The sequence below is a fragment of the Tenrec ecaudatus genome, chromosome 9, assembly GCF_050624435.1.
Source record: "Tenrec ecaudatus isolate mTenEca1 chromosome 9, mTenEca1.hap1, whole genome shotgun sequence".
Lineage (NCBI taxonomy): Eukaryota > Metazoa > Chordata > Mammalia > Afrosoricida > Tenrecidae > Tenrec > Tenrec ecaudatus.
In genome coordinates, this window is record NC_134538.1 from 113,302,356 (window position 1) to 113,374,444 (window position 72,089).

Here is a 72,089-nt window from a genome sequence, read left to right on the forward strand (position 1 = left end):
GAGTTAATGCAACCATGAGCCAAATGGAGTAATAAGGAACTTTCCTTTAACCACCAGAAATAAGGATTGCTGGTGATTTGCTGGATGTTTTTAATGTCTTGCATGTGTGGCACTCTACTTATACCTCACCTGCCTGCTACATGAAGAAACGGAGATAGAGACATAGTAACAGAAGTATCCATACGTAATTGCTATCTATTTAGGTATCCATCTAGGAACATATTTAAATACCCTTGAGTCTTAAGAGATGGGACTGAGGATGCCCAGGTATGTTAACGGTGTCAAGAAATATTACAAGTATAAGCACTGCACAGAATTATACTGCTCTTATACATGACATTGAACTTGCACGAGAAGAAGCATGGTAATCATAATGTCCTAGTCAGTTACTGGGTGTTTAGAAGCCGTTTCCTTCCTCTGGGGTGGCACATGACCGTGGTTTCTCGTGCTGTCACAGTGAGGCATGGAAACTCTTACTGGCTGTTGACTTCTTCCTATTTCTTTCCTCTTTTTCTTCCCGTCCCTTCTCAATTCTACGTCCTTCCTTCCATTTTCCTTCTCCCCTCCTTCTCCTTCCCTCCTATTGTTTTCTAATCCAAACACTAATATCATATATATATGAGTATTACATAGGAAAATCACACCTGATACTTTAATTTGTAAAATAATTACCTTTGTAAAAGGTTACATTTTAATTATTCTCTTTAAAAAATATGCCATTTGTGGTTTATTCCAGAATGGAATGGATGTCATTGTTATCTGATTGCCAAGATGGCCCATCAAAACAACTCTGTTCCAAATGGAACATATTGTGTATTCAAAAATTCAAATGAGAATTTCAATAAAGGTTAATTATTTTATGTTGTCCCTAGTGGAAGAAGGGACTATTTGCCTTAGCATGTGTATATCATTTTCTACAAATAATTTAGATATGTAGGACTGCTGGAATTGGAGGGCTAACTTATTTGTTCATCATTTAAATCTAAAATACTCTAAGTGTTTCAATAAAAACATTAAAATTAGGTCAGTTCCTCTAGAAATGAGTATAAAATTTGAATTCAATACTTTTTACTTTGTAAAAGAAAACATATTTGCTCTTGCTTTAGTATGGCATTTTTTTGCCATTATGAGTTTATGTAAGTTTATATTTTTAAATTCAATTTGATTAATAGTAAACACTTAAAAGGATTTTGCTAAATAAATCAACATTTAAGAGTTTCAAATATGAAAAAAAGAACAACTTTACAGGCAACTGGCCACAAATAATCTGGCAACTGTCCAGAAAGAAATTTGTGAAAAAGATTCAAAAAAGAAACATCAGAAAGATAAATATTTTTATAATAAAATCTAAAAGAATAGTTATCATAAGATGCCTTGGTTGCTTTTCCTAAGTCATAAATATGATTTCAAGAGTATCCATATGGGTTTTTCAGATTTGTAGTGCTACATTATTATAAAATTTTTTGCTTTCTGTTTTCCATGTAATTAACTTTGGGGGAAAATAATTTAGTGTCTATGATATGATACTGAACTATATATCACCTCACTTTTCTATCAAAAGTTGTAAATTTATTGAGCACGGTTTCTGTCTGTTAAAATTGTTATTAATCATTCTATTGGGAGCTCTTACAGATATTATGACAATTCATAATTCAGCTAGATCAAACATAATTTTACAATTGCTACCACCATCAGTTTGAAAACATTTTCTTTCTTCTTGAACTCTTTGATAGCAGCTCCACTTTATCCCTTTCCTTCCCAACTCTACCCTCTGTAACCCTTATTATTATATTACATATTACTATTATTATTTGCCCTCTTTTTTTTATAGATTGTCAGCTTTTATGAGAATGACCTTTACAAATAGGTATCTGATCACGCAATGATTCTTAAAAGTATATTGTTTATTCATGATCTAAATATAGTTTAAGATGCTGAATAAACAATGAAAAACCAGACAAATTAGGTCTCTACCTTTACAGACAAGGCCAAAAAACTTCCCATGTTCAGTTTTCACTCGCCTGAATTTCTAATTGCGGAATGTAAATTAGCATGACATTGAGAAACTCTTGCCGTGTAATAAGGACCCCACACTCCCATGGCCAATCCTTCCAGAAAATTCAGCAGGTTCTTTTGAGAAAGATCTCACAACTTTTTTGTTTTCTTTTGTTGTTGCTTTTAAATCATTTTATTGGGGGCTCATCCAACTCTTATCACAATCCATACGTACATTCATTGTGTCAAGCACATTTGTACATTTGTTGCCCTCGTCATTCTTGAAACACTCTTTCTACTTGAGCCCTTGAGATCACCTCCTCATTTTCCCCCCTCCCCTTCCTTCCGTCACGAACCCTTGATAATTTGTAAATTATTATTATTACTTGTTCATGTATTACACTCCTTATGTCTTCCTTCACCACGTTTCTGTTGTCCATCTCAGGGAGGGGGTTATATGTAGATCCTTGTGATTGGCTCCCATTCTCCCTTCCTTCTCCTTATCCCCCTGCTATCTCTACTCTCATTATGGGTCCTGAGGGCTTTATCAGTCCTGGATTCCCTGTGTTTCCAGCTCTGAGCTGTACCAGTGCATACATCCTCTGGTCTAGCCAGATTTTTTAATGTAGAATTGGGATCATGTTAGTTGGGGGGTAGAAGCATTAAAGAACTAGAGGAAAGTTATGTGTGTCATCGGTGCCTTACTGCATCCTGACTGACTCGGCTTCTCCCTGTGACCTTTCTGTAAGGGGATGTTCAGTTGCTTACAGATGGGTTTTGGGTCTCCACTCCACACTCACCCTAATTCACAACGGTATGATTTTGATTTTGTGTTCTTTGATGCCTGATACCTGATCCTATCTACACCACGTGATCACACAGGCTGGTGTGTTTCTTCCATGTGGGCTTTGTAGCTTCTAGCTAGATGGCTGCCTATTTTATCTTCAAACCTTTAAGACATCAGATGCTATATCTTTTGATAGCCGGGCACCATCAACTTTCTTCACCACATTTGCTTATGTACCTACTTTGTCTTCAGCGATCATGTCGGAAGGTGAGCATCATGGAATGCCAGGTTAATAGAGCAACGTGTTCTTGCATTGCTTCCCACAACTTTTCTCAGAGGTGGAGGTGGGACTGAAGATGCCCATAGCATTGTAAAATATACCCAGAACATTCTTCATAAGAAGGTCCTACTCTCCAGAGGAAAATGCTGAGCTACAGAAAATTTATTTTCCATTCCAGCCCACTCCAGCCTTTCTTTCTCACCTAAGTTGAGATGAACAATAAATGAAAGTCATAATTCCAAGAGAGTAGATGAAGAATGTGACAGGGAACAGGGAATAGAGTAGGAGAAAAAGGGACAACACTGTCATAACTCTAAAATACAGGTCAAATTAAAAGAAAAAACAGATGTTTAATTAGAAGTTTGCACAATGCTCCCTTTTCTATCACACCAACAGTAGTTTGATAGATTGAGTAGTTTGATAGATAGAGTAGTTTTATAGATAGAGAGCTGAAAGACAAGATTTTCTCTGAGAAGTACCCATGGAAACTTACGGACAGTGGGAAGACAAAACAAGGATTTGGGAGAATGTGAAGCTTCTGGCACTTACAGCTGCAGCAAAACTGAGTACAGAAGAAAACACCAGAGATAATTAGAATTATAACCATCAGCATCAGACTAAAGTGTGGCACATATATTAGAACTATAGACAAGTAATTTTAAAATAGCTCTTTAAAATGTATTCTAAAAAGCTCTTATTTAATCGTTAGGCAAAATACAAAATGATATGACTAACCTAAGCAGAGGGATGGAAACTCTAACAAAGACTTAAAAGGATATTTAAAAAATATATTATAAAACATGATGATATGCACGATGAATGCTTTCCTTGGACTCATTGGTAAAAATGAAACAGTTTAGTCCCTATTTTAGGCTGGGTTCTCTAGAGAAACAAAACCAGCGATGCTTTATACAAACCAACCAACAAGTAAACATGCTTCACACGGTAGTAGAAGTGGGGCGGTTCAGGTCCTTGGTCTATGTTAAGCTCAAGCCTTTTCCAAACTGAAGGAGCTATAAGGGCTGGTGAACCAGGAAACAGAGTGAGGAACCACAGGCTGGAGGTGGGAAAGGTAGATGAATCTAAGGCCAGAGGTCAGGCTTTTGATTGTAGAGTTGAATGAATCCAAGATCAGACCACTGAGATTTCCCAGCATCAGCAGGCAATATGGTATACCATTACCTCAAGTCCCCAGAACCCGAGGTGATGAGGCAGATGCTGGAGTCAGGCCATCAAGAAGGGACAAATTTTCCCACTGATTGGGCTTAAATTGGTAGGCAACACCACGAAGGAGAAAAATCCTTTCCAATTCAGAACTGAGGCCTAAGTAGGGAGGCTGCAGCCCTCCCTAAACCTTTTACCACTTGTCAGCTGCCCTCCGGAGATTCCATCCTGAAACCGATTACATTATGTTAGGTCCCACCATGGAGGATTCAACTGGTGAAACTCATAGCCAGTCAAGTAGACAGAAACCCTAACTGTCACAGTGTCATAAACTTGAATATATTCTCTCACTCAGTGCCATTGATAAAATTCTGACTCATAAAAATCCTGTAAACAAAGCGATACTTCCCTTTTTGATTACCAAAATGTGAAATCTTTATAGGACCAGACAGCCGCATCTTCCTCAGTAAAGCCCTGGTGGTTCAAAATGATGACCTGGAACAGAACAATAAACACTTACTTCCTTAACCGAAATGCAAAGACAAAAAGAACGTGCTTTTCAGAGGAGAGTAGAATAGCTAAGATCTGTGGGGCAACTTCAGCATATGTTACTCAATCCATTAGACTACCAGAAGGGGAATTTTAAAAAGAGCAGAAAAATTATATGAGGAATAATGATTAGCTCCAAATGTTTAAAGGAAAGATAATAGACATTTAAAATTAGAGCAAAATAAAAAGCAACAACAAACCTATAAACATGGGCACATAACTTATCCAAATTATCAAAAAACAATCTTGAAAGACCTGGGGGGTTGGTTGGTGTGTGTGTGTGTGTGTGTGTGTGTACAATGATAAGAATTACATTAAATTTTCATTAATAAATCAGACAAGGAAAAGGAGAATGGAGTGAGACATTTTGAAAAACAGAACAAAACAAAAACAGAATTTATCAACATACAATTCTATAACCCAGCAACATTATCCTTCAGTATTAAAAAAAATAAAGAATGTTTCAGATAGATAAAGATAGGAGATTAATAACTTGCAGACCTTTTCTGAAAATAATGTTGAATATTCTTCAGACAGAAAAAATTTATATAGTTCAGAACCTTAAATCCATTAAGGAAATAAAATGCTATTTGGAAACAAATGAAGTTAAAGTATTTTGTTTTTCTTATTTAGGGTGTATCTAAAAATAACTGTTCCAACACTAATAGTTAAAATGTATTGTGCGATAGTAGTACACTGCAAATGGCACCATTGTGGCATTGAATGTTCTTTTACAAAGTACTAGTATTACAGGAGAAGCAATATACTCTTACTTGAAGGTGAACCTAGATTAGTTAGAATGCATATTATAGACTCTAGGGAAACACTATACATTTTTAGAAGAAACAATGGATTCGCTAAGAGGGTATATAATGAAATCATAAATGGTTGCTTAAAAACTGAGAAGAAAACTGAAAAGAATAGAAAGCAGGTAGATATGGTACATATTAACATAACAGTATCAATAATCACATGGATAAAAGCTTCTTATCCATAAGAAGATTACTTTAAATCTAAACTAAGATGTATTTGAAGTAAAGCAATGGGGAAGTTTTCGCCATGAAAAATAGCTATGTTAAATTTAGAAAAGAATAAAGAATGAGGAAGGCAATCAAAGATGAAAACAAGCATTGCTTATGATTAAGTGACCAATTCCCCACAAAGACAGTCATAGTGAATATGCACCACATTTTTACCAGAGGTAGGAATTAGTAAACAAAAACATTTCATCCCAGAACCTAATTATGCAGAACTGCAAGAGATAAATCATATTACAAGAAATAGCTGACTTAAAAGGCTGAGCAATTTAAGATATAAGCTTCAAAAACATCAAAAAATTGAAACTGAATAGAAACTATGAGTCAAAGATAATTTGGCACATATGCATGAACACTGCTCTTTAAAAGCATTACTTAATTTCCTTGACTCAATCTACCAATCACCAAAGTGAAATGAGTCTGAAAACTAGTAACAAATGCGACTTGTTAATTTTCCCACTTCGTGATAGACATTTAAGTGAAAACAAAATGTGTATTTTTTTCTGGGTAATTTTAAAGATACATTTAATAAATTAACAAACCACCCAAGTTAAATTAAAAAAAATTTTTTTAAATGCCAATGGCTTTTAATGACATGGTTATTTAATTTCATTTGGATTCACATCTGGTCAACATGTTAGTGGAATTCACAAACATCACATACATTTGAGAATGTTAAAAATATACAAGTAAATATCCTCTTCTTTCTAAATGGAATATTATGCCTATTTATAATCATAGAATGAAAAGTAACACAGACATACAGGTACAAACACACGCACATGCACCTTCACATAAAATATATCATAGAAGTGGACTTCAAATAGTTCCTGGAAACTGGAATTTAAAGGAAATAAATTTTTTCCATGAATGCTCCTTTAAGCTCACTCTTACACACACACACACACACACACATAAAGCCTAAGCCCAAGATAATAAAAGGATTTGGGCATTTTCAAGCCTTGGGAATACTTGAAATATAAAAAATGATGTTTTTGAAAAAATATGAAAACATTTAAAGAGCACACATTTAAAAATTTAACATGAAAATACTTGGATAACAAAACTTTAAAAGTACTGTAAGGTGAACAACAAAAATAACTCCAAATACAAACACATGCTCTCTCTTAGCATCTATGTGTTCATGTGCATTGTTTAACCATTTAATGTAACAGAGTGTAGCATAATGATTGTTCATGAATACATCAGCCATATATCTTCTAAAATAAGAGCACTCTCCTGCATAATCACAATATAATTATGGCATTGACACTAACAATCATCCAATAAAGTCAAAGAGAATTGCAGTAGTCACAGTAGAGTCACAAGGTGGTTGCAGACCGCATCTCCTGACAATGTCAAGGGGAGGGGTTGCACCAAAGTAACCCTGGCCAGCTGTGGCGGCAGCAGCAATGCTATCAGTGGGCTCACTGGTGTGATCAGTGTGGGGTATTTCTAGGGTAGGTGTCACCCATGACCCAGTTAGGTAACTATTCGTCGCCACCCCCAGTCAGAGTGTGGGCTGGGATGGCCAGTGGAGGAAGAGGAGGGTTGATTTGTGGGAGAGGCAAAGAGCTGCAGGGAGCTGTTAGGGCTGGGGGAGAAACATGGAGTCAGGGGCAGAGAAAGACCATGGCCACTCTTTCCAGGTATGTAGGGGGACAGGTAGACAGGCCAACACCGTATATGGAGGTTATGCCATGATTCATAACACTGGATGCCATCAATCCTAGTTAGGTCACTGTACATTTTTATTTCCCTAATTGTTTATTTTTGCTGATCCTCTACTTTACCTAGCATGATGTCTTACCACAGGGACTGGTCTCTCTCCTGATACTATATTCAAAAAATGAAGACAAAATCCCATCACCTTTATTTCTAAGGTGCATTCTAATGGCTGTACTTCTTCCAAGACAGAGGCTGTTATTTTTTACCAGTACATAATATATTCAATATTTTCACCACCACCCTAATTCAAATGCATCAATTTTCCTTTGGTCTTCATTGTTCAGTTTTACATGCCTATGAGGCGTCAGGAGCACCTTAAAATGACCTATTTGCTTTTCAACACTTTAAAGATCCTTTTTGCACAGGTGAGAACACAGTAAATACACTTTTGCACATTGTTCTCCGCCCCCCAAAAAGATAATCGATGGATATTTAGAGAATTTTCCATTTTGCTATTACAGCTATTATAACTAAACGGTTTGTGTGTGTGGTTTTGCACTTTGTATGTCTTATCTTTCGGATGGCGTCCCAGAAGCAGTCACTTGGTCCCAGAAGCAGTCTCTTGGTCGAAGGGTGAACGCAGATGTGGGTTTCGCAGTTGCAGCCGCTGAAAGCGTCTGCTTTCGTGCGGCCTCGGCCACAAGATCGGTTGTCAAGCTTGTGGGTTTTGGCCAGCCTGAGAGTTGATAAACAGTAATCTTAATATGGTTTTATTTTTCATTTTCATTAAGAGTAAAATAACACATCTTTGTATTTGTATATGAATGTTCTCATATACAAATTGTATGCACATTCTATTCATGTTTTTCACCTGCTTTTTTAAAAGAGATTTTATGTCTTTTTCTTTTCCATAAGAGTTACAACTCTGATGGCATTTAGTGGAAGCAAACTTTGTGAAAGCTTATGTGGAGGTTTCATTGTCTTGGGTCCAAATGTGACAGAGGTTTGGGGTGTTTGCGCATGCCTGTTGCCTGTCCCACAGAAAAGCACCTAAGCCATCACATTTTCAGACGCTAAGCCAAACTAAAAGCACTGCCGTCTAGTCAACTCTGCCTCGGCAGCTCCATGCGTCACCTCCTACGCCACCAGGGCCCGTGCTCATGACACCTTTCTGACCGCCTCCTTCCTGCTGCCCTTGAGGACGTGAGCACTATTCCTCCCATTTGTCTACTGGGCAAGAAGAGGTCAAGCAGGGAGGTAGGCCGTTTGGAGGCCTGTTCTCTAACGAGATGTGGGTAGAAATAAAGCCGAGGGGAAAAAGACGACAGCTAACATGTTGTTGTTGTGATGAGGTGCCCTGGAGTCGGCTCTGACTCATAGTGACCCTAGGTTCACCGCACGGTCCTGGGCCATCCGCCCAGTTCTTAGGGTGACCCGTTACTGCATCCCCTATGTCAATCGATCGAGTTGAGGGCCTTCCTCGTTTTCCCTGCCCCTCTACCAAGCCAACTAGGCAGTCCTTCCCCAGGGACTGGTCTCTCCTGGCAATATGTGCAAAGCATGTAAAACCAAGTCTCACCAGCCTTGTCTCTAAGAAGCATTCGGGCCATATTTCTTCTAAGACAGATCGGCTTGGCATCTACTATGGAAGACAACATTGAAGCCTCAGGAAACCATCCTCTTCCATCCTGTCTCATGTGTTTTTGGAGAGTTTCTCTGTGGCAGCCTTACCCCTTCAGATATACATTAGTGTGTGATGCTAGAGACTAACTTTCTCACATGCTTCGAAGAGCCTTCCTTGACCGGTCTGAACTAAGCTCTAAGAGAGGAAGTGACAAATTGAAGAAATGATTTAGAAGTTACAATTTTAAATTATACTGATTGATTGTTTTGATTTCTAAAAGTCCAGAATATTTCTCAACCAGAGGTTATATCAGAATTTAGGACCCCACCTCCAGGCTAAAAAAAAAGAAAGAGAAGAAACTTGCCTTCAGATCGATGATGAACCTATCGGCCAGAACAGAACTGCCTCATAGGGTCTCCACGGCTACAGCCCTGCGATTTTTCTGCCTCAGAGTAACTGGCACACATGGCCATCACATTTGCAATGAGCAGACAAGTGCTAGCAATGGGCCGCTGGGTTTCTGATACCCCCGCCCCAGGGAATCCAGATGATACCCCTGTTTCAGGGAATCCAGCTGATACCCCTGCCTCAGGGAATCCAGATGATACCCCTGTCTCAGGGAATCCAGATGGTACCCCTGTCTCAGGGAATCCAGATGATACCCCTGCCTCAGGGAATCCAGATGGTACCCCTGTCTCAGGGAATCCAGATGATACCCCTGCCTCAGGGAATCCAGCTGGTACCCCTGTCTCAGGGAATCCCAATGGTACCCCTACCTCAGGGAATCCAGATGATACCCCTGTCTCAGGGAGTCCAGATGGTACCCCTGCCTCAGGGAATCCAGATGATACCTCTGCCCCAGGGAATCCAGGTATGTGTGACCATGCCTGGGGCTGCTGGCAGAGATACAGTTATGAAAACTCCAGCACATCTAGACAAGGGTGTCAAATGGTATTTCCAAGTGTCTATGGTTGGAAGACCTGTTGACTTTGTGCCAGCAAGATCAACCACAGCACTTTATTAATGATCAGAGTCTTTATGAAACAGCTGGACCAAGAGTAGGTTAGCACTGAAAACCTGCTGACCCAGAACAAAGAAATTCCAAGGTTTTCATAGTTCAAAGTAGTAGGCTGGCTCAAGGGGTGCGGTTTTCTAGTAGTTTCATTTTTTATCCGGTTGGCAGCATAACAGCACCGGTGGGGGCGGGAGGGGGGGGACAGAGCACAGCTGCAGGTAGTAATTCAAGGTCTTAGGAGACAGTGTACACTTCTTGCTAATTGGGTGGCTGAGTTTGGTGACTTTGGAAGAGTCCAGGTCTTGTCTGGATAGCCAGGTGAGGGAGGACGAGGAGGGGACTAGCTGCTAGCCGGAGACAAAGGCAGTCAAAATGGAGTTCTCCATGTTAAGCGAGGTGACGACAGTGACCACGCTGTCAAAGGGGGACAAAGACGACTATAAGATTTTTGTACAGCACTTTCTTAGAAACTTATTATTTTTATAACATATCCCTGTAGTTAGCAATAACAACAATGACACCCCCCAAAACAAACAAACAAACAAACAAACATTTGGCGTAAGCCCAGCTTACATCTCTGGCTATGAAGCTAAAACTCTGTGCTTGTGTACTTTAGAAGTTTCTAGAGCTCTCAAGTCAGACCTCTCATTCTTACCCCATTACCCTGATGCTGCCTGATGACTTTCGCACCACTTCCAAAAAGGTGTTATTTTCTTTGCTGTGTATTTTGACAGCAGCTGGTTTTGTCAAATTTTCTAGTGTTTTAACTATAATAGTGTGAAAACTTGTATATGGACATCTATAAAAATAACTTTATGGAGAATGGAAAAATAATTAAAATAAACCGAAAAATCATTAAAATGTTCCTCTCAGTTACTAATAATTCAACTGATATTATGGTAATTCAATATAGAATAGAATTGAAAAAACAATTTTGTTCTTAGTACTAGGAGTACGTAGGCTAGAACCTCTGCTGGATTTACCATTCCCTCCTGTGCTGCTAATATCTTTTAGAGGAAGTAATAACAAACTAGTTCCAAGGAGGTAGAGATTAAAGAATTCCCACAACTGTGGGTTTCTAAGGCTGTAAACCATTACAGGAACCGAAAGCCTCATCTTTCTCGCACAAAATAGCGTGTAGTTTCCAACTGCGGCCCTTACCCTTACAGCCCAAGGAGTCGCCCACTAGATCACAAGGGCTCCTGTGTATTTTGTAAAAACCCCTTTATTAAACCTTAAACAGAGCAGAGATAAAACTAGCTCATCTAGATAAGGAGACAGTCAACGTGCAGCCATCACGGTGTTCAACAGAGTTATAGTCCTGTAGCTCAATTATATGACAAAGCATGGATGGAAAAAACATTAAACAAAATCGAGATTGGTGGCAGATCACAGGCGGTTGGTATACAAACCCAATGTAGATTGGAGAAGATGCAGGGCTGGTTCGGAGGCCCTCAGATTACAGTGGTTGGGTTGCCCAGTTTCCATCAAGGGCAGCAGGCTGGTCCCTGAGGGAGACCCTGCCTCTCTCAGGGCCAGCCTGAGGAGACAGAGAAAATATTCTGTCTGAAGGCAAGGCATTTTTCATTTCAAGTCAAAGGCCAGAAAGACCTCATTGAGAATGTAAGACTCCTGTATATGGTAGACTTCCAGTAACCTAGTGTTCAGAATTTAAGTCTAATACAGCTATGAGTGTTGTTGTCAGTCATACATTTTCCCACAAATTTTATAGGTAAAGATTGGAAATCTCTCTCTAAATATATGACTAAATTTTCCTTTATGAACTCTGGCACATTCGCAGCACATGCTCTCTAATATTGTTTTGGAAGTATACTCATTAGAATTCAATATTTTTTAATGGGATTAAAGTAGACATGTTGATTTTGGCCAATAAATGACTTTAGCCACAGTGACACTGCTGAGTTAAGTGTTTGGCTGTTAACTGCAAGATCATCGGTTCAAACTCAGTTTCTACTCCACAAACAAAAGCTGAGGCTTCCTGTATCCATAACGATGTACAGTCTTGGAAACAATCTCTAGGGTTGCCCATGCATCATAATCTTCTAGTCAGTGTGGGGGGTGGGGGAGGGGGCAGAATCTTTCAGACACAGACTTCCACACCTTTGCACCTGGTGGTTCTGAACTCCAACCTTTCAGGTGGTGGTTAAGCACATGAATCACGACACCCCCAACGCTCATTGGACTTAAAATAGCAATATTAACAAGGAGACAATGGCTTAAAAATAATCATGGAATTATTCTTGGCACATTTGTTGTTGACATTCAGTGTTTTCCTTGACTTAATACAGAAACTCAAAGATCTAAGGTTTTTATTTTTATTTAATAACTGGATTGCATCCCCAATGGGAAAAGTTAAGAAAAGAAGAGGATAAAAAGTAAGCCCATCAAAAAGAAACCATTAAATTTCCATAAACTTTGATCTTAGCATAGGGAAATAATTATAGCAAGGGGCTATAAAATTCTATTTGTATATAAAATACTTGGATACATTTCAAGATATTACCCAAGAAATCAGTAGATCCATATATTCTGCCTCAACCCACACTATCCCAAGTAGTGAAAATCAAGAGACATTTTGTCTTCTGTTTCAATTCTATTATTTCCTCAGATGTCTTTCTATTGACATTGTAACTAATAAAAAATACTATCAATTTAGTGATGATTGTCAAACACCGATGTTGGTGAGGATCATAGAGGAGACAGGACAACACTGGTGGATCCTAGACTCTGCAATAAAGCTCTCCTAAAAGACATGAGATTGTAGGGATCCATTTCCCCTCCTTTCTTAATGTTGTCAATACTGCTGTTTGTGTTTTAAAACTCCCAGCTATGAGAGTCTAAAATTCAAGTCACTTGGTGTGGGTAAATAGAGTAGTCTGAAAGCAGAATCTTAATCTCTTATTAAAGTCTTGCCCCAAGTCTGGAATCCATGATGAATCTTAAAGCTGCCTTTTCTAACAATGCTTCCCCTAACCTTGATGTGGACTTAACCACATATCCTAAAGAGCACCATTATTATTGCTTTTGAGGTCAGATGCAGTATGTTGTAACTGTTGTATTCGAGCCCATGGCTGTGGTCACTCTGGCAATGCATCTCCTTGACAGTGTCATCTCTTTCCCTGACTTAGGAAGCACTGCATCCTTTTCCAGCCACTGCTCTCTCTCTGATGCTTGTCCACAGTATGTAAGAGTATGTGTGCCCACGGTCCTGAAACCAGAAGAACCACATGCTCTCTGGCTCGCACTACCTACTGCTCGGAAATGGACTCTCTGAGAAAGTCCTGGACGGAGGCAGAGAAAAATGTGGAACAACATTCAAAATAATGAAAGAGAGCGAGCTTACTGACAGAGAGAGATTGGTGAGTCGTCTGAGACTCTGTCCTTTCTAACTTTCAGGTTTAGAATTGAACTTACCCCTGTGGTGAAATCATCAACTCTTTAAGATCCAATGGGCAGCATGGACCCAATAACAAAGTTCGGAGGATTAGGAAGGAAGGAAGAATGGAAACAGGAAACACAGGGAGAAAGAAAAGATGGTATACTAAGGACATTGCAAAGAATGGGTCAAAAATGTGTATGAATTTTTAATGTAAAACTGATGAGCTATATACCAAATTCACAATAATATATATATATATATATATGTATCAGAAACCTTATAGAGCAGTTTTAATCTGCCCTTAGGGTTGCTATTAGTTGGAATTGATTTCTTAAGGCTCTTCACTTACGATATCTGTGTTTAAGCAGCAATAGATACCTAACACCGGAATTCATGGTCAATAAAATAGAGATGAAAAGCAAACATTTATACTTTGCATATAAATGTCTTTTATTAAATGAAAGGATAAAGGCTGCATTTATAAACTAGTGCGTTTCTAATTCCTCATATATTCAAGTTTTCAAAACTATATACTATCAACTGTACTCTCATTGCTATCTAGTTGAGGCCGACTCACGGCAACATGGGTCGAGGACAGTGTAGGCGCTCCCCGTTCGTTTCTGAGAATGAAACTGAGTGGAAAACCCAGTCTTTTTTGGGCCAAGCAGCCGATCATTTGAACCACCGACCTTAAGGATCACAGCCCAACTCATAGCCACTACATAACCCAATTATTAATTGATTTAATAAAGTATTATCATATCCCCAGAGTATCCCTTCAGAATGTGACTCTTTTTATTTAAGCTTCTTTGAATTATATTGATTACCAATCCATTTCTGTCAGTACTTCCTACCATTTCACCCCTAGAAAACCGATTTGTGAAACCATAGGAGGGCAGAAAGCACTGGAAACAGCACTGGAGAGGAGAGAACCAAAACCATGATAACCAAACCCCAAACCATCACCATTCATTGGATTCAGAGTCCGCATGTGGGACCTCTGGTGGCATGGGTTGCCAGTTGGGCTGCTAAGTGCAAGGTCAGCGATTCAAAATCAAGAGCAACTCTTGGGAGAAAGAGGAGGCTTTCTACTCCTGCAAAGTCTCTGAATGAGTTCTGCTTTATCCCAAGGGGCCACTAGAACTGGACTCAATGGCAGTGAACTTGGAATACTTTGGGGTGTGACTCTCTACAGGTTTCCAAGGTGTACTTCTTTATGGGGCAGATAGCTTCAACTTTCCCTGAAAGAACAGCCAGGGGGTTTGAACCACTTGCTTGTGGCTCTTTGGCCAACACTTCCTAGCAGTGCCACCAGATCAGCAGAAACAAGGGAGAAGAACAATAACACCCTGGGGTTAAAGACTCTGGAGGAGGCAGGGTGCATAAATGGTCTTCCCTTTGATAGTAACCCAAAGGGGAAGATCAAGGCCTGAGGATCAGATTCTGTAAAGATAATAGGCAGGCCTACTCCTTAGCCAAAGGAGTTTCCACAAAACAGTACATTAAAACCAGAGCAGATAAGCTTATAAATTGAGTCATGTCCTATCCTGCACTCATCCTCCTCCATGTTTTTGAGTTCAGAAATTATCATCAGTTTTACAAAACAATCCTCCTTCTTTCAACAGACAATTCAAATATCCTACACTTTCTCATGCTATAGTTTCTTTTGATAATCGGTTATTCACTTTTCAATGACTCACTAAGCAAGTGTGGTTATTACTTCATTCTAATAACATTATGTTCAAGTAATCGCACTTTTTATCTACAGACAACAAGCTACACATTTCAAAGCAATGGGCCATTTGCAACATTTATCTTCTTTTAGCTTTCCTCTTCCATTGCAGAAATTTAGCCTCTAATGCTGTTTGCACTTATTCATTTTAACTCCAACCCAAACGGACAAGAGTTAAGCTAACAACTCCAAACTTCTTTACACACCAACTCTCACATTAACTTATTCAGACTAAATACAAATTCAGAAAGAGGCCAGAAAACCCACTTCTCAGAAACGTCACTGCTCACAGGATTTCTGCTCAGATTGGCAACTGATTTTGTCATTAGAAAAACTGAAATGAACTCGGAAATCTATTCACTTCTTCAGACTCAGATAGAAACTATAGATAAAATCACAAAAACGCATACCAAGATATATATTACACCAATAACTTTTCAAATTTCCTTATGTGATGCATTTTAAGATATGTTATTGCTGAATTGTCTAAATGATTGTATTCAGATGTTTAACTCTGGTTAGGAAGACAAGTGTGTAGTAACTGAGACATATAGAATAGCTGTCTAATTCCAGCTTACAACTTTGGCAAAGAGATTTTGAATCTGGTTATACTTGATAGATAGATAGATAGATGGATAGATAGATAGATAGATAGATGATAGATAGAAAGATAGATGATAGATAATAGATAGATAGATAGATAGATAGATAGATAGATAGATAGAGAGATAGAGAGAGAGATAGAGAGATAGATAGATACACATTGTGTTAGACCAGATGTCTAGAGAAACAAATCCCATAAAATGAATTTACGCATGACAGAGCTTTATATTAAGAAATATTTATATATGAAGAAGGCATCTTAGTCCAGTCCAAATCAAATCCATGAGTCTGATGCTAGGTTATAAATCCCGTTTTAGACTCACAGCCACATGCCGGGTGTGCAGAATGGTGAAAGAGAAGGCAGGGATGAGATCACAGACCTGTGGGTGCTGGGCCTCGTGGATCGAAAGCTCAGTGGAAGCATAGCAGGTGCCAACAGCTCTCTGTGTTGAGGGCCCCGGATGGGGCCACCCCTGAAGGCAGACACAAACTTCCAACGAAGCTCCACTGAGGAAGAAGGCTAACTGGCAGAAAGAGAGAGATTGTCTCTGTTCAGTTTGTTCTTATACAAAAGGCTTGTGACATCAAGGACATGTGATCAGGTTGTGACTTGACAGGTTTAACTCCACCCTACCCAGGATGTCTCGTTGGAACAATCCCTCACTACCACACACACAACCAGCATTTGAAAGATATAAATGTAGTAAGTAAGCAGCATGTTGGGCTGAGATCTGCAAGGTCTCCGTAGGAGGAAGATGGGGGTTTCTATTCCATTACACAGCGAGTCTCAGAAACCCACAGAGGCAGTTCCACTCTTTCCTACAGGGTCGCTGTGAGTCGACATAGACTGGATAACAGTGAGTGAGTGAATGATTTGTAATAAACAAGTAGAGTGATATTTACATTCAATTGAATTCATTAACAATTCAGGGATTTTAGGTATAGGTCATTTTGGTTCCTCGCTGAATTTTGAGGTTTTCTTATAGTATCATTTGGGCAACTATCATTTGATAAACTAGTGGGAGATAAACATCCCAGGAAAGAGCATGAATGCTGCAGATTGCAACTTGTGGTGGAAGGGTTATTAAATTGACCCCAACTCTTCACCTTTTTCTGTATCTACATTTCACAAAAAGACCATGCATCAGTTCCTGTTAAGAAATAGAGTCTATTTTCCAACTGCTTGGCTCTGGTTGATCACCTGCTTTGCTCAACATATGCGGCATCATGTGGTGATCAACAAGTGGATGTGGTGTCATGACAGTGTACACTGGAACCACATGTACCTCTCTGTTCTGGATGGAATCTCTGCAAGGAGGCACGCCCAATCTACCCTGGTGGAAAATGAGAAATCACCTGGAAAGAACATTCAGACAAAGGTTGGTCACCCCCCAGAAACAGAATTTCCTATCTGACTCAAGGGATTAGAGGTATACGAGGAAAACTAACCTAGACCAGAAAAATCAACATAAAGAACAAAACATGTGGCAGCAAAGCTAATCATTTATTTTTGCCACAGATTCATGGCAACAAACAAATGATTATTTCTGTATGCCACCCACTATTTTTCCTATCCATTATTGTGTGGCTGTCCTCCAGCTTCTTCTCATTGATCTCTCATTGTCCAAGAAGGTTGAATTGTGTGTAAGAGTGGGGCCTGGTTAGAAAAGACAGAGGCAAGATTTGTCCCTACATCTTTTATCTATGTAATCAATCCTGATCTATTCCTATTCCGGGAAGCTTTGCTTCTCCAGTAACATCTGCATCATGTATTTGTGTGTGTCTTGCATGTGATGGGTGTGTAACTGATTCATCCAGGGCCAATGGCTATTCCCACCACTTGTCTATCAGTTTGTTGTACTATGATAGCTACATTCTGCTTTGATGCTAAAAGCTATAACACTGGTATTTCAAATGCCAGCAGGGTCACCCAAAATGAACAGGATTTAGAATGGGTTCCAGACTAATAACAGACTACAGAGAAGGCATAGGGTGTTCACTTCAGTGGAATTAGCCACTGGAAATCCTAAGGATGTATTGAGACATTATCAGCTACCCAGAATCTAATGAACAGAAACAGAACATTGTCAGAGACAGTGCCAGAAGATGAACCCCTCAGGTCTGAAGGCACTCAAAATGTGACTGAGGAGGAATTACTTTCTCAAAATAGAATCCATGATAATAACATCTATGGAGTAAATCTTGCAGGGGTAAAGCCACCGGGACCTTCATTTCCTAATAAGGCAAGACTCAAATGAGAAGGAACAGCTTCAAATACCAGTAAATAATTAGAACTTTGAATTTACAAAATATGAATCAATGCAAATTGGAATATACTGCATAAAGATAGATACTCTAGGCATTCGTGAGTTGAAATGGACTGGAACCGGCCATTTTCGATCAGGAAACCAAATGGTTTTCTGTGCCAGGAAGAACACAATCAAGAGGAATGGCTTTGTATTCATTGTCAAAAAGGGTATTTCGAGATCTATCTTGAAGTTCAATGCTGCCTGTGATAGGATCATGGTTATCCACACACAAGGAAATCCAGGGAATCCAATGATTATTCAAATTCATGTGCCAACCACGAAAGCTATTATTGCAGAAAATAAAGAACTCTCCAAATGTCTTCAGTCTGAAATTGATCAAACATGCAGTCAAAATACATGGATAATTATTGATGATTGGAATTCAAAAGTTGGAAACAAAGGAAAGGAGCAGTAGATGGAAATTATGGTCTTGGTGATAGCAACGAAGCTGAAAATTGCATGACAGAATTTTGCAAAACCAAGGACTTACTCATTGTAAATACGATTTTTCAACAACACAAAAGTTTACTACACATGTGGTCTTCTCCAGATGGAATACACAGAAATAAAAATTGACTACATCTGTGGACGAGACAATGGCGAGGTTTAATGTTGTTATTGTCGGGGCCAAGGATATTAAGACTTCTAGTGGGCGACCATACTCGGGACACCATACTGGCTATAGGTGTAGTAAGCTTGCTAAGCAGCCAGATGAGGATAGGGACTTAGGGGGGTTGTCTCCCCGAATGCTTGCATAGGCCCACAACAAAGGGGCTGCAGAGAAATCAGGCAGGCACCCATTAGACACCTATTTTAGAACCACCTAAGCACAGGTGAAACTAATGCAGCCACCACCTAGGCGCATGACGCCACTCAGGTGTGCCTCAAGTTTAGGCCCTAAACACAGACAGGAAGGTCGACCAATCCCCTCAACCTCAGCTCCCCAGCTGGAGGAGGTAAGAGCCCCTAGCAGGAAGGCGGGCTGACTACCCCCTTTCGGGCGGGCTGCCCCCCTTTCTGTTCTCTGCTCTTGCTCTGGTGGGGGCTGCGAGCAGAGGGTGCGGATTACTCCCACGTGTGGGAGCGCATGCGCCGGCACACCTGCCCTGGGCCGCCTCTGGGTGCTCCCTCATGGCCCGGGGGATTTCCTGGGTCTGGAAGCTTGGTTTTGTAGTTTTGTACTCCTTTGCCTATATGCTTTCTACCTCCTTTTTCACCTCCAGTGACAAGCTCCTGTGAGGTTCCTGCGCAGCCTGGTAGGCTTTCCAGAAACCGCGCATGCTTTTTGAGACTGTCACACCTGAAACGTCCCATAAGAGTCACTTGCATTACATACGTGCTTCTGCCACATGAAATCTTTCTGCATTGCGAAGAACCGAGGCCTCCCATTCCAGAATCCTAACAAGCTAGGCACGGAGTGCAGAAACGTAGTGACTAGAGGCAGTAGGATGGCTGCCTGGGTTTGGGCTCGATTTGGTGTCCAAGACGATGGCAGGAGAGGACTCTTTACAGCTTAGGTTCGACTCGTGCTCCCGTAATATAAAAGCAAAGAAAATGCAATGAGCATAAACAAACCAGCTCTGCCGTTAAAAGATCAGGAGAAACGACAACAAAATAGCACATTAGGATACCCAACGTCATAAGCATTAAGCAAAACAAGCAAAGGATGTATTATTTTATGTTTATGTGTGTGGATATATTGTCTAATATATAATCAAGGAAAAATGATATGTATTCACTAACTTCTTAAAAGTGGTGCTCTCAGTATGGAATAATTCAAGATGCTTACTGGATTATTTTTGTGTGCCTATTTTCACTCAAATATTTTCTACAATAAAAAAATGTCTGATGAAATACAAAGGTCTAATTATAGAAGACTGAGTCACGACTAAGAACAGACACCCAGGTTTACATTGGCTTCTACAGATAGATTTCCCCTTTCTCAAGGACCCCTGCAGTTTTTTAAAGATCATGGGAAACCATACACCCACCAGTGTTGAATGGTAGGAAAGAAATTAGAGAGGTTACCTGAGTAGATCTTCCCCTCCAATAACTAAATTTTAAAGTTAAAACAATTTTGTGTAAAATTTCACAAGAAAAAATTCCAAGGCTTTTCCAATATAACCTGTTTCACTGCCTTCAAACTAACTGGCCCAGTTCCATAAATGTTACATTGACAATCCATAGTATAAAAATAGGGCAAATCAAATGACATCTTTACTTTTCATAAGCCTTAGGATTTTTAAAAGGCTCTTGAACTGTTCATTGCCAATATCAAGTCAAAGATATCCAACCAAAGCTATTAACATCTATAATTCTTCACATATTTATGCCACTTTTTCATCTTAAAAAATAATACTAAATTAACCAGTTGACACTAAATTTGTTTTAAAGAAACCATTGCTTCTCCCAGATGCCCAACAGTGGAAGCCTGGATGAAGACACTATGGAGATACACACATCGCATGACTTGGAAGGACCTGGAAACCATTATCCTGAGTGAAGTCAGCCAACCACTAAAGGAAAATAGTGTAGGAGTCCACTACCATGAGGAGAAAGAACAATTAAAGAAATCCTAGGGACTCATTCCTGAATGAAAGGGTAAGAGTCTACCTAGAGGGCATGAACTGGGAACCATACATCCCCTCCCTTATGCACACATCACAAGAATCACCTCAAAGAAGGAGACCTAGCATTAGCTGGAGTCACTCCTTCAAGAGGGGGGTGGGGAAGAGAGAAGACCCTCTACTGGATGCAATACAACACTGAGACAAGTCGAACAGATCAATGGGTCCTCCACAGGAACAGAAAGAGAAACTGCCTAGAAAGTCAAGTTATGGCCAGGGGAAAGGAACATCTATATTTTGGAAGAGATTCTATATTTCTGTTGGTGAGTGTGGAAGTTATATAATCTGTTGTCCATTTGAGACTTAAGAGTCATTCAGGTCGTAACTTGATGGCCTCATTTGGAGGTCACTGGAGCGAAATAGCTCACTGGAGGAGGAACATGGGCTCACTCCCTGCAAGACATCCTTGTTGAGAAGACACATGGAGAGAGGCTGATGGAGCCAGAGCTATAGAACCAAGGGACCACATGCAGACCCTGCCAGGACTGAGATGCTTACAACACCACTGGATACACAAAACCTTCAATCCACTGGCCTGTGATCTTCCTACATTCAGCATGTGTTTTGTGAGTCTGAAGAGGAATTTATTGATTGGTATCGGACATATGGGCTAATATCGGACTTAGGGACTTGATCTGGACTGGGCTGGGAGATTTTCTCAATATTTAATTGCACTTGTAAATAAAGCCCTTTCTTATATACATATGAGTGTCTTTGAAGCTTTTTATCTAGTCTACCCAGACTAACACATTGGGAATGCCAGAAGAAGATACTAAAATATTTTTAAGTAAAATGGCAAGAATAATAATATAAAGATAAAAATAAAGTGTTAGAAAGAAAAGACCACTATCAATTTTAAATCCCAGGGAAGAAATTCTTGTCATATAGAAAGCAAGAAATACACCTAGAACAAATTTAAGTTGGGTCTACAGGGAGGTCAACTTATCAAGTGTAGATCCACCGTAATCAAGTTGACAATAATTTCTGTCTGATAGTAAAGCTATTTGATTCCCTTATCTGTGGCAATGGGGCATCTGCCAGAGGCTTGTATGACTAGCTACTCTCTCTAAAGATGGATTTGGGGCTCCCACTCCTTCTACCAATTGGATGTTTCATGGTCTTGTCCTGTGTCTTCCACAGCCTACAAATTGGATGTTCACAATTTAAACTCTGATATTTTTCCTGTCATCACATTTGGATTTTGTTATTGTCATCTTTGGGCCACAATGCTGGTGTGTTTTGTCCATGTGGACTTCGTTGATGCCTCACTTAGATGGCTGCTTGTTTGAAAACAAGCCTTTAAGGGGCTCTTCCAATTGATAGCTGGGCACCATCTGTTTCTTCAATCTACTTGACTCTAGCACCCTTATCTTCCATGGTCATTTCATGAAGGCAAGTACAGAGCCAGACCGTGTTATCAGAACAAACTACTCTTGGATTGGGGCTAGAGTTAAATTGGAGCCCAGAATCCATCTGCTTGTCCTCAGGATATCAATGAGTGGTTTACTTTAGCAGTTATACTATGAAAACAATAAAAATCCACAATACCACCAGCACCACCACCACCACCACCATACAACAGGCATAAAAACAGAAAAGAAAACATTGTCAATCATCCCCTTGGGATAAAAGACAATTGCATTAATAACATCAGCGATTTTTCCAATGGCACAGAAGACACTGCTAATATGAGACGTAGAGAACAGTTCAACCTTGAGCTTCACCCCGTGAGTTGTTGCTCTACACAGACAAAGGCCCCAGGGGATTGAGCCCTGTTTACACTGAGCATGGGGATTGGTGCCAGGGGGAAATCTTCCTTGATCACTTCTTACAAGTACAGACCTTGCCCAACATCAAGGGGAGCATCAAAGTATTAAAGATATGGTGATTCTGGGTCCCTTGCCATTGGACACCCATGAATCAAGGGATCCCACTCAAGGTCTAATGACTGCCACTTCCACAGCCCTGGGCAGCCACTCTCTGCTTACTGCAGAGTATCCCAGTCCTCAGTCCAAGGGTAACAGGCAGGTTCAAGGCAGGTCTCCGTTCATTTATTCAAGCCTCTATGTTGAGTCGCTCTGGTGTGGCCCTGGGGGATGCCATGCTGCCTGCAAGGCCAGCGCCCAAAGTCATCATGGTGCTTAGTCAATGGCTTGGTTTACTGGGGGTTGAGTAGAAACATATTTGTCCTGTCTACCCAGGAAGAAAAAATCTGGTCTATTGTCTCTAGCACTGCTCCATGTGTCTTGTCTGCAGGAATGTCTGGCAGGCAGTGTGCGTGTCCCACCTCCCACAAGCTATTGATCTCCTTAGCATCTCCAGATGAGGTCATCAAGCTACGACCTGATTGACAGACTAAACCTCACCCCTTCACTCATAATAGTCTCAAATTGACAACAGATTATGTAAGGGCCACATCCAGTTTGTGAAGCATAGAAGAAGCAGATGCACAGAGATAAACACTGATGCAGTGGTTCATCAGGATTGTAGAGGAGGGAGGTGGAGAAGGGGGTTGAGGAGCAAACACTGAATGTAGGAAGGGGGAGGGAGCACTCAAAATGATTGTGACGATGTATATACAACTCATTTTAAGGGCATTTTAACCATGGGAACTTATGATACGTGTATAGTATATCAAGAAAACTACTTTGAAAAAAGAAACCAAATTTGACCAATGGTTACCATGGGTGAAAAGGAAATAGTTGGTGCTTATGGGCATTGAGTTTATGTCTATGGTGGTAGAATGATTTGGAAAAGGTTATCAAAAATAGTTGTACAACATGTAGAGTATGATCAAATGGCTCTGAATTATACTAGAAGATATAGAACTGGAGGATGAATAAATTTAAAATGTTCCTGTTAAGTCATTCTTTACCATTTTCTTACATTATAACAATGTCACATTGTTATTTCTTAGGCTAGGTGATGAGATAAAGGATCAGGACCTGGTTACCAAACCAAACCCAATTTTATTGTTATCTAGTCAATTTTGGCTCATAATGACCTTATAGGTGATAGTAGAACCGACTTTGTGGGTTTTTGAGATGGTAACACTTTACTGGAGCAGAGAGCATCATATTATTTCCACAAAGTGGTTTGTAGGTTCAAACTACAGCCCTTAAGGTTAGTAGCCCAGAGGTAACTCAGGACTCCACCACACCCCTTAGTATTTGAATAGAGCCACAAAATATAATCATTTGAAAACACACAAAAATAACGGCTTGCCTTTGTGTGTGCTATTTAAAAAAATCATTACACAGATAGTATAATGAATTATTAATAAAATTTTGAAAATAAAAAATATACAACTAGAGTCATATAGACAATATAGAAATAAGTTTATTTAGGAAATAAACTATATATGTAATGTATATTCATGAATTCAGTTAAAAATAAAGGGATGTATATTTATGCCAGTTTGATTAGGAAAAAAACATCTGGCTTCTTACAAAGATCTGAATAATGTAACATGTTTTAACACCTACATTCTGTGCGCCAAGTGTCACACATTGTTATGCTCCCCATCAGTGAGCTAAACATGTGGCTTGACAACTATCTTATATTTTGTATGTCAAAGTTTCAAATTAAAAATTCCAAAATTATAAAATTCTGAGTCAAAATGTAATTCATTATCAATAAGAAAATAAACAAGGAACTTCAAATAATGAGAAAAGGTCAATTTTGAGTTTATACCAGGCTTGAAAATACAAATTGCTGTTCGTAGGGAAAAAATGATTAATAATAGTTAAATTGAAGAATTTTCAGTGGACAATAACCACAACCTACCATAAGCTCAGTTTGTTTGCTTTGTTCTTTTGGCACTCATATTTGAATCTGCTACCTTAATCAGCTAAGTTATGACATGTCCAAGGAGCTGAAAGCATTTTATTTCCCATGCTGTTTCACTGGGAAAGATTCATTGTGTGGCTCCAATTTCTTCCTCACTTGAAAGATCGAGAAATGCAGAACTGGTTCTTCTCTTTCTCTTCCTCCTCCTCCTCCTCCTAACTTTCTTCTTTGTGTAAGCCTGATAGCCTTATTGTTGATTATAAATGAAGACACAAGTCCACCAGCAGCAGCAGCATTCACTGCTAGAATATTTGTCTATCTTTTGTGTTGCCAATTCCATTTTCTTCAACAGATTCATATTTCTTTGAATTTCTTAATAGAAAATGAAGGCATATTTGTAGGCTATCAATTTGAATTCTCTTAATACTTTAGTCTAAATTTGTCTGGCTAGTATAGCATTGAGCATAAGCTCTGATCTAGGCTGTTTGGGTCCAAATCCCAGTCACACGTTTTGCTTGCCGTAGGACGTAAGGGCATCAGTCTTTGGTGTACCTACCACTACTTTCCTAATGCATACATGTTTAGATCGTAGAAAGGATTGTTTAAATTATGAAATCCCTTGGAATAGTACAGTCAACCTGGGCAGCACCAACGATTGTGGATTGGCCTCATTAGTCTTACTGGTGTTAGGGTCCGGTCCAGTCTGACTCAGCAACATTCTGTCCAGCAGAAGGAAACCCTTACTAAGTCCTGTGTCATTCTCAAAATTGTTATGTTTGATCATAATATCATTATTATCAGCAGTATAATATTTTCTGAATAAGTTAGTACCCCATGGAAAATGAGAGTCTTATCCCTAGGCTGTGAAAATGAGCACATGAAAAATTATGTGTTCTAGTGCCTACTATTCTAAAAACCTACTGCCATTGGGTTTATTCTGAATCGTAACGATCTCGTGTAGGCTTTCCGAGGCTATAAATACCTACAGGCACAGAAAGCCCCATCCTTCTCCTGAGGAGCAGCAGATGAGTTAGAATGGTTGACCTTGTGGCTAACAAGCAGCCCCACAGTAATCCACCCTGCCACTGGGGCTCCTCTATGATGAACTCTAGTAGTGTATAAATTATATAAAGGATCTGTTCACTTCTGTGTTGGTTTCATAGTGCTGACATGACAAATTGTCACGAGTGCTTAAAACAATAGAAATATAATATCTCGCTGTTGTGGAGGCAGAAGGCCTCCACAAACATGGTGCGTGAAAACCCTTTCTTTGCTCCTTCCAGCGTCGAGTTACTCCAGATCTGCCCACATTTTCCCACGGGCCTCACCTCTGCTCCTGTCTCTTGTCCTAGTCCTTGGATTTCGGCCACCACTGGGTGATCCAGGTGAGTCCTAGTCTAATTACATATGCAAAGACCATTTTTCCAAATCATGTTCATAGGATTTTTTTCCAGAGGATTTTTTAAATAACCATCAATCCACTATGCTGTTTATCATTTGATTTTTACTTAATAGATTCCTGCCCTTTAGAACACAATCATTATTATTAAATGATAAGGATAACAATTGATGTGGAATCTACTGATTGTAATTCACAGCAATCCCTGTGCTTCAGAATAGAATTGCACTCAGTAAGTGGTGGTGGTGGTGCTGGTGTGTGTTTCCTCAGAAGTACACACAAGATATTCGAAACGCCACATTCTTGGTTAGTAGCCAAATCCTCAATCATGTGTACCTTCCGGGGGCTCACGTAATACTATGAATGTTTGTTCGCGGCCACAGAGCGGGTCCCCAAGTTGTCGTCGCGAGTGTTACAGAGGAGAGATGCTTCACAGGACTTTTTTGTTTGGAGTTTTAAAACAAGCAGATGATCAGACATTTCTTCCTCAGAATCATTGGGCAGATTAGAACTACAAACATTTTAATTAGAAGCTGATCATAAACCATTTGGGTCACCCAGATTCCTTTCAATCATAGAAATGATCCATTAATGTCTTCAATAGTTTCTCAGAGATTATGCTTACTTTATAATATTTAAATCAAACAATACTTTCAATAATTTTAAAGGAAACTTTGCGATTCATCTAATTTGTTATTAAAATAAATAACTAATTAATGGCTTTTCATTCAAATCATTGAACTAAAGCTATACTAATATTTATAGAGTCAATTTCACAGTGTTCACTTGCTGACACTGCCACCATCTTCTGCTCACACACTGCCATGCGCAAGGTGCAGTCAAACACCAGATGGAAAGGCAGATGGTGAAAATTCAAAGTGCTTGATTAACTGTTTCCTGTCCCTGGGGAATGTGTGAGCCATAAATGTGGGAAGTTGAAGAAAGGAGACAGCTTTTAGATTTCCTCATATCCCCGCTGTTGATCAAAGGGCAGTACGCTCCTTTTCCAACATGGAGAAAGGCACAGACGAGAATCGAGGCAGGAACTCAATGGGAATTCTGAGCAGCAACCACTGCAGCTCTGACTGAGACTTGGCTTCGTCTCCCGACTGCAGGACTTAGAAGGACCTGTTCTGAAATGTCACTGAGTCTGTAGTTATGACAAGAAACAGACAAAAATCTCTAGTGGAATTATTACTGGCAATTATTAAAGCAAGATGTTAGCCCTGAATTAAATTAATGTTATATATATATATATATAAATTAAACTGATGTAAATAAATTGCTTAATTAAGATTTTATTTGGGAAGGAAAAGGATCATAAATGTCACTGAAAGGTTTTCTGCTTAGGGAATCCCTCACCTTAATGTGTGGAAACTACTCTGACTCATTTGACTGTCTGGCTGAAAGCATCCTGTGGTTTGATGGTGTTTGAAACAGAATATATTGGAAGGAAGGTTATCAGTGAAGACATGTTTCTCATTCTTTTCCATACAAGTCCTGACCACAAAGAGGAATCCCAAATGACTAAAGGAGTGGAAATACTTACTCTCTTCTTTTCTGTCCAGAACACTGGTGATTATCCTGTCACTCATGATTGCTGCTGAATCAGGGAAAGGAAATGAGAGGTAAACACTGGTACAGTTGGGTGAGTGGCCCAGACACACGCCTACGTTACTTCCAAGTCTAAGAAAAGAAGTGGGCAAAGAAGGCATGATTCAAGACACCAAACCAGAAAGTTTCTTGGTAAATACAAATTTAGTACTTACCAGACTGCATTAAAAGGTCAACAAACAATCTACTAAATATATATACATTTCAACAAAAATATATTTGGCTTATATGAAAAAACATACTTCCTAGTTTTTAAATAATATTGAACATTTAAAGGGAGATTCTGATTTGACTAATTAAAATACATTAAAAGTTCTATTAAACTGCATTATGTAAAAAATATATCATGTTTAGTAGTCCCAAAAGCAAAAATTACAAATAACACAATATAGCTAAATTAATAAAGTTCATTAGCTTAATATATCTAGTAATTTATTGTTTTATATTTATAGATTGAATATTTATGCACCTTCAAAAAACATACTACATAACACAATCAAAGTATCAGATCATTTTAAATAAGGTAATCAATAAAGTAAATATAATCTGTATTCTTGAAATTATAGGAAAAATTATCACAAGATATAGCAAGCAAGAATTATTTTTCTTGATTCATCATGGATATTTGATAAGTGAAGTGTGAGTTTAGGTCATTTAATTTACTGATTTCATAACCAATACCCATGGAAAGAGCCAGCAAGAAGTCAAATGCCCTATGACATGGGCTAACCTACTGCAAAGCACAGTGCCACTTTGAAGACTGGGGGACCTGACCTAAATCATAGCATTTTCAATCTCCATATGTTCGTGTGAAAACTTAACAGTGGATTCTGAAGATGGTAATTCTTTGAATTATTATGTTACATTTACCAGAAACTACCAAAAGAATGAGCAATGCTCCCCTGGAAAAAGTACCGCCATATTCTCTTCAACAGGGAGGATGGTGGGACTTTATCTCATTTACTTTGAACATGTCATCAGGAACGTCTGGTCCTTGAGCAAGGACATCCTGACCGGTGAAATAAAGGATCCGTGCAAAAGCAGAAGACTCTCAACGAGGTGGACTGGCACAGTGGCTGCCAGAATCATCTCAAACAAAGCAACAGTGATAATGCTGGAGTTGTACAGGGGACAGCTATGGGTGAGACCCACTCATCAGCACATGAAACAACAGCGACACACATCGCTCCTGGACCCCCAGCAGCACACTGGTTAATGGCCGTGCTGATGGACACATGCACAGTTCTAACCCACCAGCAGCTGGCTGGATGTCAGAACAAGAAAGGTTTGTGCATAAAGGTGTATCCTCTTCGAAAACCCTGGAAGGAAGCTATTGTCTGTCCTGTAGAATCATTCTGAGCAGAATAGACTCCGTGGCAGTGGGTTTCCTGTGTTTTAGATCTAGTTTTACGGCTCCAACGTCACAGCCTGGTGAGTGTTTCTTTCTGCTGTTCTTCTCATGGGCCACTTTGCGTCAGGTCCAGAGATCTCTAACAATAACTAATCTCACAACACCCTAAGCATTTTTGTCTGTCTCAGGCCCTATTCTGTAATGTGAAAATACAGGTGAAAATATACTTCGTTCCATTCTTTACTCATCACTTAGGAAGTCATTGCTTTATTTTGATTAAGTGATTCTGATACATTGCACAAGATTACACTTGTAAGGACAGTGGAGATTCCACATAGATTCTGGATGCGTCTCCAACGCAAAGATGAAACATTTGCTGATGAAATCGGTATGTTTTTAAGAGAAAAATGGCTGTCAGGGATAACTTTGAAATTTTGCCTTTGATACCTGATGAAATGAGGTTTAAAGTAAAGAGGGTAGGAAAAGAGAGAAGTACTTTTGTTGCTAGATTTTAAAATATCTTATTAACAACACTGTGTTGCTGCTACAATATACAAAAAGAATCTTCTAATTAGTTTTGTTCTTTCTTAGGACCCATGATTTTATCTAAAACCAGTACAAAAAGCCACAATACTAAGAAAATTATACCTCAAAAAAAAAAAAAACCCATCAGAAAGCGACCAGACGCACGTGAGTTTTGTCAGCAAAAGCAGTTCAGGTTTTGTCACGTGGCGTTAGTAAGCGTTGTTAGTGCGCGTTCTTTAAACCTTTTGCGGCTGTGTTCCAAGAGTTTTGCTAGCATTTTCTTACTTTTTGTGGCTTTTTGTGTAGTTTTAGATAAAAAACATGGGTCCAAAGACAGAGTTTTTTTAAAAGAATCATCAAGATAAGGAGCTGGTTAACTGGGTTATCGATGTTGTTGATGATAATTTAGTACAAACCCTTTTAGAAAGCAGTTAAGGAAGCACCAACAGCAGACCACATTCAACAGGTTTTATTCATTTATTTTTAGAGAAAGCCAGCCAGGTCCTAGTGAAAAAGGCAAAGAAGTGAGAAAACTCCTGAAAAGCAGCTCCCAGTTGATTTTATGGAAGGAGATTCCCCTTCCAAACAGGGACTCTCTCCGTCCCTCCTCTGCACATCCGTGTCCACAGATCCAGATCCTCATCAGTCTTAAGGTATGGGCCATACTGCAGTTGTGAAAAACTTTTTTAATGTTGTGTTTCTTACTTAAATATTATTATTTAACTCAACTTATTTACGTTGAAAATTCTGCCTAATGTTTTATATAAAAAAGCAAGGTCAGGGTAAAAATTCTTGTCAAGAACAGATTAATCCATTTTCAGTTATTATGAAAAAAATGTATTTGGAACTGGACTGTATCGCATCTTGACGCTCTGTCTAGAAAGGATTAGCATCAAGGTCCCGGTTCTACTGTATCGACTCTAAAATACTTTCAGTTATAGGTCATACTTCAAGGAATGCTGATTGGTTTGCGTTCATAGACTATAAGAAATTGAACTCTCCTTCTTGGTTTAAAGGACCGATACTATATTTTATAGGCAATTTAATTCATTTTTTATTGTCTCAGTCTTTTAAAAAAATCATTTTATTGGAGGCTCATCCAACTCAGCACGATCTAGACATATGTCCATTGTGTCAAGCACATTTGTACATTTGGTGCCATCATCATTCTCAAAACATTTGCTTTCTACTTGAGCCCTTGGGACCAGCTCCTCATTTCCCCCCTTCTCTCTCTGCTCCCCCCTCCCTTGTGAACCCTTGATAATTTATAAATTATTATTATTTTGTCATATCTTACACTATCTGTTGTCTCCCTTCACCCACTTTTCTGTTGTCCATCCCCCAGAAAGAGGTTATATGTAGATCCTTGTAATTGGTCCCCTCTTTGCGCCCCACCTTCCCTCTACCCTCCCAGTGTTGCCACTCTCAGCACTGGTCCTGAAGGGATCATCTGACCTGGATTCCCTGTGTGTCCAGTTCTTATCTGTACCAGTGTATATCCTCTGGTGTAGCCAGATTTGTAAGGTAGAATTGGGATCATGATAGTGGCAGGGAGGAGAAATTTAAAAACTAGAGGAAAGTTGTATGTTTCATGGTATTTCTTACATGCTAATATTAAGATATACTCACATCTACACAGCTACTTTATACAATAGTAATGGCAGATTAACACTTGATCATTTCACTCATTTCACTGTGCTTAGAATTTAGAATATAAATGATACAGTTATTAGCATTAAAAGCATTGTCCAGTGTTAATTGGAGGAGGGGGCATGAAGTAGAGACCCAAAGCCCATCTGTAGACAATTGGATATCCCCTCACAGAAGGGTCACAGGAAGAGATGAGTCAGTCAGGGTGCAGTATAGCACCGATGACACATAAAACTTCCTCTAGTTCTTTAATTCTTCCTTCCCCCCCACTATCATGACTTCAATTCTACTTTACAAATTGGATTAGACCAGAACATGCATACTGCTATAGATAAGAGCCCCTCAACACAGGGAATCCAGGATAGATAACCCTTTGGGACAAACAATGAGAATAGAGATATCAGGAGGATTAGGGGATTATGGAGGGGGGGAAGGGGGAATTGGTCACAAGGATCAATATATAACCCCCTCCCAGGGGAATGAACAATGGAAAAGTGGGTGAAGGGCAAAGAGAATGATGTAAGAGATGAAAATAATAATATACAACTTATCAAGGATTCAGGAGGGAGGAAGGGGAGGGGAGGGTGGGGAAAAACGAGGAGCTGATATCAAGGGCTCAAGTAAAAAGAAAATACTTTGAAAATGATGATGGCAGCATATGTGCAAATGTGCTTGACACACTGGATAGAAGTGATAAGAGATGTAAGTGACCTCAATAAAAGTATTTAATAAAATTTTTGAAGCATTATCCTCAGTACAAAATAAATTAATGCATAAAGAAATAGACTTAAATTGGCTCTCTTAATAGCCACATATTTCTGACTGTATAATTTCTGATTAGCATAATACATGGTTTAAAATAATATGAACATTTAAAATTATATTTAATAATAATGAGTATTATGTCTAAAACACAATTCTTTAGATCTGTCTTTCTGTGAGACTTGAAAGAATTTCTATATTCTTCAAAAATAGTTGGGAGTGCATATACTAGCTTTCCATGAGATAAAAAATAAAATATGGCTCTCATAAGAGTACTATATACACTTTGAAGTATACCTGATTCTCAGTGTGTTATCTATTTATTTATTTATTTATTTTAATTTTTTTTTCTGTGTGCAATTTAATTGGCTACTTGCTAATATTAAATATAATTGTATTTGTATTCTTTAAGTACATTAGCTGTTAAGGACTTCTTTAAATGTTAATCAATAGTAAGTCTATTAGATTAATTTTTAAAATTAAAATTGGGTTGCTATTGTCATGAAGCTTCAAGGGGTTCATAATGTGATTCAAAAGTACTGGAAATGTGTTAAAATTGTATATGTACATTGTTATATATTCACTGTATACTATTCTCATATTCTACATTAATCATGTAGATTATTTTTAAATGTCACAAACTTCATAACAGTTTTGGTTGCTACATGTTTTCCTGATCAGAAAGTTATATAAGCATTGCTGCAACTAGAGGATAGCTACAAAACATTTTGACATCAAAAATCAAGTTCTCGAAATTGTAAAGGTTTAGGTACTAAACTTTACTATATATCAATGAAATAACTGATACAATATAATCTTCTGACTTTCTCTCTTTAGTAGAGAGTGAAACATCTGCTTATGGTCAAATATTCATAATACTCTAATTTAAAGTTACCATATATACTTGAGTATAAGCCAACCTGAATATCAGCCGAGGCACCTAACACTGCATTAAAAATGTGCTGAAAAATTAGACTTATACACCAGTATGTATGGTATATTATTCAGAATGTATATATGTGTATGTACATATATGTGTATACACACACACACACACACACACACACACTGAATATGTACCCAAAAGTACACAAGAGGGTATGGCAACTTTAAGTTATTTCTTTTTTTCAAATTTTCTTACAAGTACCAATGGCCTAACATAATTATTTTCTCTATACTACCTGAAAAGATTGCTTTTTTATACTTCAGCATTAATTAGGCTAGTTCTCTCCTAAATGCTTGTTCTTGGGAAACTACTAACTTTTAGTTGCTGGTCAACACATGTCAAATATCAGTAATTAAAACTATGGTACCCTGCAGTCCAGCATCAAGATGTTTGCATTCCAAAGGGGCTCATTGAAACCAGATGAACTGCTTGGGTCCTGGAAAAGCTTGGCTGCAGTGTATCCATTTCCAATCCATGCTGTCTCAACATGCTCACAGTCACTGCCTCAAGAACCAGAAGGGTCCGCCAAAGTTTCCCAAGTGTGTTTCCAAGCAAACTTTGATTTTACAATATCTTGGAGAAAGACTATTTAATATCTTTTTTTCAGATTTTAATGCAAGAGGATTCTGAGCCCTCTTGTATATTTAAATTGTATAATTTCATAATGGGCAAAAGACAAAGGAGTATTTTTTATTATTTTACTTAACTAAAATCCCTTCATTTTAGTGAATTCATTTTTTGGCTTCACTGTAGTGAAATAATACAGCACTAGACAGCACTAGTTTTATCTCTACCAATGAATAATAATTCTGCATTATTCGTAGTACATAGATAAGGGAAAATATATACTCTTCAGAATTAGAAATGCTGAGCCAACTAAATCCTGATTAAAATTTGTGGCACGCAAAACTTTGTCAAGTCCATATTAGTTAGTATATATTTCAATATGCCTGAGTAAAGTAAAATTAGGCAATCATTTACTTAACCAATCACCATTAGAAAGAATGAAATGAAAGGGAATTAAATAATAACAGATTTTCTAAAGAATATTTATGAAATAAAAGCATTTATGTAATAGAAAATTTACATACCATCATAGAAAATTTAATAAGGTAACAGGTAAATACCTTCAAGCAATTTATGAATTTAGCATTGCAAATAAGCATACAACATTAAAATAATCTTAAATCGTGCCAGATTAATTAGAAGATCTATTATGAAGCCTATGAGAAGTTATCATTTGGCAAACAATTCTAAAATTAGCAAATTTTTCTTCTTAATGAAGTTGTTCCTTCCCTCCCATTGCCCTTGTGCTCAAAACTTATTAATGCCTATTATTTCCTTTCTATAGCTGTATGCCAAGTCAACATCACTGTTCAAAGCACAATTCAGAAAAGGTGCAATTTTATGGCTTAATGCATCCTATTTTTGTGACATGTGAGGGAAAAACACTCTTTTGATGTCCAGGTTAATATTAACTCAAATGCTGTTTCCTCTCACACCTGTTTGCCCTCAGTGCAGATTGTGGAGCACAGGATGTTACTGAGTGTAACACACACAGATCATAGACCAAGAGACTCATTTGTCACTCCAGCTGAATATGCGGACAAAGCTCTAACATGAAGGCACTCAATCTTTGGTGTGCTGTAGCGAGACTTCAGCATGAAGGAAGCGCAGTACCGATTTCCTCAATACATCATTCTAAAAATGTGCTGTGTTTCATGTATTGAATTATATTTTACTTCACAACTTAAATTTGCTTAATACAGAACGATTTTGTTTACACTCCTGCTAGTAAGTTTTTTTCAAACTATACAAATTTATTCTCTATTAAATTCAGAAATATACTCCTAGTGAAATATCAGCAGAACACCTCCCCTCCCTCACCTCTTTGGATTTTATTTATTTACATTTTTCTCGCTGTCTGTCGTTGAGTGGAGAACCTCTCATAGTGACCCTTTATGCGTGAGGCTGCTGCGCATCATGACCTACTTGATGGCATCTACCAATGACAATGGTGGTGTGCTTGCAGATAGTCAAGCAAACAGTCTGTCTCTTGATGAGCAGCCTGGCACTTTCCCATCAGGACCTATTTAAAAACAAAACGGTCAGGACATAGATAACCTTTCTACTCTATCTATGCCAATCATAGCTACCTTTCACACATACTATACCACAGATAGTCCATTCACTTAATGTAAACGCTTATTTTGATAGAAAACCATGGTGCATTCAATTAATTTTTGCATTGATCTTTGATATTTGTTAGTAAATCAATTACTCAATATCATCTTAACTATTGTAGATCCATACACTGAAGACAAACTGAGCAGAATAACATATATCAAGATATATATATGAGGATGGGGAAATAGAGCTGGGTGCATATATTTATAGGTTTAGTATTAAGATAGCAGAGGACATTGGGCCTCTACTCAAGTACTCCTTCAATGCGAGAATACTTTCTATTAGCATTCTATGATGCTCACCTTCCCAACACAACCGCTGAAGACAAAGTGGGTGAATAAGCAAATGTGGTGAAGAAAGCTGATGGTGCCCAGCTATCAAAAGATATAGAGTCTAGGGTCTTAAAGGCTTGAAGGTAAACAAGCGGCCATTTAGCTCAGAAGCAACAAAGCCCACATGGAAGAAGCACACCAGCCTGTGCAATCATGGGGTATTGAAGGGATCAGGTATCAGGCATCATCACAATGAAAAAAAATCTTACTATAGTGAATGAGGTGGGGAGTGTGGAGTGGAGACCCCAAAGCTCATTTGTAGGCCACTGGAGATCCCCTTGCAGAGAAGTCTCAGGGAGGAGATGAGCCAGACAGGGTGTGACGTAGCACAGATGAAAAATACCACTTTCCGCTAGTTCCTAAATGTTCGTTCTCTCTCTCTCTCTCTCTCTCTCTCTCTCTCTCTCTCTCTCTCTCTCTCTCTCTCTCTCTCTCTCTCTCACACACACACACACACACACACACACACACACACACACCAGCCCACCTGCCTATCATGATCCCAGTTCTCCATTGCAATCTGGCTAGGCCAGAGGATGTACACTGGTACAGATAGGAACCAGAAACACAGGGAATCCAGGGCGGATGATCCCTTCAGGACCAGTGGTGTGAGTGGCGATACTGGGAACATAGAGGGAGGGTGAGTTGGAAAGGGGGAACTGGTTACAAGGATCTACATGTGACCTCCTCCCTGAGTGATGGAGAACAGAAAAGTGGGTGAAGGGAGTTGTCAGACAGGGAAAGATAATACAAAATAATAATTTATAAATTATGAAGGGTTCATGAGGGAGGGAGGAGTAGGGAGGGAGCGGTAAAAATGAGCTGATGCCAGGGGCGTAAGTGGAGAGCAAATGTTTTGAGAATGATGAGGGCAATGAATGTACAAATGTGCTTTTACACAATTGATGTCTGTGTGGATTGTGATAAAGAGTTGTATGAGCCCCTAATAAAATGATAAAAAAAGATATATATTGTGTTAGGTCAGGTTTACTAGAGAAACAAATCCTGTGGCATCCGTCCCTCTGTCCCTCCTAATACTCGTGCTGCCACATGCAGTGATTCAGAAGGCAGGGAGATCACAGGGAGTGGGTGTACGGGTGTGTGGATCCAATGGCCGTGGCTCTGGCGGCAATCAGGGTCAGCCAGCAGGAAAGCGAAGTCAGAGTGGGTGGAAGGTTCCCAGGGGCTGCGAAAAATGATTCCCTTAAGGAGTCACCATCAGGCTGTGACCTGATTGACAGGCTGAATACCCCCCTTCACTGTTATGTAGTTTCAAGTTGACATGAAATTATGTAACTACTACATATATGAAGTTACGTGTATCTGCTAACACACACATAAGAGGCCATCTTCATATAACCTTGTGAGGTGCCATCAGTTGGTTCTGCCTCACAGCGACACTGTGCACCATGAAACGTGACACCACCTGGCCGCCCCCATTCCCATTCTTACATTGGCGCCCATTGTTGGAACCGCCATGTCTGTCCATCTGTGTTCATCCTCTTTGGGGTTGCCCGTCTACTTTACCAAGCATGATGTTCCTGTTCAGGGACTGGGCTCTTCTAGTAACGTAACCACAGTACCTTAGAAGGCTCACCATCTTTGCTTTTAAGGAATATTCTAGTAGAACATATTTTCGAGTGTGACAGACATTTTCCTCTGCATAAAAAGTTTGCAGTTCCACTGTGACCATGGTTCTCTGTGTACTGATCATCAACGGCTAGAATGCATGCAGCTCAGCATGATTCAAAGAGTTAAACTGTCATCACCTAATTGCCTCACATCCAAGATTTCTGTTTTTCCACCTTAGAATTACAGGGCCAGTGGTTGGCACAGTTAATTGTTCATCTAAGTGGTTGTATCTGTCTCAACACGAGGTGCCTCAGAAGAAAGGTGTGGTGATGTGCTTATGAAAGTTCACTACCATGAAAATCCTATGGGGTTAGCATGAGTACAAAGCATTGGAAACGTCACTGTTTGCTCACTGAGAGAGCTCTTAGGGTGTGTTTGGCCCTCCTGACTCCATCTCATGCTCATACAAAGTCATCATCCTGCCTTCTTAGCCCTAGTGTTTTCTGGTTATTTGGTTCTACTGGAGATGAAATTTCTTTATGTGAAGGGAGACAGTGAGAATGTGATAAAACAAAGCCCCAAACTGTTATTGACCAAGCTTCCTGAGCTCAGAGGAGAGTGTTATTCTCTCTGGTACCTTATGCACGTGAAATCACCAGAAATAGTATTATATTGACATCACAGATCAGGATTATTGTCAAAGTAAGGGGTATTTGCTAAGTTTAAGTTCAGTCTAGGGCATTTCCTTCTCTGGCTGCAGGAAGGAATGGAAAGTCAGATGGCAATCCTGTCACCGTTTCCACCAAAACATACACAAGCGAGAAGAAGGGAATGATCTGATTGAAAAGAGTGAGTTATCTCTTGATTAGGACTCTCTGTAGACATGGAGAGGGACAAGTTTACCCACTTCACTCCACCTTTTTGTTGTGCATAATTCCATGTACAAGTGTGCATACAAACACCAACCTAGCGAAGACTAACTTCGCTTCATGTAACTATTTCACTTACAATACAAATGCGTTTATCCTCCCCCTATAGGTTACAACCCAGAGATGTATTAGGTCATCTTGTTTCAAGGCCAGGATTTCTGGATAAAGTGTATTTTTCTTAACCAAGTACAGATGTGAGTCCTCATAGCACCACAACCAAATTCTAATTATACATTTAACTATGCTCATTCCATCCAACAGACAAGGTTAGGGAAAAGCAGAGATGTTACCGTAAACACTCCTACTCAAAAAACAGAAACGGAAAACTCTAAATTGTTACTTCTCTATGGTGACGTGCGTTCATCCGTTACCTTGACCCACTGTAAGTCTCTGTGGTCATACTTTGAGTCTTGAGAGCACTGGGAATTCACTCTCCCTCTGCTGGGACTCCACTACCCACAAGAGGAGAACTAGCCCTGGCCACATTCATCAGTTAGTCTTGTCTAACTGTAAGGAGACATGGTAAATAATCAACAAACACAGTTGTTAATGGCAGTAGGACAGTTTAACATATATATTTATAATAAAGCAAGTGAAAATGATTATAGTAGGAGAATAATTAGATTAATCATGTCTTCCTAAAAGGACATGGCAAACATAACAGTCAAGCCCATGGCATTTGAGTCAACTTTCACCCCTAGTCATCCAGTAGGACAGAGAAGAACCACAGTTAGGGTTTAGAGAGCTATCAGTCTTCACAGGAACAGATCGCCCAAACTTTCTCCTGGGGAGGGAGGGTGAGAGGCTAGAACCATCAGCATTTCAGTTAGCAGACAGCTGCGTAACCACTAAACCACCCAGAGCTCGCTACTTCAGAAAAAAAAAAAATCCTCTGCTGTTTATTTTTTATTTTCATTTAAAATTTTTAATTGTAAATTTTAAAAGGAAACTTTCAGAATATATGCCAGAGATATAAATAATATTTTTCCCTTCAAGCAAACTTGTGGTTTAAGGTCCATATTTTTAAATAAGGAAATTAAGATTCACACAGTTCAAGGGCATTAGTTAAGATAGAGGAAATGAAATTCATATCTAGGTCTTTAAAGCTTCTCATTGATTCTACTCTTAGATCAGGTAGCTTTAGAAAAAGCAAGGTTCTGCACTTCCTAAAATGCATTTTCCTATGTGTTATCTACTCTTGATATAAGATTCTGATGGTTTCCTGAGTTCGTTATAGAAATTTCACACATACTACTCAGATTTTCTACTTGTCAACATGACCCTATTCAATAAGGAACAATTAAAAAATAAACTATATATTTAGAATTCTAACTTAGTTGAAACTATGCATTAGACACTGAGTGACCTAATCTCCGGTTACAGAGATCATGTAAAGTTGAACTTCAAGTCAAGCGTGTTTGCTTCCCAAATTTGGTATACACTAAGTGGCACGTAGCTCCCCTAAATATAGAGAGCACAAAAGGTCGTCACCACATCAGAGTTGGGGTAACACTTCATTTTAACAAACACAAATGCAATATAATTTCTCTATTCTATACTTACAGGGCAGGTGTCGACCATATAATAATAAGTTTACTAAAGTAATGTTGACTGGCAAAGTATAACCTATGAAGTATTGGTAAGTACAGTAGGTTCATGAGGAAAACGCACTGTTTATATCTATTTTCCAGACGAGAGGGAAGTTTATAGCACATGACAATTACTTGGAGGGTTTTGGCTTTACAAAAGGGCCTGCCAATTGCATGACCACCGTTTTGGAGGATGGAGAATGCAATCAACTATGGCACAGTCTGTGTAGCCCTACCTTCAGCTACTCTGCCAATCAGATCAGCGCGTCCTGTTGTGGGAACGTCGTGGTTACAGTTACATATTTTGGCTTGCAAAAAAGCATACACAAGGCACTACCATTGAGGTCATTCACAAAACATGGCAGTGTTACCAAGGCAGGGAAAACTGAATTGATATCAACTGAGATGTAAATCATAATCATAGGCATAATATTCCTTTCAAAACAGAACATGCTACCTTGCATGAAATTGAGACCCACTTTTAATCCAAAGATTTTCCAATTCAACCAACAAATGTTTATTTTTGTGTACTATAGACAAATTGCAGCACTACTGTTCTAGAGATAATATTTAAATTGCCATAAAATTTAGTATTTTGTCAGATTTTTCTTAATAATTTAATATTAAAAAGATATCAAGATGTAAGACAATGTACGTTCTATGATGATCATTTCCTGTGACATCATCATTCCATCTTCATTCTTATATACAACATCCCATGCATTGCTATATACCTTAATAAGAGTTTCAGAAATAATTTTTGTGCTTTTATGCATCTAAATGTTGAGGACTAATAAATATTATATCCTATATGTATAAGACATGCAAGTAAGCAAAATAAACTACAAAATAAAGTAATGGCTGTAATATAGATACACTGTATGGAAAATGAAAAATAATTTATTTCCTATAGAACATTAAAAAGTTATTCAAGATATTTATACTTAAATTATTAAAACTTGATTGAATGTAGGAAATCTATGCTTCTAAAGGTAGATCTTGTACATATCTATCTACCTTTGTTTGATTTCTGATATATACATTTGGCACAATGTGTAATTTTTTCAATGTTGTAAAGCTGAGTGATGATGCTAATAGAATATTAAACTTATTATAATACTTGCTTTTATTCTTTATAACTTTAAAATTGTTATTTTTTATTTTTAATTCAAATATATCATTTAAAAACTGAAATAATTACACATTAATATCAAGTCTTAATTTTCTTTAAAGTATCCTTGATGACAGTGTTGTTAAGCACTTGTGGCTAACCAATAGGTCAGTCGTTTGAACCCACCAGTATCTCTGCTGGAAAAGATGTGGCAATTTGCTTCTATAAAAATTGCATCCTCGGGAACCCCATCGGGGGTGCGATGCTATTCTTTCCTGATGGGTCCCTGTAAATTGGAATAGAGAACCATGTTGGTGTAGTGGTTGGGTGTAACGTTGGGCTATGATGCCCAGGGTTAGCATTTGGAAACCACCAGCCGCTCCGTGGGAGAAAGACTGGCCTTGTTACTCCCATAAACATGTACATTCCCAGGAAATCCTATGGGGTCGCTATGAGTCAGCACTGACTCTGTGGCAGTGAGTGAGTCAAGGTAGAATAGAGTCAACTGCAACCAGTCAGAGCTCTGTTGTAGAATGATAGTCACTCAACACAAATTCATCTTCCTCTTGTATCACTTGCACCATAAAAGAAAAAAAAATCACTGACTAGTAAGGGTACTTATCTTCCCATGGGAGAGGATGTGAAATCAAAAGAAGGTATTAGATGGTTGTTTTTCATCTAATGTGATCATAAGTCTCCCACAATGTTGGGTAACAGCAACGAGTAGGCACTTAGAAGAATGTTGCTTTCCTGATTAGTTTGATGACATGGTTGCTTTGTCTTGGATATTTTCATGAAGGACCTTTCACTTAGTCCATGTCTCCTTCTTGAGCATCATTTAGTGAGTTAGACAAATTTAACAAAAGAAGTAATGAAATTGAATAATTTCAAGTATTAGTAGAAACCAATTTCTTAAATTATTTTTATATGCCTTGATACCCTCTTCCAATGATTGTTAAAAAGATGCTACCAAAATCCTAATTTTATGTATATACCAGTAAATGCAAAGGATGAGTAGATGTTTTATGCATATGACATTATCCCTAGATCTGAGAATCCGTTTTTAATCCAGCCTTTGACTTAAACTATGTCATCTCTTATGTGATTATAAACCAATTATGATTTTGAATAAATCACAGTTTAGCAAATCTCTTTCAGTTGTTCTATTCATTGGAATTCTGATACTCAATCTCCAAGTTGTCTGGGGTGTATGAGGAAATGACCTGAAGGCCAGGTGTGACCTTCTCAAATTCTAGAAAGGGGAAGATGGGTGCAACTCTACCCACGGATGAGTCCAGGGGTCAGACATGCCACCAGCCTCCATCCTTCTTTACCCATTTCTGACCTCTGTGCTAGAGTATTCTGCTCCTCTGCAGTTTCGTAGTCCATTTCAGTGGCCCCCTGTACTCATAGACAACACTCACGTGTGTGGGGTTTATTAGGGATGCCACAAAAATCTAAGGATAAAGGTCTTTTGTCTGTTCCACCTCTTCTCAATTATGCGGACACATGTTTTTTTTATGTCCTGGAGTTCTCAGCCCCAAAGTCCCTTGACTTCTGCCAGTTTGTGCAAGCATTACAAAGTTCTTGTAGTCCTGATGAGAACACCTCACTGTGAACATGCTTCTTGCCAAAGGGAACTCTGCTGAACTTGTGCCTGTGGGCTGATCTGCCCACCATTCTGTCTCATGGTCTTGCACTGGTGTCTTGCCCTGCTGCTTGTTCAAGCAAGGATGTCAGACATCTTCCCATCATGGTTCTTCTTTCTTGGTTGTCATTCTCTGTTCCAGCTTCTGAAAAGGCTCACTTGATCACCAGTGGAATGGCAAAACGAATCTTCTCCTTTGTGTCTTCTACATTGTATTTGCATGCTCCCATCCAGTCACTTCATCTTTCAGGTCCACAATCAATGCTCATGGAAGCAACAGTCAAGAAATCAAATGACTCATTTCGTTGGGAAAATCTGCCACACAAGACCTCTTTAGAGTGCTGAAAATTGGGGAGGTCACCATGAGGACTAAGGTGCAGGTGACTCAAGCTGTGGTACCGTAGAACCCCGGTACTCGACGTCATCAGCACTCTACGTAATCGGATTTCAACTCAAAATGTTGAGAACATTTTGCATTGGACCTCGAACTAAGCTTCAGAATCTGACCTGACACCTGTGATTTTTGGAAACAAAAGCAGTGCATGTTTTGGTCACTTGGCGTTAGGTAGCATTGTTAGTAGGCATTGTTTAAATCCCTTGTGACTGTGTTCCAAGTGTTTTGCTATAATTTTCTTAGTTTTTGTGGCTTTTTGTACTGGTTTTAGATAACAGCAACAACAAGAACAAAAAAACAAACAAACAAGGGTCCTAAGAAAGAGTTTTTTTAAAAGAATCATCATGATAAGGAACTTGTTAACTGTGTTATTGATATTGTTGATGATAATTTAGTCAACCCTTTTAGAAAACAGTTAAAGAAATGCCAACAGCAGACCACGTTAGACAGATTTTTATCTTTTAGAGAAAGCCAGCCAGGTCCTAGTGAAAAAGGCCAAGAAGGGAAAAAAAAAAAAAAACCTCCTTAAAAGCAGCTACCAGTTGATTATATGAAAGGGATTCCCCTTCCACACAGTGACTCTCTCTCCATCCCTCCTCTCCACATCCGTGTCCACAGATCCACATCCTCATCAATCTCAAGGGATGGACCACGTACTGTAGCTGTTTAAAAACTCTTTTAATGTGTGTCTTATTTAAATTATATTAAACTCTTAATGTTTTGTATAAAAAAGTAAGGTTAGGTAAAATCTTAGTGGTCAAGAATGGATGAATCCATTTTCAGTTATTATGGGAAAAGTTGATTTGGAACTCTTTATTGCATCACAACTCGGTGATCCTTCTAGAAAAGGTTAGTGTCGAGGGCTGGGGTTCCACGTTATTATCAATCGCTTCATCTGCATGGGAAAGTTTGACATTGAATTAGGAAGTCTGAAGAAAAACAATGCATTTGAACTATGGTATTGGTGAAGAATAATAAAAATATCACAGACCACCAGAAGAACAAACAAATCTTCCTTGGAAGAAGGACAGCCAGAATGCTCCTTCCAGGCACGTATGGAGCATTGAACATGTTACCAGGAGAGAAAAGTCTTGCTGGTCAAGGAGAAGAATAGGGAAAGAGGAAGGCTCTGGAAAAGATGGAGTGGTACAGTGGGTGCCACAAGGGGTTGACACTTAACAACTGTGAGTCGAGCACAAGACCATGCAGTCTTTCATTTTGTGCACAGGGTCACTATGAGTCAGAACGGACTTGGTGGCACCACTTAGTGAGTTGGTGGGAGTTGGAAAGGTTAGGGATAGTAGAGCCATAGCAAGTAAGTAATTCCACTTCGCTGCTGTGTCACATCAGGAACACCGATGGCATAGTGGTTACTCAGTGGGCTGCGAACTATAAGATCAGCAGTTTGAAATCACCAGCTGCTCTTGGGGAAAAAGATGGAGTTTTCTACTTTCATGAATAGTTACAGCCTCAGAAACCCAAAGGGGCAGTTCTACCTTGTCCTCTGTGGTCACCGTGAGCTGTATCACATACATATTTATACTGCATGTTATACTCTATATTAAGAATGTTGTTGAAAATATGAGTAAATTCCAGCTTTCTTCTACTAAACAGCAACAATAGACTTTGATATCTGATAAAGAGAGCAACGGCATTCATGGAAACCTTAATACTATCTCTGTAATTGAGTCTGTAACCATTCCAATTAATGTTGTGAGTTCGGAGGTTGTGGTATTTTGGAACAGCAGATTGCATAGTCTGTTGTTAAGTTGTCACTTGAACCAGATCCCAAAGTCTGTAAGAATAGACATTCTTGGTTGCACAAGATGAGGAGGTAGCCAAATAGCATTATGATGACAGAGCCTTTAATTTCCACTGTACCACATTACATTTTTCTAGGAATAGACTAGACTCCTCTCAGGCTAGCTTTGTCTACAGGTAGAATAACTGTTTCAAGTGGTTTCCACTGGCGATTGTACTGTTTACATGCATGTTTATAATAAAAATGCATTTGCTAGTTTATAATGTCATAAGGCTCAATGGATTCCTGTTGAGCATAATGATTGGGTTGTCCTTGTATACATAATTAAGGACATTTTAAATTCAGGAAGCAGTAACAATTCACATAAAAAAACAATCACAATGTGCTTATTCTGAGCAGACACTGAAAAACACTTGAATAACATAGGTTTAAGTGGACTTCTGTGCCACGGTGGTGGGCAGTGGAAGTTGTTTTTAGAGTAAAAGCCAGAGACAGATGACTCTCCTCTCGAGCTAACTTACTTTCAGTGACATGAAAGGAAACCGTGGGATGATGAGTAAGGCAAGTGGGAAGAATGGAAAGGCTTGAGAAAACCAAAATAGAATTGGTGCTTAAGACATTTCCTGCATTGTGGCCTCTTGACTCAAGTCCCCCTTTCTTTTCCATCATACATCCTAGGTTGCTGTGTCAGTCTGGGTACTTTAGAGAAACAAATCCACAGAAATTCATGTATAAGAGAGAGTTTTATATAAAGGTTAAGTGCACATCAAGAAAACATCCCAACCCAGTGCTGCCCAAGTCCACAAGTCCAACATTAACCCATATGTCCAACACCAATCCACAAAGTCCTCCTGCATCTCACAAAACAGAGGCAATGATGCCAACTGCAGGAGGAAAGTCAAATGAGTGAATGAGTAAGCATCTCAGCGCTGGCAGAGATCTCCACATGGGTGCTCCCAGGGCTGCATCGGGGTAGGTCCATGTGGCTTCTCCTCAGGGATGTCTTGCAGGAAGTGAGCCTTGTCAGCTGAAGCAGGGAACTGACTAAGGCAACTGCACCCTGATCTGACCATCAGAAAGCAAGAGACCTGAGAACTAGAGAGGCGAGGCTCACTGAGTCATTTATCCCTCCGCCTTTCAATTAACGACACATGTGTTTCTCGGCCAGGTTGGAACAATAAACAAACTAACTCAGTTGCCTTCAGTGTAGCTTTTGAAACATTTGCTACATCGATGACTATTTTATATGCCACGTATACAATAGGGGGTCTTCCTTTGGGGACCTCTTGCATATGTTTTTAAGTTAAGTGATTATTTGCTGCAGCAACATTGAAAATATTAAAATACGAATCTAAAAGAATGAAATCAAATAATTTAGTGCAATAAAAATCAGAATTTAAGCTGTTCATCAATCATTACAATTATGTTGATCTCACTTGGGACCATTATTTGCTAGAAGCTTCTGTGATCTAGTCAAAGTTATTTCCTCAAAGCAACAATCTAGCCGGGCACCATCATCAGATTGTGACTCGTAGTTACCTTATCAATAGAACACACTATAAGTGTTCCTTGGTGTTTCTGAGACTCTGAATCTTTACGGAAGAGAGGAACTCTTTTTCTCCTGGGGAGCAGCTGGTGAATTTGAAACGCTGACCTTGTGGATAGCAGTCCAAGTTATTTCATAAAAATTGCCTGTAAAAAATGTTTAAGGAAGCGGGTGATTCAAAAACACTGTCTTTTGGTTTATTTTATTGGTTTTCTTTTTACCATACTATTTTGGACCCTCTGTTAATTTTTTCAGTCCCCTATTTTCCTTATTACCTTCAAATTCCCTGTAATCCACAAATTTTGATTATCTTCAGTGTTTTATCTTACCTTTTAACTCATCCTTTCACGTTGTATTTGCCTGTACTGTTCCACAGAGCTTCCTGTAATCACTGAACTGCCTACATGCAGCTTGTGAGTGCTCATTTGAAATGCAGCCAAGAGTATTGAGGGAAAAAATAAGGAAAGAAATTTCCCTTTCTAATTATGCTACCAAATATCACCATTCTCTCTTGGGGCTTCAGTTTACTCTTTCTCCATTTTTGTTTTTTTTTTTCCCTTCTTGACCGAGTCCCACTTAGCTAACCTCCCTTGGAGATTTCTCTGGTTTATACACAAAGCCCAATCCATCACTTATGACTCTTGATTTTCAAGTCTCTAGGGTTTTTAATGAGTTATTCATCAAATATTTATAAAGCAATTAGTAGGTTTTAGGCACTGCGCTAAAAACAAGGTGGACTTGGTCTAAGAAGGAATTCAGACACTGAATGGTATTACTGTTATAGTGAATGGCTGTTTACCTACTGGAAATGTCCATGATAATATTTGGCAGAAATTGCATTAAAAGATAATAGTAGCAGTGACAATAATGATATCTCCTTAATATGAAATCAGACTGCTAACATAAATTGTTGTGCATTGCTGAGATGTGCTCTTCCCTTTAGAAGCAGGGTAATAAGATTTGAGAAAAGCAAGAAACAGTTCTTGGCGCTCTTAAGTAGGACAAAGTTGAAAACCCTTCACTGCTTTTCAGAGTGTGCTGATGACTGAAACGGGAGTGTGGTAGAACTTGGGAAGGGTATAAATACTACTTGCAGCAAATGAATTGCAAAGAATAAAAATTAAAATGCTTGATTTTTTCTCTCAATTTTATTGTTTTTAATTTTCTATTCTCTAGATAATTGGGGAAAATAAAAGCTGGTGACCAAATTAACCAAATGTCCATATTTGCATCTTTGCTCCTTGTGAGTGTGTGTCTGTGTGTGTGCATTTTTTAAGCCTTTAAAGAAGCAGAATTGCAGGCATAATGGTTCCTCATAATAGAACAGCACATATCTTCTAAAAATAACCCGTATAAGCACAATAGTCATGATGTAATAATTCCGAGTATTGGAAAGTCTACATTCATATATTCCTGATTGTCCACAAAATTCTTTTGGGGGGACATGGGGGTGGTATATAATCCAATCATGTGTGTTTGGCACTTTGTTTCTCTCATATTGTTGTGTAAATAATTTCTCCATCAGTGTTTACAGATTTTACTCACTATCCATTATTTTATTATTTATTTATTTATTTATTAGTGTTTTTGTTGACATATCTTAAACATTCCAATGTATTCATTGGACATACATCTCTGCTGTTCAATCCCTCCAGGTGGCGTTATTCCCCATTGCTGCTATCCACACCTCTACTTCCCTCTTCCCCCCATCCCTCCTCCGGCACTCTCAGGGTACTACCACTCCTCTCACTATCTCTTAGGGGTCACCCATCTTGACCTTCATGTACTGAGCAATCCTAAATATACAAATTAACAGACGTGAATCTAATGTGATCAATGAGGTAAAACACGTAAAAGCCTTACTTGTAAGGGGAAGAACTCTTAAAGAACTAGAGGATAGTTAAGTGGGTCATCAGTGCCATACTACACTCTGGCTCTATCGTCTGTTATGTGTGGCCCTTCTGAGAGGGACTGGCCAATCATCTTGCAGGTGGATTTGGGGTTTCCATTGCATCCATGCCCCTTCACAGGAGTTGGTTGCATGTTTTTGAACTTTTGATACCTCTTCCCATCAAAACCTCATGAGCATACAGGCTGGTGTGCTTCTTCCATGTGGGCTTTATATCTTCCCTGCTAGATGGATGCTTGTTTAATTACAAGCCTTTAAGACCCCCAGATGCTATATCTTTTGATAGCTGGGCACCATCAACTGTCTTTACAATGTTTGCCTGTGCATCCATTTTATCTTAAGCGGATGTGTCAGGAAGGTATCATACAATGCCACATTGTTAGAACAAACTATTCTTGTACTGAGACAAGATTTAAGTAGAGACCAAAGACCATCTTCTTCCTTGTTACGTATGCATGCCTATGAAGGGGCATCCTCCCCCCCGCCCCGATGTCCCCCAAAAAAAAAGAAAAAGGAAAAAGTTCCGCTGCGTGAAGCTGCCTTGGTGTGCATTTTTCCCACTAGGCGAGCAGCAAACAACTTGTTCTGAGTGAGTGCACCTGTGAAACCGCCTGGAAGGTTCTCTCTGGTCCCAGGGGATTTCTTCATGAAAGCAGTTCCGCTCGAACCCCTTATTGTGATGGCTGATTTAAGGGAACAGGAGCATGCGCATGTGAAATTTTGTTTCCTGCTCAGGAAAAATGCCACAGAAACTCTTATGATGTTGAACACGGCTCACAAGGACAGCACGATGGGAAAAACTCAAGTGTTTGAGTGGTGGTCTCATTTCAAAAGTGGTGAAATGTCCATTGGTAACACATTTAGCTGTCATCCATCAACTTCCTGAACAGATGCAAATGTCAACAAAATCTGTGTACTTGTGCTCGAAGACCCATGACAGACCATTGAAGAGATGGGGACATTATCTGGACTCTCATGGAGCTCAATTCAGGGAATTCAAATGGAAGATTTGGGAATGAGAAGGATCACTGCAAATTTTGTGCCTTGGGTTCTGACTGACCAAGAAAGAAACGTCAGTGAAAACATGCCGTGCTTTGAAAGAACAGCTCTGAAGAGACCCAGACTTTGTTCCCAAGGTCATTGCTAGTGGGGAGACATGGTGCTATTCCTGCGGCCCCAAAAGAAAACATCAGTCAAGCCAGTGGAAAACTCAATCATCACCTTGCCCCCAAAAGCTCCTCCAATGAAATCAAAGACCAAGGTGATGCTCACTTGTTTCTTGATGTGAGGGGACAGTAGATGTGCAGTTTGTTCAAATGGGTCAGACTGTTAATCAAGCTTTCTATTCAGAGGTTCTGAAAAGATTGTGTAAGAGTGTGCAGTCTAAAAAGCCTGATTTATGGCAGATGAGGGGCTGGTTTTGCCACCAAGACAATGCTCCTGCTCATGCAGCCATCTCAGTGTGCCAGCTTTTGGCAAACAACATGACCTTCTCGCCCTATGCGCCTTACTCACCTGACCTCACTTGATATAACTATTTTTGGTTTCAGCAAATCCTGGTTCCATAAATCATAACTTCACTTGGCCTAAAATTTTGTCTACATGTTATGATATATGGAACCAGGATTTTATGGTTGGGTATTTAGAAGTATCTCTAATTTTCCTAATACAAATTCAAACAAACAAACAAAAATCCTATGTATTATATTTTCCCCTAGTGTTTGAAAGTAGTGGATTGGATATTTATGAAATCTTATAAGCAAAAATGGTGTTAAGTGAATAAGTAATTACCATTAATTTACATGGGGAACATTTTTGAACTTTGCTAGATTTAAATACTCTACCTACCAAATCATTCCAAATAATACCTAAAACCTAAAGTAACATTACCCTATAGTATTCAAAAACATAATTCAAAGATACGTTCATTTGATATTGAATATACAGGCAAACCTTGTACGACAGCATATTTATTTATTGTGAATTTTACAAATTGAGGATTTTGGGCAACCTGCGTTGAAAAGTCTGTCAGGACCATTTTCCAGCAGCCTGTGGAAAACACATCAAGTCCGTAATATATTTGGTAATTCTCATACTATTTCAAACTCATGATGATATTGTATATTTCATAGGTTCCAGTATTGTGTAAACACTATTTTTATATGCACTGGGAAACCAAGAAATTAGTTTAACTCACTTTGTTTGCAACGTTACCAGTAGTATTGCAATATTGGCTCTATTATAAGGTCGGGACCCAGCTCACAGTGTCTCTGTGGTGTCTCTGCAGTTGCTGAGGAAGGAGCTTGGGGAGCCACTCTGGCTCTGCCGGGTCACACTACCTCTTTAGTGGCTCATCACAAATTATGCCAGATGCTACTTTCACCGTTGCCTTTTTTCATTATAGTCAAAATCCTCTTTGCTTTGTTTTAGCCTGAGCAAAAACAGGTAGCACTACTCTAAGTGTCTTGTAAGCACAAAGTCGCATAAAGTGAACTTTCTAAAAGAAGAGGCTATCTGTATGATGTTGTGAGCATTCAGTGTCTTATCTTTGTGCTGCATTCCTGGAAGTGGAATTGCTGGGCCAGAGGGTAAATGCATGTGTGTATTTTGTTAGATGCTGCCAAATAGCACTCAGCAGGGCAACAAAGGGGAGTGGCAGCGTTCCCCAAGCCTCAGCCACAGAATATGTTACCAAGCTTTGGATTTTTGTCAGCCTGATAGACGGTAAACAGTAGTCTTCATATAGCTTCGCTTTGTGTATTTCGAAGGCTGAGGTAGTGTGTTTTTAATATATCTGTTGTGTGTGCTATTTATGTCTTTTACTCATTTTTTCAATGAGCTTTTATTTCCTTGGTTTTCTTGGTTTTCTAAGTGTTAGAACTCTTAGAAGGCTGTTAGTTCAAAATGCAAACTTTTTGAGACATTATGTCACCATTTTATTGTTTCTGGACCAAATGATACAGAAGTTTTGGATGTCTTAGCATGATTTTTTTTTGCCCGTCTGTTGTAAAGGAGCTATTCGGATTTTCCTATTCAACAAAAAATGCACTTGTTGGAGAAAGCCTTTCTGAACTCCTCAAGCCTCCTTCCCCTCCTTGAAGCAAACAATGTTGCTTTCTGTCCTTCCATTGGGGATAAAGATTTAAAAAGAGAAATAGGCCTCCTGTGTAGATTTGAAGTTGTGGGCTCTCTAATGAGGTGTGAGCCGCAGAGAGAGAGGGGGGAACATAATTATCAGCTAACACAATAGAGATAGTCATCTCCATCAACAGAGACAGAAGGATTCTGCAATGTAGTGAATACTTAAATATGGCTCTTCTCGTCCCAGCCTTTGTTACTCCCACTACCTAGCTTTGCTTTCATGATGGGCTGGGTATGAAGGTGGTAGAAGCTAGTAATAGGATCAGAATGGGGCACCTCTCACTAGCAGCAAGAACCAAGAGGAAGGAGTGGTAGACCTTGCATATTAAACCTCTGTGATGCAGCTGACAGCTCTGACAGAAGCTGAGCAGTAGAGGTGCGGCAGCCTCAGAATCAGGAGCGAGGGCATAAGCCGGAGCTATGAACTTTCCAGGCCACAGAGCAGTAAAGCTAGCAAGGACAGCGGAGATCTTTTGAGCAGGTGGCTGCCTTAATGGAGGAAGCAGGGTTTGCTGACCCACGGAGATAGACCAGCATGCCTTGGACTTGAGCATAGTGCCCTTACTGGCAGTCCTAAAAGAGTCTTATAGACTTGCCTTGGCCAGGCAGAGGACAGGCCAAGAGTCGGAGGGCCAGAGCGAGGCTTGCTTGTGGGCATAGCAGAGAAGAAACCGCCCTGACTGATTGTGTCCTGAGAATTTTCAACTGAATTGTAACCTGTTACCTTCCCCAATAAACCCCCTAATCATTAGCATCATCTGGAAGTGTCTGGCCCTTCTAATGAATTATCAAACCAAGCTGTGGAGGTAGAATGACATGGGAGGGACATTTGGTGTCAGAATAGCATAGAAAAGGACTGAGGGGTTAGGCATGTCTGACCTCTGCGTTGTGGCAACCATCCAGCCTTGCTAACTGCAGGAGGTGCTGGGTGGCCCTTACGTGTTTTCGCAGATAGCATCCACTGAATACCCCGGGTGGATGTGGAAAGTCTCTACACGATGGCTCTGGCACCCATGGCACAGGGGGTCTGCATTGCTGACTGAGGTTCAAGCTGAACTTCCTTGCAGATGTCCAAGTGCCTCCCCCGACTTGTTTGAAGGGCAGCGTGGTATAGGAAGTGGCAGGTGGAACCCCGTTTGGAACCCAAGTTACAGCTTTAGTATGCGATGGTTGGTTGGTTTGAGCAAGGGTTTGCAAGACCAAGCCCAGGTGCGCATTGGACTCCCTCAGGCGGCCCTTTCAAGGTGCACGTTTGAAGGGCAGGCCTCACCCCAAGCCTTGTGAATTAAAGCCTCGGCGGCTGGTCCAAAGCTGCGGGCCGAGACGCACTCGGGGGAAACCAGCACGTTGGAGCCAGGGTGTAAACTGATGCCTCGAAGTGTTCTGTGGTTTATTGCACATTCAGATCTGCTCCTATATTTTAATGGTTTTCTGCAATATCTTCTTATGTAGAGGGTCTTAGAATGTTCGATGATAACCCTTTGCCACTGTCATATATACTTACAAAGATCGCTCATCTCAGACGACAGCTAACTCTTACATGTTTCTAGTTAGCTGTCTTAATGGGCCAGTAGAATTAAAGAGATCACTGTTATTATGATTTCCTTTAAAAAATTACCCCATCCTGAAAAGATATATTGTTTTCTGAAAGTGTCTAGTTCACATTTGCTTCCCACGTTGCTGTGTTACTTTGACATATATCTGATTCATTGATCATATTGCTTTCCATATTTCTGTCTTAGTTTCTCATAAATATGATTACTTACTAATGTGCTACAAGAATAGAACTTTTTATTACCCATATAAGAGTGATTTTCCCAATACTGTTCATAGTCATTTAGACTGTTTCAAGGGTTCCTGCCTATGGAGGGTGGAAAGATTAGTTCATGCAAAAGCAAATCCTAGGGACGGGGACAGCTACTGGTAAATACCTGTGTAATCACAGTGTGCCAGGTCTAAAATTGGTTTCTTTTTCTGTGATTTCCTTTGGACATTAACACATTTTAAACTCTTTTTTAAAAAAATTAATCATTTTATTGGGGGCTCTTTTAACAATCCATAAATCAGTTGCATCAAGCACATTTTTACACAGGTTGCCACCATCATTTTCAAAACATTTCTTTCTGTTTGAGCTCTTGGTACCAGCTCCTCTTTTTCCCTCCCTCCCCCACCCTGCTATCCTCATGGACTCCTGATAAATTATATATTATTATTATTTGCATATCTTAAACCATCCGCTATCTCCCTTCTCCCACATTTCTGCTTTTCATCCCCCTGCGTTCCCACATGTAGAGTTTTGCACTCAGCCTTACAAATGAGGTGGTCCACTCCGCCAGAGCATCTCTGGCAGGCGATATTTGCCTTTCTGCTGGTCTTGGTGTTTTCTAGCTTCTGTGGTTGGTTTTGACACGTGAAAGGCTGTGCTGCTCTTATTGTCAGTTTTTCCATTTATTATTAAAAATTACTTTCAAATAGCTCTCCAGACACAAAGGATACAAGAAGCACTTCCTCTGTTGACTTTCGTGAGAAAGGCCAGACTACGGTGTGTTTTATGCGACTGCTATAGTAACGGCAGCAGACGAACCCAAACCAGACTCATTGCAGAGTGCGACACAGAGGACATGTGGCGAAGGAAGGTATTATTAGCCAGGTATTTCTCAGTCCACAGTGACCCCGTTTATTTCTACCCTCTTTGGGGACTTTCTGAAATGCACTAATTTGATAATCTTTTCAAATGTACAAGCCCTCCAGCAGAGCTAGAACTCTGCTCTCCATCAGGGCTTTGATTACCTACCTCCTTAGTTGAGACCCATAAACCCTGGGTAACTGGCAGCTCACGTTCCTGAATGGGAAGGAATGAAGTAGAAGGAGTGGAGCTGGACCCCAGAGGAAGATGCCAGCCACAGCAGGCTTTTCGCAGTAAAACAGCACCGTGTTAGTTCGAGTCATAACTCACTCTCTGCTATTGAGTCAATGCCAACTCCGAAGGACCCTGCAGGACAGTGCAGACCTGCCCCTGTGGGTCTCAGAAATAACTCTTCCCCGGAGTGAAATAACCTCGCATTCTTCCTGAGGAGTGGCTGGCCGTTTCAAACCGGTGACCTGGTTCCAAGCTTGTTAGCAGCTGCAACGAGGTGGGTGTAAATATGTCGTGGGGACCATGTCTGACCTCTGATTTCCCAAACAGGGAGAAGAATCCAAGTCAGCGCCAGCCCAAGGCGGATCCCTATGAGGTGGTCAGCCATGCTCCCACCTTCGTGAGCAATTCTGAAACCCACCGCCATTCCGAGGTGTTCGCTCTCTCTTCTCAGCGGGGCTCCAATGGACAAACAGCGCTCACAAGCAATACTTACAATATGAGTTTTATTAGGAAGGTGAACTGATTATACTTCACTATCAGAGATCATCAGAGTGCAATTCTTCCGACAGGACAGCCTGCTTAGTCCTGCTGGTAAACACACCACTCTGGTGCCTGTCTTCTAAGCCAGGAGGTTCCTTGGCATCTGCCCTGCTCAGGCAATGCTGCCTGGCTCTTTTCACACTCCTGATAATTCTCCCTCAGTGCCGTTGTTACACGTGGCGCTGCTAACCCCAAGGTCAGCATTTCACAATGTCTCAGGGTCAAAAGAGGCTTTCTACTTCCATAGGGAGTTACAGTCTCGGAAATCCATAGGGGCAGTTCCAGCCCAGCCATAGGGCAGCTGTGAGTCAGCTACAACTTGATGGCAGTGGATTTGGTTTTGAGTGATCGTGCCCTAGAGACACTGCTCTACGTAAACTTTGCTCCAAAGATACGCAGCTCTTCTTCTCTTAAGTGCCTGGAGGCACCCACCCCACCCCACTCCACAGGAGAGCTTCCTGCCCAAAGGCTCCAGCGTCCCTCATGTGCCGGCCTGTGTGTGCGGGGAGCCGCCTCTCTGTCTTCTGCCCTTGGCTCTGCTGTCACCCATTTTCAACTTCCTTCCCAGTCCTGTGGGGCTCCTTGGTGACTTTGCATTGTCCCCTGGCTTGATTAGCGCACAGGATCTCCCCGTCCAACGGACGTACTCCTCATCTGACTCTTCTTTCTTAGTGGTAGAGGGACCCTGATCCTGCTTCAGGGAGAGCTCATTTCAACTCAGCGGAATGGGAAAAGCCAACCGATCTCTGTTCGAGTTCCATACACCCTATTTACATGGAGGGATTTTGTGGGAGTTACAGAGACTACGGGAATTCTTTTTAATTCATTATCAAGTAATTCACTGTACCGCAATGCCTTAAAGATGGATGGAAATGTTGGTGTGGGAGATACAATGAGGAAAGAAGCTGAATTGTGAAATTGTCCCAAAGAAAGAGTGAACTCGGGACTTTAAGAAGCGGGACAAGAAGAGCCAGTTTTCCACGCTGTGATGGAATCAGCAAAGACTGGACTTCAAGTTACATATGAGATATAATTTAAGTGGTTTCTCAATAAGAAAAGGTCTTAAACTGTACGTTATGTCTTGATTCAGTTATCCAGAATTATCTGTGAAGGTAATAATGGAGCAGGGTTAGCTACAATAAGAAAAAAAGCAAAACAGAACTAGAAACAAACAAAACGCTGAAAAGCCACGAGTGGCGGTGTGGGAAGGCGGGTGAGGTGCACAGAACACAAGACATCGAACCCTAAAGAGATACAATAAACTGTCAACCACTTCGGGAATCAAAATGATAAACATAAATTCAAACTCGAGGAGATCCAAGCATAGAAGCCTCCTGGAATCCATTGAACAGAACCTCTTCTGCTGCAGGACGGGTTATGGAGCAATAATTGGAAGAACAACTCAGAAAATGACGAGGAGGAGAGAAAAGTGCGGCAGCAACATGCATCATACGCTGCGAATCACCTCACTGATCAGAGTGGACAGAATTTCCTTAAGCCAAGCCCAAGCCATTAGTGAAGGGTACAATTAAAGTAGTGAGACTAAAGCAGTTAGGTTGACATTTAACACCTTATCATTTGAGCTCCCTGTTGACCATTTTACAATTGTTCTTTTGAAAACCTTTTTTCTGCTTTCTTTTTGATTGAGGTTTTTCATTGGTTTACTTTGCCATTGTTGCTAGTTTCGGTTGACTTTTGGTTAGGTTTTCTTCTATATGAAATCCAGGATAGCTAACTCTGTAGAGACGTATCGGGTTGTTTTCTTGGGGATTTGGTAGGAAGATAGGGGAGTGATGGGGAGTTAATAACAATGGGTACAAGAAAACAATGTTCTAAAATTGTTGTCCTGATGATTGTACAACTCTTCTTAATATGACTGAACTACTGAATTGTATGATGAGAATGATATGCAAATAAATTGTTAAAAAGGAATAAATCAGCAAATAATAAGTAAACAAAAGATTGACCATAGAAGAAAAGAACAGCCAGGATGCATCTTGAGTGTTGAGAATGCATGTTTAATTATAAAAATGTTTCTTTAATATCACAAGTATGTCTACAAATGCATGTTTTACCCTGAATAAGTAGGAAATACATTTTAAATAGAGGTTCCAGAGAACCTCTAGCTTTTCTTCCAGCCAAAAGACATTTAGATCATTGGGGTCTTAAGAAGGAAGACACATTTAGTTCAGGAAATGGGAAGAAGAAAGTTAAAAGTTAAGACAAAATTTGGAAGCTAATTCCAAATTCATAGCACAGACTATGCACCTATGCATTCTACTTACCTTAGAAACTAAAGATTCCACCTTCCTTAAAGCCGTCTCAGCATCCATCGACAGGGCTTCCAAAGGAGGAACAGCTGTCTCCTTGCCAAAGCAAAAATTTGTGAAAGTGGTAAAATCATATAAGCGTTTGCTAAAATATTATATACAACTCACCAGCATTTATATTTCACGACACAAATGTTAATCCTTAACTCAGACACTGCCTCACGAAGGAGGGGGAAGTGAAGCTTGTTAAAACCCAGACAGGACAGCTGAACAGAGAAAATGGGGGCAAGCATAAACAAATCAATGCTTAACCTTTCGTTGAAGACGTGTCAACATAAACGTAACCGGGCATCTCATTTTCTTCATATATGAAGGGGCTTCCAAAGATTCTTGGAAAAAATTCCATTATCTTTCAAGTCCATTTTTCTATGAACTTTTTGAAGCCTCCACATATAATGTTGGTGACAAGGTGAGAACTGCGAACTGAATTGTGGCATTTATTCTATTTCTGAATATATGATCTGCTCTGCTAGATTAGTGTCCACATCTGATATCTTTAGCTATTTCCTCGTTCCTGAAAGTGTTAGTCCAGTTTTGTTAAAGGTCTGTGTTTACAACCACAAGGAAGGGGAGCTAGGAAATGCATCAATTAGATGTCGGCATATGAGCAATTGTACTTCTCCTTCTAGGCTTAAAGTAACAAGCGGATTTATTTTGTCTCATGAGCCGTTGGCAGTTCTGGTCTTAGCAGGCTCAGTCAAGGCTTGGTGGTCTAAGATGGCTTCAAGTGCACAGTAGACAATGGGTTTGTTGAAAAGGGTTCTTAGCCTTCAGAGTTACCCTGAGTTTTCAGGTTCTAATGAATAAGAACTTTTCACGCCTCTATTTGGATTGCACTTGAGACCATACCATTGGTCAAAGATAGTCATCTGGTCAATTCCAGAATTAGGGATGGTAAAATAGCCCCCACCCCCGCTCTCTCCTTCCAGCTCTGTGTATCAAATATGGAAAAGTGTGAGTGAAAAAATGGGTATAAATAGAAGGGGATAAAATTTGTGAGCATTTTTTCAATGTACCATAGAAATTATTTGAATATTTTCTGAATCAAAAGCAAGATAAAAATAATGTTGGTTATTCATGAGCACTGGAGCCCTGGTTACGAGGTGCGCTACGATACACATGATTGGCCGTTCAAACCCGCCAGCAGCTCCGTGGGACAAACTCTGGGCTTTCTATTCCTATAAACATCTGTAGTCTTGGAAACCCACAGGGGTCACTATGAGTCAGCAATCGTTGGTATTTTTTTTTTAATCCTGAGGGGAAGGGAATGTCTTCAGGGTGTGTCAGGAGGTTGGGAGGGGCTTGCATGGCAAGAGTGTTCCAGATGAGGCAGGCTAATCAGGTGGGGCTCGGAACAGTGAGATTCGGGTCAAACAAGATGCCAATTTTAATAAACTGCAGTTCGGAAACTAGAGTCTACACTGACTTCATGGAAGGGAGTTTGTTCTTTTGGTTTGGGATCTAATACATATATTCTTACATGACACATTCTTTAAAAGATACTTTTAGATTATTTGTTTAAAAATCTAATTTACCATTTGACTAGATCTAACTATCAGATAAAGGGTAGATTAAATTTACCATCTCACAGACTGTGTGTATTTTACATGGATAACAATCTTCTGCATCCTGTGTGCATGATGATAGTGTGTAGCCGGCCTGGAGAACTTTAAGTAGGAGGGACATAATCACAGGAACGCACTGGGGCTGAGGGTAAAACTAACGGAGACGGTGAGAGTGGGCTTTGTTCTCCCAGCCTGCTTCTCTTTAGTCCTCTGGTTCATATTTTTAAAATGCATTTTCCCCTACCTTTATTTTAAAAAGTTAAGGCCCCCCCCCACAAAAAATATTGTGGCAAAGGATCCCTGGTGGCACAGTGGGTTGAGTGTTGGGCTGTTAACAATAGTAGTCACAGTTTAGTCCACTCATAGGTCCCTTTGAGAAATGAGGCTTTAAGGTCCAGAACAGATGTGCAGACTTGGAAACCCCAAAAGAGCACTTGCACTTTGAACTGCAGGGTTGCAGTGCTTCACACAAGACTTGGGGGCAGTGAGTTTGGTTTTGGTTCAGAAGAAGCTAAAACCCTATGTAAACACACACATATAAATAAAACGTGAACATATATATAGACACACACATACACATATATGTTAAGAATATATGTGTGTTGAGGATATATATGTGTATGTTAAGATAGATATATATACATATATATATATCCTTAATTTAGGTATCTACTAAAAAAATAAATAGATGAGCTTAGATTTTTGTGGACCTTGGGTATTAGGCTGCATTCTTCAGGGGAAAAAAAATGGTGATACTTGTATGTCTCTAGAAAGTGCTTTATATATGGAAATGATACACACTGTCAGTTTAAACTGAGTAAGCCACACCTTGAATGAAACCTTCCTCAATCATATCAAGGCTGTGACAAGGTTAAGTCTTGTCTCATCGTCCCATAAATGAAAGATACTAAGGCATCAGGCTTGGATAACGTTACCGTTATTAACTGCATCCATTTGTTATAATGATTACTCAGTAAGAGACAGCTTCCGCCAACCTTTGGGAGAGCACTGGAAGGATTAGTCCAGGCTTCACTGAAGGCATCGGCCAAACGCAGCTCCAGCAACTGATGGAACCCAAATGCTTGTTCACACCAGCTGATGGCATTATGGAAGCATTCATTCCTCTAGCCAAGGTATTTGAAATATGACTACATGGCCAACTGACTGGAAGAGACCCATATTGGTACCCATTCCAAAGAAAGGCAACTCGGTAATGCATCTATTATAGAACAGTATAAGTGATATCAGACGCAATTAGAAGTTTGCTGAAGATGACACAATAACATTTGCAGCAGTGCATTGACTGGGAGCTGCCAGAGGTTCTGGCTAGATTCTAAAAACGATGTGGAATAGGGGATGTCATCGCTGATGATGGATGGATCTTGGCTGAAAGGAGAGCATAGCGGAAAGGTGTGTAGCGGTGTTTTGTTGACTATGTGAAGGCATTCAGCTGTGTGTATCATAACAAATAATGTATGGCCTTGAGGGAAAACTGGAATTCCAGAATAGTTATGTGCTCATGTGGGACCTGTATATGGATCGAGAAGCAATTGTGTGAACAAAACAAGGGAATATTGCATGGTGTAAAGTCAAAGGGTATATCAGGCTTGTATCTTTCACCATATTGTTCAATCGACATGCTGAGCTAACAAGCCAAGAAGCGGGACTATATGAAGGGGGTGTGCCCTCAGGATTGGAGGAAGGCCTACGAACAAACTGCATTATGCATGTGACACGGCCTTGCCCACTGAGAGTGAGGAGGACTCAAAGGACTTGCTGAAGAAGACCATGGATTGCAGCCCTCAGTGTGGATCACCACTCAACGTTAAGACATCAAGACGGCCCAAATTCTCTCAGCTGGACCAGTAGGTAACATAATGGTAAAGGGAGAAAAGATTCAAGTTGTCAAGAATTTCATCCTGCTTTGATCTGCAATCAACACTCACGGTAGCAGTCTGGGAATCAAAGGATACATTACATTTCAAAATCTCACTGTCATCAATTTGATTCCAACTCATAAGGATACATTGCATTGGGTCAATCTGCTGCACAAGACCTTTTAAACTGTTAAAAAGCAAGATGTTACTTTGAGGACTAAGGTGCATCTGACCCAAGCCAGGCTATTTTCACGTGGCTCAAATTGAAAGAGTTGTCTGTGGGAGACATTGACTAAGGAAGACCAAAGAAGAATCAATGCATTTGAATTAAGGTGCTGGCAAAGAATATTGAAATATCAAGGACTGCTGAAAAGAACAAACTGATCTCTCCTGGAAGTGCAGACAGGATGGTCCTTAGAAGTAAGGGTGACAAGACTTTCCCTCATTTCCTCTGGACATGCCGTCACGAGATACCAGTGCCTGGAAAATAGCATCATGCTTCAGACCCCCCACAAGATGAATTGGCACAGTGGCTGCAACAATGGGTTGAGACATGGCAATTACAGGATGGTACAGAACCAGGTAGTGTTGTACTTAGGATCACTATCAGTTGAAACCAACTTGATGGCATCTAAAAGCAGTAACAACATGATGCTCTCAACTGCTTTGCCACTTCACATAACATCACGTCATGGAGTTGACCACAATATGTTACTTTAGATCATGGGAGCACCCTGGTCCAGCCAAGGTGACATAAAACCTCACCATCACAACTTGAAAATGAATGTTTTATGACTCTATAATGTGATCGATGAAAAAAAAAATCTTTTATCCTTGCAGTTGTTTAGCGTTGTAAGATAATTGTTATGATTTGGCTTTAAGTCAATTTAATTGGGCCAGAATTCTAAGTAGTTTGATCATTAATATCTAGTAAGTCCCAAAGGGATCTTATTTGCACAGCTATGAACTGTAAAATGATTGGGCCAGGATTCAACAACCCCTGCTGCAATTAATTGAATGAACATTTACTCTGCAGTGTCACCTGCTTCCAATATAAATGTGTACTCGTGAAAAACTTGCTACTTTTCAAATTATTATTTACCATCCAGCTTCTGATTCATTGACCTCTACTTCTATTGCTTGTCAAGTCTTGGAGGTGTCAGCACCCTGGCATCTGACTTTCTGACAGTGTTAGTTACATAATTTCATGTCAACTTGAAGATATGGAAAAGTGTAGGTGTGGAATCTAGCCTATCAATCTGTCACAATCTGATGGTACCTCCTCATGGACGTGGTCTTCTCACAAGAACATCCCCACCTCTCTGCCTTCACCTTCCTGCTGGCAAACCACTCGGAGACCTTCTAGAGCCCTGGAGATGTGTCCGTCGCCATTGGATCCACAAAATTTTTTGCACCCGCAGGTCTGTGATCTTCTTGCATTCTGCATCATTGCATTTGGCTTCATGAGTCGGAAAAGGGACTAAGGGACTAGTATCTTATGCATTTCAGATGGACAGGGCGGGAATGTTTTCCCGATATACAATAACTTCTTGACATAAACCTCTTTCTTCCACATACATGAGTATCATTGATTTTTTTTTTCTAGTCAACTCAGCCTAACACCTGATCTTAGTTTCATTTACTTCAGCCACTAGCTTGTTATCATTCCATTGATCTCTTATCTGTCAGCCCCTAGCAACTATTCAGCCTAACATCAGATCCATGGACTTGGAACTTGCTTGGGTTTGTATTTGAGCATTTCTACAACTATGTGAGTCATTTTCTTGATAAAATTTTATATACACACAATAGACATCTACATCCACATGCACTTACGAGCTTTACTGATTTTGCTTCACTAGAGAATCCAGTCTAATACAGAACTACATCACTTTCCTTTTTTCTTTTGTTATAATTATTTTTCAGTAAGATATGCTTCCTTCCAACCTCTGAAAGGAGTTAGGAGAACATTAGCTCTACTTTCAAGTCTGCAGTCTTCTCCAACTACAAAGCCTTCTCCTATTAAAGATCTTTGCACTTTTAGTATTTCCTGGTTTTTCATGTTTCCATTGTGAGCAGATGAGGTATTTGATGGTAGGATGGGATGTATAGAAGGGACACCTCCAATATCACATTTATTTAGCAGGTTGCTTATTTTGCCTGTGGATAAGCCCCAACTTCTATATAGTCTCCTGACTGGGAACAAATGATGAACCATTTACCTAATGGCAAGTAAGGCTGCAACTTGTAAACTTGCCTTTATTTTTGAACTTACATTTGGTTAAGACATGACACAAATCTGCATATACTTATATCATTCTAGGTAAATTAATATTATTTTAGTTCATTCTAACAAACACAAAATTAAAAAGGGAGGCCCATGTCACAAAAGGAGTGCTTTTGGCTGTGCACACTTAGAATTGGAATGGCAATTTCAGAGTTCCTAGTGCAGCCAAATAAAAGTGTGTGGTGGAGTAGCTAACCTCAGTGGCATCATCGTGACCCCACAGACAAGAGTAAAGGCTGTAAATCTTTACAAAAAAAAAAAAAAACGCAAGTCTTATCTTTCTCCTGCTCAGTGGCTTGGCAGCCCAAGGTGTCATTCTCTAGGCCACCAGGGCTCCTAGGAGCTTTACAGTCTAGAGTCATCATATCTGAGGTGGACTTGTTTAACAACTCTACGCCTAAACTTTCGAATCATTGAATACTAATGAAATCACACTCTATATGTTTTGATAGTAAAGATACGCCATTTATGAGCATATTTTATTCGTTATTGCTTATCGTGGCTACTACCTTTGTACGAGGGAGGATGGGGATGTTATTATTCTTACCTCTGATTGGGCATAAACAAGTCTGATACGAGCTTGCCCTATAGGCAACTGGGATGAGACTCAATCCTCCCTATATTTTCACAGCACTAAAACAATCGTAATTATGCCCAAAGTTAAAAGAATGTATGAGATTAACTTTTAAAAGCAGTTATCCTAACTCCCCCTTACTATGTGTATGTGATTATGCTGTCCTGATACACTTTGAGGTACTTGGGGTTTAGACTTGTAACTAATTCTGTCTCTTTTAATGTAAAATTAGATAAGCCCAAACCTGAGGGATCATCTTTCCATAAGCCATTACAGATCGTGAAGCAAGGAAGCACAAACACATACTACATACACTAGTAGTCTGGAAATAAATTAACTATTTTATAAGTTGCCATACTTCCCGTTTATTGTATCAAAGAATTAGCCAGGTGTTCACAGAAGCTAATTTTGAGGTTTCCAAATTCTTTCCATCCTCTACCGAGCCTTCAGGCAGGACTTACCTCAGCGAAGGATCAAATTCCCCCTGAGCACAGGAAGAGAGCTGTTTATTATGAGCAGTAAGTGCCAAGCGCCTTATTTGAAAAACAGCAAAGGTTATTACACCCTACTTACCCATGAATAACTCAGAGGCTTCTGTTGGTGGCGGTTGGCTGATTGTATTTCAGAACACTGATCATTTTACATGAATAAAATAATCACAGTAAACAAGAGCCACCTCTTCTAGATTATTATTCCTTCTAGCCAGGTAAGTCAACCAAGGACAGAACACTGCAGTGCAGCACTTTCAGGACTAGCGCTTGAGCCGAGACTTGCTATCAGGCAAGTGGTACAAGTTCACCTAACCATGTGCATATTGCCAATGTACATGGTTAGGAGGAAAAAAAGTATTTTGAAATACTTTAATCCGATGCTAACAGAGGAATTTGAAAGCCATTCATGGTTGATGAAATTAAGATGAAAAACAGAATCTTTACATTTTGAATATGAATGTGATTTTTTTAGATAAATGGGGAAAACAGCAGTCCTAACTCGGGCTTTACTCACATTTATAGTTCCTCAGATCTTCAAGTTTTCAAGACTGTTTGCTACTAATTTTGGGGAACCTCCCATCTTCATTTGCTCTAATCAAGTATTATTAAATCCTTAGAATATTTTACTGAGCTGGCCACTACTTTTTAAAGTCTCTGAATTGTAGTCAGCCCTAGTTCAATTGCTTTCTGTGCCTTCTTTCTTAGAATTCGGCTTTGAGGGAAATGTGATTTATAGGACCATTAGGGGGCGCTGTGTGGGAAGCAATGCAAAGGTGAGAAAAAGGGGCAGAGGAAACCCTATCTGAATTCCCAGGTTGAACCACTGATCTTGGCTCCACGGGCCTGTGGCTATCCATAGGTACTGCAGAATATCCCACACATAAAGATTACTGTAAAGAGTATAGGGTATGCTACAGGGTTTCTACAACTGTACACAGAAACCAGCAAATGAGCACCAACTCTGGCCAATTGAGCCACGAGGATCCTGCCCTACACATACCCACTCGGTTGGGTTTTTTTTGTTTTTGTTTTAAATTCACAAATCATCTCCACTTGTTACAAAAGTATCATTTCAAACTCTCAATTCAGTGGCTCATAATACAAACAAAACAAAATGCTTCATCAGACCACATTTTCTTTTGATAATTAGTTATTTACCCTAAAATTACTCAATTTGCAATTGGGGCGTCACTGCTTCATTTACATTGCATCCTATTTGCATAACTTTATTTTTATCTACAGATGAGTAACCAGCCACCAGGTTGGAGACAATGCCCCTCCTCCCCCTCTTTAAACATCTGCTCTTTGACCCTCCAGCAGACATGCAGAAATGCAGCCTCTTACTGCTTTCAGACGCTTATGAGAGCCTCAGACAAGATCAATAGTGTTTACACTCACAACTCCAAATTCCTTACACACACATTCTCACATTAGCTGCTTCTGACGGAAAGCACCACACATTTAGAAACCGGCCAGAAATGTCGTTTCTCAGAAATGTCACTGCTCACATGGTTTCGGCTCATACAGTGTATTTTGTTTTGTCTCTGAGAAGACTGAAATAAGCTAAGGAATTTACTCATTGTTCTTCCAACTCAGATAGAAAATATAAATGAAATAAATTGTGGAAAAACTCCTATGCATATATAAAGCAAAGGAGTTTTAGATATCGCTGATATATTTTGTTGTAGGAAGATTATAGTAGGTCTTCTTAAGAAATGCCTAAATGATTGCATTCAGATGATTGAATCTAGTTAGGAAAACTAGCATTTAATAACTAAGGAATATAGAATGTCTTTCTAATTTCAATGTCAAACTTTGACCAAGAGATTTCAAATCTGAGCATGCTTTATTATAAATCTCACCCACTCACTGTGGTTAAGGTGTACATTTAGTAAGCAAAGATAACAGAATGATATTTGCATTTTGAAGTTCAAATGAATTAATTAACATTTAAGAGATTTTAGGTTTAGTTTAGCTTTTGCATTTTGTTTTTAATGTGGAAGATTTCTTATCGCATCCTTTGAGTGAGTAGCAGCTAGAAATTAACAACGAACAATTTGTGGGAAGAATCACCTGAGAGAGAGAACAGAAATGTTGATTTCATTATGTGGTTGAAAATTACATACAGAAATTTCCTACAAAATGGGCCCCAATTCACCACTGTTCTCTGACGCTGCCCCTTGCAGCTTGTGCCGGCGTGGCGTAGCGCCAGTTTCCCCACTGCTTCGTCTGAGTTGGTCTTGTACTTGCTTTGATCAGTGTATGAAGTACAGTGTGGTCATCATGCCAGTTACACAACTAACCCTCAAGAATCATGTAGCTTCTGCTCTTGATGGATCTCTGCCAATAAATAATATATGGCCAGCCAAGAGTGTGACAGACCACGTGGAGACAAATGGGTATTCCCCAGCTAATGGCCAGCCATCCCCTAGAACAGGGCTGCCTCACTGGTCTGAGGGACTGCTAATGCTGGAGGGCATGAGCAGACACAGCCAAGAGCAGAAACGTGGTCCAGTCCAACCAGCGTAAGCAACTTGTAGATTCACAGCCAAACTAACATTGATTGCTAGATGCCACGAAGCATTTTGTGTGCTTGTCCTCCACCTTTCATCTCACTCATCTCTCGTTGTCCAAAGGAGCTGGATTGTTTGGTAAAAGCAGAACTGAGTAGGGAGTAGAAAAAAACTCAGTTAAGCTTAGTCGCCGTGTCTCCTATCTGTGTGATCACTGGCAATCTAGTCCAGCTGCAGGGACCTCCCTCCTGTGTTTCCTTATCTGCATGGTGTACGTGTGCTGCTGTGTGCGGCATGTAATGGATGTGTGAGTCACCGTTTCCCAGGGGTCAATTGCTGCTCTGCTATTCTATGATCTCATGCTCAGCAGGTTGTAGGTCTCTCGTACACCCCCCTTCCATTAAAGTTCTCATGAATTAATCTGACAAACCAAAGCAATCTGTTTCTAATGGTGAGTAATAATGTATTCAATCCATCCTTACACACCATAAAATAATATTACAAAACTATTTGTTAAGTCTCCCTCTTGATGCCAAATAATGCTAAGTGATTTGCATGTACCATCTCAAAGAAGCATTTTTATACAAATGTAAGACTCTTAATGTCCTGTTTTACAAACGAGAAGAGTGAAACTCTAAGAGGCTAATTTACTTCTCAACTACCACATTATAAATGGCAGTTTTATTTCTAATGAACCTTCCTCTGACTCTAGACATGATGTCCATCTGACACCCCATCGTCAAACAAAGGTTGCTAGGCCTTGGTTTTGAAAGCATAAATGACATCTTAACAGATACTATAAAATATCCTTTTTTTGTGACTCCAGCACTTATATATTTTATCCACATGTAAGCAAGTCCCCCATCGGACCACAACTACATTAATGATACAAGGCAACTTTCTTTGTTGCTTAGATGAGGAGAGACTAGCAGGAGGAAATAATGCAATCAAGCAATTGAAACTTAATTGATTTTCTTTAGGTTTAAATTTGTCTCCTAGTGAAAATTGTAATAAAGGATTTCACTGAGGAAAAGGATAAGTTAATTGATGGTAATTTTCTTCCCTTTGTTTTTTAAACAATATCACACAGCACATAAATGATTCTTATACTGATAAAGAACATAGGTAATTATTGGGTGTCTACTCTGTGATAAATATATAGCACATAAGTCTACCTTCAAGGACATATGATTCAGTACAGGGCAGCCACACTGGATGCCATCCTGACTCCAGGTGTCAGGTTGGCATAGGAATGTAAAAGTCAGTCATTCACAAAAACATGGCCAGAGTAAGTGACCTAGTTGTCTGGACTTTGGCTGGGGTTTGTAAGAATTGAGTCATAGACTATGATAGGGGAGGACACTCTCTCTACAGCGTAAGAGATTAGAGTCCATGCAAAATACAGGCAATGAAAAAATGGCAGACATAAGAGGTAGATTTTTATGAAAAATGGAAAGGAAAACTCTAATAATGGAGAGAATGACACACTTCTTGACAAATTAAATAAGAAATCAAGTTACAAAACTGTGTGTGTGAGGATATTACCTAATATATGATATAGATGAATAAAGAAACATCTGGTACATATACCCCAAAACATTAACAATGTCTATCCCAATGTTGAGGCAATAAAGATTTAGACCTTCTTTTAATGAAAGTCATTGGACTATAAAGATAATTACAACTGACAGAGATAGCGTGTGAACAATAATTAAGAAGAATAACCCAGTGCAGTAAAGTGGAATTACGCGGTATTGCTCTTCTCTCTGTAGTCTGCACTCTCACTAAATGACCCACTAGAAACACAGAACCAGTATCAAGGCTCTACCTCAGGGGAATTGTGGGGGGAGGTTCACAGCCATTCTCCCAGTTGCCAGACTGCAGTAGGCCCACTCCCTGCTGTAAAAGGCAATGGTGCCTGCAGACATCTATTTGGTTCCAGTAGATGGGGTTTACACCCGATTGATAATAGTTCCTATGGAGATCTAGGGAATAGGTCAAAGTTAGGCCGCCATCCTGAACCTAGGATCTGCCTATCTTGTCACATGTATAACCCCAATCCCTCCCCTTCCTATTGCGTGTATGTCCCTAGACTACCCCCCTCTCATTACTGCATTGCCCATAGGACAGCCCCTTCCAGTGATGTATGTCCAAACCTGTAATTAGGGGGCTTGCATGGCCCCAGAGAAGATAAAAGGCCTGGGCTAGCATTAAATCGCTCTCTCTCTCTCTCCCTCCACGTGGACCATCATGCGGGGCAGAGGTCAGCACACTATCATGAAACGTGTCTGACTCCCATTTATTTCAATACTTCACTTCTATCTCTCATGCTCTCAATAACTTTACTATGATCTTTACTTATTATTGCTGTATAATTACGCCTACCGGACCTGTAATGATGTGTTAGGGGCTGGCTTCCCCTGACAGGGAATGGTTACTTTTATGTCAGCTGAGTGTAAAGTGAAGCAATCCAGAAGCAGAGAGAAAAATCCCGAAGTCACGGAGAAAGAAAGCAGTACCAGGGGCATCGGAGATGGCAACCACAGGAGGGTGAAATGGGCAGCGTTGAGTGTCCTTGGGCATCAGAAGCACTGCAGAGACACTGCTAAGCATAGCGGAGGAAAGGGCGCGGCCTGGCTGAAGGTCCAAGAACCCGAGGGAAATGGGCATGCTAGCGTGGCTGACAAGAGGCACTGCAGACAAAAAGACTGTATCCTTAATTTTTCTGATGCTGACTTGTGGTGACTTGTTACCTTACCTAATAAACCCCCAAATCCTGAGTATTGCATGTGAATAGTCAGGTCCCACAGAGGTAGAGCGCCATGTGAGGCACAATTGGTATCAAAATAGGATGAAGAATGATGGTGGATGGAGATATGTCTGCACTCTGCCTTAGGGCACCACTCTGGGGCAGATGTAGAGCTGTTTCCTCATTTCCCCTGGTGGATCCAGCAGCAGTGCCATGCCCCCATTCCTCACTGTGTTCACATCCATCTGTATCAGGTGTATTTCCCCTGTCCCAGGAACACCCACAGCTCTTTAAACACCTGGAGAAGCAGCGTAGGGTGGAGTGGTCACTTAACAAACTGGAGAAATCCTTGTGGTGGTTGTCAGGTACTATTGACTCAGTTCGGAACCACAGTGACCCAATCCCAAACAGAAGAAACTATGTATCTCTCATACGCCATTCTCCCCATTGTTCCTATATTTGAACCCATTGTTACTGCTACTGTGTCAATCCACTTAAGTAAGAAACTTGAAGCTTTTTTTTTCTTTTCCTGACCCTCTCCTGGATTTTTCATACATGATGCTCTTTTTCAGGAATCCGTCTGCCTCAGGGCCATGTCCAAGCCTTACCATCGTTACTTCTAACAATCATTCTGAGTGTACTTCTGATGCAGATTTGTTTATTCTTCTGGTGGTCTGTGATACTTAATATTTTTCGGAGCATCATACTTCAAAGACGTCAAGACTTCTTCAGTCTTCCTTATGCCATGTGCAGTTTTGCATGCATACGAGGCAATGAAAAACCCTGTGGCTTTCCTCAGGCACACCTTCATCTTCAAAGTGACATCTCTCCTTTTTCACATGTTAACCAACTCTTCTGCAGCACATCTGTCTATGAGCATGGATGGTAGATCCAACAAAAACAAAATCCTTGAAAGTTTCAGCCTTTCCCCCATTTATCATAATGTTGTTTTTTGTTTTGTCAATGCTTTCAGTCCAGCCTGTACTTTTCCCTTCAATAAGATCGTCACTTGGTCACTCACTACATCCTAAAAGCATAAACATTAGCCAATTCTGAATTCAGCTTGTGGCTTGATTTTATTTTCCATTTCTTTCCACTTAATAAATGCAGAGTAAGTTCTTCTCTTTTGGTTTTCTCACAATTTCTGCACAATTCATTATAATAAATTATATTGTTTTTTTTGAATCACCCCTTTTAATCTGTTTAGCTGTTTTACGTCATCCTTTCTTACTTTGAAAATTAGCCATTCTATATTAGTTTAAAAGTTTCAATTTCTTATGACATCTATTTTTAATGACCTTTGTGTGCCTTTGAGTCATCTCAGAACTCATGTGATCCTTGATCGTCAAATGTACTCTTCAGTTGAAATCTAAATTCAGGTGGAATATACTCCTCAAAGTAATTTTTTGGCTTTTGTTGACTTGTTTTTATTCTCTTCAACTTGAACTTGAACTTGCATAAGCATAATTGATGGTCGTTTCACAATCAGCCCCTGTTCTTGTTTTGGTTGCTGATATTGAGCTTCTCCATTGTCTCTCTCCACCATTCATCTGTCGGTTTGTGTTGTCGTGGTGGCTTACGTGTTGCTGGGATGTGAGAAGATATGCTACCAGTGTTTCAAATGCTTTCAGGATCACCCATGATGGACAGGCTTCAGGAGAGCTTCCACGGTGACGGGAAAGAAATGATGACATGGCATTCTACTTCTTAAAAAAAAAGGCTAATGAAAGCTTTATAAATAGCTGTGAAACATTGTTTGATATCGTGTTAGAAATGGAACCCTTTGGGATGAAAGCCCTCTAAAATATGAATGAGAAAGACTTGCTATCTCAAAGTAGAGTTGACCTCAATATCTACATATTGATGTGGCAAGACAGAAAATTGGAAGAAACAATTTTAAAAATCTGTTGATAGCTAGACTGTGGAATATGGGAAGTATGAATCTAGGAAAATAGCAAATCATTGAAAATTAAATGGAGTTTATAAAGATTACTGCCCTACTACAGGGATAGAACTGGTGGATTATAACAGGGCCTGGTGGCTAGGTAACAGAGGGGTACTCATCTACTTTCATGTTTACCTATACAAGATAGGCAGGATAAGCCATCCTAAGGCGACAATAACAGGACTGATATTTGGGGATGGCGCGGGGGGTTGGGGGGGAGGAGGGGAGCATAAGAGAGGAGGAGGCTGGGGGGTGGGGTGGGAGGAGAATGAGGAGCCAATAACGACAGGGACAGGGCAATAACAAGGGATGTAAACTTGTCTCCAAGGAGAGTGTAGCAATCTTGGTGTGTTTGATCAATTGAAATGCATTCAAGAGGAATTACTGAGGTGAACAATTGGTAAACATGATAGCAGGGCAGAAGGAAAGTAAAAATAATTAAATATATATATTCAGGTATAAATATAAATTTGTATATATGTAAATATATAAAGATAGGTGCATTTTTCTATGTAAATATAGATGTAAATACAATGAGGAAGCAGTTGGACTTGGGCCAATACTAAAATCGTCTCTCAGTACAAGAACAGCTTGTTCCAATAATGTGGCAATGTATGATACTGACCTTCCTGACATGATCACTGAAGACAAATGGGTGCATATGCAAATGTGAAGAAACCTTATGGTGCCTGGCTATCAAGAGATATAGCATCTGGGTTCTTAAAGGCTTGCAGTCAAACAAGCAGCCATCTAGCAGGGAAACAACAAAGCCCACATTGGAAGAAGCACCTCGGCCTGTGTGATCATGAAGTGTTGACAGGAATAGGTATCAGAAATTTTAAAATAAGCAATCAATTGATGTGAAGAAATGTAGACAAAGTGGAGACCCAAAATCCCTCTGTAAGACAATTGGACAGCCCCTCACAGAAGGGCTACATAGAAGGGAAGCTATATCCAGGGTGCAGTATATCACTGATAAAACATACAACTATATAGTTATTTAAGATTTCCTGTCCTTGCTATTATGGTCTTAGTTTTACCTCACTAACATTTCTAGTGTTCATTTGTGTAAGTAAATTAAACCTGCATGTGTTCATTTGTATAATTAAATTCATTTGATGCATGAAATCCAAAATAGATAAACTCTTCAGAAATAGTAATGGGTGTAAGGATTCTCTTGAGGGTTCTGGGAGAGGGGCAGGGGTGAGGGTGTGTTAGTTACATAATCCAGTGTCAACTTGAGACTATTAAGAGTGAAGGGGTGGAGGTGAGCCTGTCAATCAAGTTACAGCTTGATGACCTCACTTGGAGCGCAGTAGAGATAAATTGCTCAAGGGAGGCCAGATACATTCAATCTCTGTGAGACATTCCTGTTGACAAGCCACATAGAACCACGCTGATGGAGCCAGAGC